Source organism: Berghia stephanieae, chromosome 5, assembly GCF_034508935.2.
Source record: "Berghia stephanieae isolate SIO BIC M18660-M18661 chromosome 5, UCSD_Bste_1.3, whole genome shotgun sequence".
Taxonomy (NCBI): Eukaryota; Metazoa; Mollusca; class Gastropoda; order Nudibranchia; family Aeolidiidae; genus Berghia; species Berghia stephanieae.
Genome location: NC_088364.1, coordinates 51,275,235 through 51,347,323, shown reverse-complemented (window position 1 = coordinate 51,347,323; position 72,089 = coordinate 51,275,235). Strand labels below are relative to the sequence as shown.

General features: G+C 34.9%; 2 protein-coding genes across 8 annotated transcripts in view; one reads left to right on the top strand and one right to left on the bottom strand.

The window, feature by feature from the left end:
- Positions 1 to 16,609, top strand: part of LOC144973137 (rap guanine nucleotide exchange factor 6-like) — a 91,265-nt gene extending 74,656 nt beyond the window's left edge. For 3 of the 4 annotated variants that reach the window (XM_078915231.1, XM_078915232.1, XM_078915230.1), the window contains 12 exons: positions 4 to 103; positions 767 to 894; positions 2,614 to 2,697; positions 2,997 to 3,143; positions 4,149 to 4,283; positions 5,252 to 5,351; positions 6,236 to 6,322; positions 9,364 to 9,600; positions 11,914 to 12,087; positions 13,248 to 13,331; positions 14,141 to 14,335; positions 16,072 to 16,246. In XM_078915231.1, coding sequence (XP_078771357.1) covers positions 4 to 103; positions 767 to 894; positions 2,614 to 2,697; positions 2,997 to 3,143; positions 4,149 to 4,283; positions 5,252 to 5,351; positions 6,236 to 6,322; positions 9,364 to 9,600; positions 11,914 to 12,087; positions 13,248 to 13,331; positions 14,141 to 14,335; positions 16,072 to 16,103 — 1,503 coding nt within the window. In that variant the 3' untranslated portion in view covers positions 16,104 to 16,246. Of the gene's footprint in view, positions 1 to 3; positions 104 to 766; positions 895 to 2,613; positions 2,698 to 2,996; positions 3,144 to 4,148; positions 4,284 to 5,251; positions 5,352 to 6,235; positions 6,323 to 9,363; positions 9,601 to 11,913; positions 12,088 to 13,247; positions 13,332 to 14,140; positions 14,336 to 16,071 lie in introns of all 4 variants that reach the window. The other variant, XM_078915233.1, reaches the window with a different exon arrangement.
- A 10,426-nt stretch (positions 16,610 to 27,035) lies between these two features.
- Positions 27,036 to 62,522, bottom strand: LOC144973147 (casein kinase I-like). Of its 4 annotated transcripts, none has more exons than XM_078915251.1 (9): positions 62,303 to 62,522; positions 62,111 to 62,190; positions 60,138 to 60,248; positions 54,729 to 54,877; positions 53,143 to 53,371; positions 52,111 to 52,281; positions 51,323 to 51,471; positions 49,834 to 49,975; positions 27,036 to 31,734 (listed from the first exon to the last, which is right to left on the bottom strand). In XM_078915251.1, exons 2-9 carry the CDS (start codon positions 62,184 to 62,186, stop codon positions 31,481 to 31,483), a joined length of 1,281 nt encoding a protein of 426 aa, XP_078771377.1. In that variant the 5' UTR covers positions 62,187 to 62,190; positions 62,303 to 62,522; the 3' UTR covers positions 27,036 to 31,480. The 4 variants fall into 4 exon arrangements, with proteins under 4 accessions (XP_078771377.1, XP_078771378.1, XP_078771379.1 ...); XM_078915252.1 differs by having other exon boundaries at positions 60,141 to 60,248; positions 62,303 to 62,499; XM_078915253.1 differs by lacking the exon at positions 27,036 to 31,734 and adding an exon at positions 33,235 to 39,230 and having other exon boundaries at positions 62,303 to 62,487.
- Between the last annotated feature and the right edge of the window lie 9,567 nt (positions 62,523 to 72,089).

Here is a 72,089-nt window from a genome sequence, read left to right as displayed (position 1 = left end):
CAGCTGGTAAACCATGAAATGTTTTGGGTGGTGACAGAAATCTCCAGTGAATGTAACCTAGTCAAAAGAACCAAGCTTTTAAAACATTTTGTAAAGATAGCAAGTAAGTTATTTTCCAACAACAGTAATATATATATGGTGCAAAATTATGTAATGGTCTGGGGGTTTACGAAAAACAAATTGAAATTCAATAGATAAATATTGCAGTTGATAATTTAAACATGAGGAATAGTGATTTAGTAACTTAGGCACTTCTCTAATACGTATCACAAGGAAGCGAGAACTTAATATTTAAGAATGATCTTCCCCCACAAAATTAATGAGACTGGAAGCATTCTTCTTTGTTCTGTGAATATTTCTAGCCCAAAGAACGATTCATGCTGAATTTTTTATATGTATGCCATTCATGACGAGGTTCAATCAAGATTTGGTCTGTTTTTTTTCTCCGAACTGGTCGTGATTGATTGTGTAACTGGGTCGATAAGATCTTGGGGGAAAGTTCTTTGTGATAGTGATAAACTATCATCCTATTTTTAGAGTAGCAAGTAATCGTTATTGTCCATTGACTGCTTCAGGAATAATGTTTGACTATGAGAAACTACTTTCTTTTGTCTTTTTAAAATTTTTTATTGACATTCTTAATTCACTAAGTGTGTTTGTCTGTTTATAAATAATTATGGGCTTTCATTGATATGAAATTGTACGGCTTCTTTATGTAATGGCATTTATATTTTGTCCCTCAATTCTTCCTTTCTCTTTACTGCAGAACACTGTAAAGATTCTAAAAACTTCAACTCTTTGTTTGCAATACTAAGTGGTCTGGGCCACGGCTCCATATCTCGTTTGAAACAGACATGGGACAGACTGCCAACAAAATACTCTAAACTTTTTGAGGTGAGTGTTTGACCTTAAGATTTCATAGAATTAAATTTCTCTCTCTCTCTGCCTCTCTCTGTCTCTTTCTATCTCTCTCTCTCTCTCTCTCTCTCTCTCTCTCTCTCTCTCTCTCTCTCTCTCTCTCTCTCTCTCTCTCTCTCCCTCTCTCTCTCTCTCTCTCTCTCTCTCTCTCTCTCTCTCTCTCTCTCTCTCTCTCTCTCTCTCTCTCTCTCTCTCTCTCTTTCTTTTCTTTTTTTTTTGATAAAGAATATTTATTTATATATGTATTTATCATTATATTTTTAGCCAAGGAATGAAGCTTTTTATTTACATATTTAAAGGAACTGGATTGAGTAGTAAAGACATTGCACTATTTTAGAAAACACAGGTTTGAGTAAGATTTTCTCAAATATTGTCTATTTGTCTCTCCAGCAAGAAACTTAAATTTTGTTATTGCTCAATTCACTGCATCCGAAGGCTTGGTATTTTCAGTCTTTCAAGACAAGGTTTTTCAAAGTTAAATTGTATGGTATTTTGATATTTTGACTATATTGAAGACTGGAATTCTTCTCAATGCTTTTGTAATTATCTATAGCTGTATAATCTTATCACTCTACCCCAAGGTTGAGCAAAACTTTATTATGTGTTATATTTTTAAAAATTTATTGGTACTATAGCTACAGACAGGCCTCTTTAATCTGGAGCACCATACCCGAACAGGTCGCCTGGGAACATATTTTTGTCTCTCACTTTTTTGTACACCATAATCCTGAAATTCTTGTTTTTAGGTCCAAACATTTATTATGGGAACAAGCCATTACAATTTAGAGCATTTAAGACTATAATCAGAACATCTCACCGACCGATACAGTCTGTCCCTCTACTCTAGTTTAATGCAAATAATTGAAGTGTAATCCGGTTTAAAACGCTTTGTCACATCCATTCAAGTAAGATAGGTAACTTATTTGTCTATCAAGTCTAGTCATTGACTGTCAGCTCCACCTCCTCAATCAATGCAGTAATACAGTAATGTGTGTGCAATAATCCACAGGCGTCACTTAATCAAAATTAGTCTTTGATGGACGTTTGATCTCGCTGTCATTTGATCCTCCTCTACTTTTCAAACGTCCATAAATTATTAATTACTCTACAACTTCAACACGTCAGCAAATAAAAGAATGAAAGAAATTGACTCAGTAATCAAGCACCGTGAAAAATTCATACAATGAAAAAAGAGATATCAAAATAAAAACGAAAACTAGGTACATACACCCCCTCCCATTGCAATTTTTTAGATATTGAAAATACATAAATGAAAACAATTCTAAGAAACCACACATTGGCCAATGATGAAAGTGGTATCTCAATATTGTTTGCTCCAATGATAGGCTTAGATTATCATTGTTTGATGTAAAATATACACATGCCACTTAAGGCAATGATTCCACAATCCAGACAAAATGCTGGGAAAGGAGGTGTTTGGATTATGGAGACGTGACTGTAAATGCCAAGGAGTTTAATCTTATTTAATTTTTCAAATTCTATTTCACAGCTTAAAATATTTTAATAGTGCAAACCCAACTCAATGCATGCAAGGTTTTTTGTATTCTGCTGGAAATCTCAAATATCAATTTTCTTGCTAGATATTCCTCAGATATGCTAATAGCATAGTGCTTTATTAATGATAAATGTATAGTGAACGCTCAAATCTAAAATGTTACTCTTGATATTCCACAGGATCTTCAATCTCTGATGGATCCTTCACGCAATATGGCTAAATATCGCAATCTCATTAACAGTGAACATGTACAGCCCCCTTATGTAAGTCCACAATTACTTTGTCAAGATTCATAAAATATGATAATTTAATGTAAATTTCTGGCATTCTTTTGTAGTCCATGTACATTTTTGTCCTGTTTTTGTGGGGAGTTTTTTTTTCTCCAGAATATGTAATGATCTGGAACTAAGTGTTGAAAATGAATATAAGATACAATTTTAAGTGTACCTCAAAATGAATATTTTTACATTGCCTTCAGATCAATGATATGATCAATTTATGCTGTTGTAGAAGTCTGAAAATTATGAATTTGTATATTCACACTTGAATCACTTCTCCACAGATCCCCTTCTACCCAGTATTCAAGAAAGATATGACCTTCATCCATTTGGGAAATGATTCTGTTGTAGATGGACTCATTAACTTTGAAAAACTAAGAATGATTGCCAACAAAATACGACAAATGTGCAACATTTGCTCCACCAAATATGTAAGTTACGTTGTATATTTCTTACAGTATTGTAATATGTTACAATGAATGACATAATCAGTCGGGTGGTGAAAAGGTTTAAACTGAGATATTGCCAAGTTTAGTTAGGTCAATTTTTCTTGTCATAAATGATTAAATCAACCCTTTTTGTACATCTTCGGGAAATATCAAAGCTTGATTTCACTTCTAGATATTTCTTTGCAGATAGTCAAGTTGAAAAAGTATGAAATTTGAGAAAAGTTGCTGGATACCTTTCCCATACATCTGACCATAACTTCATGAAAAATCACCCGATTTTTCAAATAAAGATTAAAATGCTCTGGTGAGCATAAATGCCAAAAAAAAAAATGTAAATCCCAAATTTTCACCTTTCGACTGATTATGTCATGCACTGACAAATAAAAAAAAAAAATAGTTATTGAAACAATATTGTGTGTACACTATTAACTATTCAAACAATATCATGTCCACTAATAATGCGTAATATATTCTTGTTTCCATAGTTCCTTTTCCTTTTCACCGACTAATGTCGGTCCTAATACTATTAAATATTCGACCATGCTGAGGGCAAATTGTTTATTTCTAAAGCTGTTTAAAATGACTTTTTCTCTTTCTTTTTTCCCCTTGGAAACTACAAATTTGTGAAATTTCAAGTAGGCAGCTCTGGTTTTGATTCGAAAATTTCTTTAACAAAAGTGTCAACCTGATCCCAAACATGAGCACAAACAGTCAACTCTTTTTTCATTTCCCTTTCTGCTTTCCCATTTTATAATTCTCATGCATATAGAATGTTATGGGCTTATTTTGTATTTAGCTTCGGTATTTTCTTCCCACTGAAAAAAGCTCTTGATTTCTTTTCATCTCCTGTTATTTCCCTTATCTATCTCGTATATTAATTTTAGGTTATTATTATGGTATTTAGGAACTGGTCTGAAAATGAAATAAAGAAATGCAACCTTATATTTATAATAAATGAGAACTAAAATATTTTATTTTCATCCTCAGGATTCAAGTAGCATGTTTTTGAATACCACCACCACGAGTTTTCAGAGTACTTTGGTCTCGGGTATGACCACATTAAAGAGGACCAAGAACAGGAGAGGCTCTGCCTTGCCAAATGCCAAGAAGATGTATGAGGAGGTATGTTGACTCAGGATTTAAATTGTGATTATAATCAAAGGGTTACTGGGTGGGGTTCCTGACCTCCCATAGTGGGCAGGGAGGTACTTACTGCGTCTTCTATCCCCCCCCCCCCCCCCCCTATATCTGTTTTCCAACTTGCTTTCTGTCTTTGTCTTGGAATGAGATGACTTGGTTTTGCCCTGGCCCTGGCCGTAGTGCTTGGCTGGGAGGGAAACAGTCAAATGCATAGTTATTGTTTTGGGAGATGATATTTTTTTCCTTGTAAATCATCTCTCTGTATTGTATTGTTGTTTTGATTGTATAATGTACGCATTTGAGTGTATTCCTCTTAGTGGTATCTAGTGCTGGTGTATGGGTGAAACGCTTAGGAGATCTCAAACTAAGTACATTGATGGTGTGCTCTTGGAATCTACATCTGTTTCCTATTTGAACCACTCCCCTTTGTCTTACTTTTTTCCTCAAGTCCTTTTTATTGTACATCTAGAATCTTTTCACTATCCAATTTTCTTCCTTTTTACTGGCGCTGATATGACTCAAATGTGTTGCAAGCACTGTAAAACCCTTAAAAATAAAAACATAAAACAATCAAAGGGTTACATTGAAACAATTTATTAATTTTAATATGCAGTGTCTAATGTATTATAGTATTGTCATTTAACATAGAAGCTATCAACATATTGGAGATTCGGATGTAGGTACAAGTAATTGAGACATAAGGTTTAACTTGAGTGTTATTTTGAATTAAGCATTTTGATTTTCATTCACTCTTCTGATGTGTGTGTGTGTGTGTGTGTGTGTGTGTGTGTGTGTGAGTGTTAGTATGAGACTTTTAAAAAATTGATCATACCTCTATAATTCAGTTAGTTTAGCTTCCTTCTAAACAAAATAGAATGGCAAAACAACTTTTGTAATAGTTATTTGTGTTGTGTATACAAAAGTATGATTATATACATTTTTTATTTCAGGCCCAAATGGTGCGTAAAGTACGGTCTTATTTAAGTAATATGCCATCAGTGACAGATGAGGAAAGATTGGCAGAATTGTCTCAACAGTGCGAACCTACAAGTGAGTCTATTATCATTACGTAATTCCTCTTAGCCATATGGCCCATGGAGCCAAAGTTCATCCCAGTTTCCATAGTGATGAACAGACAGTAGCAATTGGTTGCTACCCTCTGGAAAGGATGCTAGTCTATGGCAAAGCACTTTCAGCAGGAACAGATTCCATGATCCAATCACTCGTGGATGGACAAGGGGATCAGAAAATTTTGTTAATGTCCCTATGCCTGTGAGTCAAGCTCTCAATTAAGATGAGATGTGTTGCTGCTATTTTTCCAACAAACTTATTTTTGTAGATTTACATTTCAAAAATATAAAGGCTGTTTTGCTTTGCTTTGCTCTCATAGGTGGGTTACAAAAGGTCATTTTTGTGTGCGGTTATGTGGTCTAGTGAAATGACACTCGCTTTTGGATTTGAAGGTCCTGGGTTCGAGTCTCGCTCGGCACAACGTTGAGTCCTTGGAGAAGGCTCTTTACTCACATTCTCTCACCATCCTCAGGTGTAAAATGAGTACCTGGCCGTTAACAGCGTTGTCTGTCTGAAAAAAATTGTACTATCGGCTAAAAGGCATCATGTTCCGTCCTACATGTTAAATGTTGTTGTTGGCCAGGGACCCCTTGTAAAGCTCTTTGAGTATGTTTAGTGGATATTGCCTAATATGAAAGCTCAAGTTTTTAAAAAAATTTTTATCCTTAGGTGCATGAAAGACAGAATTATGAAGTTATTTTCAATTTTAGAGATTTAGGATTCCCTTTAAATTCATATTTCCCAGTTCTTGAATTTTTCGTGTAAGATCTTGAATGGAAACTATTAGATTTGAAATGAATCTTTACTCTAAAGACCATGTTATAATTGGCTTTATTTTTGTGTCCTTCCATTTACAATGTCAGTGAGAAAAAGAGATCCATCCCCCAGTGTCAATAACTCTCCAAACTTGGAGGACAAAAGAGTCATACCACCTGCAGGGCCCAGATTTGGTGAGTAAAATCATTCATTAAACTGTGTCATCATCACCACAATATTGTGCAATTGGCACTATGTCCAGTTCAACTAGTTTAATGAAAGCTACACGTATGAAATTATTTTGTCTCAGATGGGTTGTTTCATTTCAAGACTCTTTTGTGAACGAGATTTATTGCTGTGGATTCATTACATACATGTTCATGGTTCTGTCAAAGAAATTCTCTCATTGATTTAGAATCTTTTTCATCATCCAATCTCAAGTGTCATGTCGTACTGCATGTATGTATTTGTACTTTTTTTTTTCCTCCCCCAATTTGGGTCAGCTTCAAATAGTAGTATTCCACCCGCTCCTATTGGAAAACCCTATCATTTCTTAGTAAATACGTAATAGTTGAATAATGCGTTGAATAAAAATATTCAACGATTGATGATTATTTTCACACATTTTATTGGTGTGAAATAAGGTGTAAAAGACAACTGATTAGCAAGTATAAATAATCTTTTGGTACGCGTGAATACAAATTCAACTATTTTCTTTTTTGGGTCAAATTGTCATTCAAGCAGATGGAGAAAAATACAAATTATGACAAATCATCAAAGTACTACTACCATTAATTGGTAGCGAAATATCTAAGAATCTACTTGGAGGGGTGGAATAAATGTATTCTTTCATTTCTTTGTATTTATTAAACTCGTAATTATTTTATCATACAATAACGCATACTTGCAAGTTGGTGGTGTCATTTGGCACAATAAAAATAACTCATTTAATAAATACAAAGAAATGAAAGAATGGTATAGTATTCAATCATTGCAAGAAAGGAGGTTTTCATTTTCCTTCTTATCTTTTTTTTTTTTTTTTTTCGTATTCCTATTTTCCTGTGCTGTTTGACAAATATGGTGTTAAACTTCATGTTACATTATTTTATAAGGGTATGTATGTAGTAGGTTCATCATGAAGCGTTAAAATACTTGAGTCACACTAAAGCATTTATGAACTTGAAATATTTGGAAGCAGGTGTTGGTGTCAAATAAAACTGAAAACGTGTGTATAAAACAATTAAAGACTAAGCAGAAAGGAAAAGAAAAGAAAAGAAATGAAGGCAGGTGAATTTTTGAGGGGACAATTTTTTTTTCTTGTATTTTTCTTTCTGCTTTGTCTGGAACTGTTTCATACATACCATTTCAGATTTTTTTTTTTCAACTAGGATGGAAAGATCTAGTGAATCCTTTTTTCCTGTAAAATAGGAATATTCTTGAGCTGAAGATTTGACTTGGGTTTTCAGTTTTGTATGTGAGAATGCCTAAGACTATGATACACATAATGCTTAAAGGAAATGGCTGATAATGCAGTGAATGACTGGCCTACACTTGCTTCAACGCATGTAATTATTGAATATGAATAGATTTATTACTTATGATATTTAAATTTTTATACAATACCACCAAACTGTGAATGTAAATTAGAAACTGCTAAAGTACTTGATTTTATCTTTCTTTTGCCTGTTATGCAAGCTTTTCTGATTGCTTTTTAAAAAATAGATATAGGAAATGACGTAAGATTGATTGGTTAATTAGATGCATTCATTCATGTTTAAATGGAAAATTCTGATTTGTGAAATGGAGACAAACTTTTTCTAATAAAATAGAAAACCTTTAGTTAGATTTTTCAAGCTTAGGTTTGGAGTCTGTCCTTGCCGGACTATTACGAAATTTATGAATTTCATGAGCATCTCTTAGTCATTAAAACTTATTGAAAATGAAAGTCGATGCCAGACTACATAATTGTCAGGTTTTGAAATGTTATTTAATCTTTGTGAAGGGAACAAAGTTGATTTTTTAAAGTTAATTATAGCGACAACAAAATTTTGTATCCTAAAAATTACAAATTGTTAAAGTTTCAAGTAGGCAGGTCTGGTCCAACTACGGTATACATATTTTCCAAGTCAGGGTTTTGTCTAAAGATACGATTTTGCAAATAGAGTTAAATCGTTAAGAACAGCCCTTTATCAAGCTTGAAGAGGCCATTCCCTTTAAAATAGCTACTCCAAACTGATGCATTAAAAAGAATATGGTATGACCATAATCTGGTGTTTTCGTTTGCACTCTCTCTCTCTCTCTCTCTCTCTCTCTCTCTCTCTCTCTCTCTCTCTCTCTCTCTCTCTCTCTCTCTCTCTCTCTCTCTCTCTCTCTCTCTCTCTCTCTCTCTCTCTCTCTCGCTCTCATTATGAGTACCTGATCAATAATCATCGAATCGAACAAAGATTTTAAAAACCATCTGTTTTAGACGAGATAGGCAAAGTTTGATCCTAGTTGATTTTTTACGAAGAATTGTCATATTATTCCTCTGCTGACTGTAAGCAGAACCATAAATAACCAATGCATGTTTTTGTATTCGTTTCACTGTAATGGTGTTTGTGCCAAACAAACATATGTTGAAATTCCACATTTAGGCTGTAAAAATGACAGTAATGGACTTGAATACAATTTAAATAGAAGACGGCATCAATTGCAGCCATTTGATTATGGATTGATATTTATACTATAGTTCAAATTAGCAGGAACCTAACACTAAATTTAAAAGTTGCTCACTTTTGATTCAAGGCCTTTGAGAATACTTGTCTCATTATTTTATTTAGGCTAATTTGAAATTAGCATTGATATTGTTGCTTATGGCAAAACTGAAAAACTGAACTCAAAATCAATAAACGTACAACGCAAACTAAATCATTGTCTCTTATTGTCAGTACAAATTACAAATCAAATTTTCTTTTTACTATGTGGAAAGTCAGAAAAGTCGGTCTGGAGTAATATAACTCAAAATTTTATAAATAATGATTAGAAATATGAATTTAAGAAAACAAAAAAAAACCAAAAATATAAATCCTTTAAATTTTACAAGGGTCTTAATGATACTGTTGATTTAGGAGACATCATTTTAAGTTGTTTTTTTGTTTTTTTTCCACATTCATCTTTTCTTTGCCTGCTTGCATGTACATCATATCTACATCATACATGTTGTGCACCATGCCCACTTCCACCCACCTCTATCTAGGTGCTGAATCTCCTGGCGCTGTTCGCAAATTGATGTCCTTGTCGGATAAAGTAAAGCCTCACAACCCCAAGGTACCTGTAGGAAAGGGTGTTAGTCCTGTTACCAATCGGAAAGGCCCTGCACTAGGAGGTCCCACCTCACCAAGAACGGGGCCTTCTGCCAAACCTCTTCCTGTCAATCTCACACCCGAGAGCTCTTGTTTGGGAACTGGTCACAGGAAACAGCCGAACCGGACAGGTAAGGAATAAATAAATGAGCATAAATTCATCACACATTCATTTGCGCTCTCACATACAATCATATTTAGTTTCAATGCTGTCAGATCGACAGTTATATCTCTCTTCATTATGCTCAGTCTATTATTTATGATTCATCAGATACTAAATATTGATAAATCCTTGATCCAAGTTGAATCCTGATTTAATTCCATGAATGGCATCTACATACAGATTTAATGGAACTCTGATTAAACCAGCAGTGATTGGTTGTAGTCAACTTTGGTATCAAGGATGAATAGCTTATTCTTCTGTTCTTAATTTGATACCTTATTTAATTAATTTTGATTCCCGTATCAAGGCGAAATGGTTTGTTGATTGACATCAATGAAAATATGAGATTACAAAAAGAACGCACAAATTGATGAGAAAATGCGATCAGTATTGCCCATTTTAGTATGAGCAGCCATTTTGTGATTAGAGAGGCCCAACTGTGCGGCGATGTGGTCTTGTGATATGACACTTGCTTTTGGATCGGAAGGTCCCTGGGTTTGAGCCTTGCTCAGCGCATAGTTGAGTCCTTGGAAATGACTCTTTATTCACATTCTCTCACCATACTCGGGTGTAAAATGAGTACCTGGCCGTTAACAGCGTTGTCTGTTGTAAAAAAAATTGTAATGTCACCTAACAGGCATCCTATCTCGTTCTACATGTTAAGTGTTGCTGTTGGCGATGGACCCATTGTAAAGCACTTTGAGCACGTTAGTGGATATTGAGCCATATAAATGCTCAAGTTTGTTTTTTTACTTTATATTTACTTACTTATAACTTAGATCTTAAATCCTTCCTTCATTCATCACTCCTGTATTCCCTTATTAATGCTGGGTGTTTTGTTGTCAAATGAAAAAAAACTGGTCTGCCATCTCCTCAGGCAGCTGGGGAAGGGGTTGGGGTCACGTATTTTCACTCTCTTCTCTTTCAGCTGACGACTTGAAAATGAATATATTTTCATATATGTTAACTTCATTTACATAATTTGCATCACATGTGTTCATTTTCTTTTCACTTTCTGTATCGTTGCATGCTGCTGTGAATCATCTTTCTGATTTTGTTTCTGTTCTTATGACAAACAATGCCTGTAGTCTTTCACATTTTGACCTTTTTTGTCACATTGGATATGCTCATTTCACTCTTTTCACAAATGTCTGGATACTCAGGAATTAAGTCAGGTTTGCATGAATGCATTTTAAGTTTTATTAGGTTATGAGTCTAGATGCCTTATTGGATCTTACTTCAGTCCTAAAGATAACATCCATTCGACTAACAACAGTATGCTCTGCTTTCAAAGATGTTCATGTGTTGTACACTTTATCTACAGATGATATATTTGTTTGTTTGTTGTTGTTTTGTTTTTTTGTGGTTTTTCTTTTTCTTCGTTTTATTTGGTTTGTTTTTTGTTGTTTTCTTTTTGGTGGCAGAGAGGTGGTGGTGGTGGTGGTGGTGGGGGGGGGGGGGGTGGTATGTGTCCACAAGTTATAATTGCCATTGCTTTGTAAAAGAAGATTCCTATCATTTTGAATAAAGTTGATTGCGTGCTGTGTGTTTGGTTATTGCCCTAGCCTACAGACTCTGGACAATAAAACTGACTCCAAAGAGTGGAAGATAAAGATTCTGTGGTACACTTTTTCAGGGACTGTTTCTCTTATTTTAATTAAATATTTAATTTGTAGTAATAAACAAAGTTTTTGTTTTGCTTTTTGTGGAAGTTTTTTTTTTTATCATGCTGTAACCTAATCTAGATTTTAAAAATATTAACATATGCTTCTCAGAAACAAAAGGATAAAGCGATTTTGTGCTGCATGTATGAGTCTCTTCGCAAAAAAGTAGACAGACAGGCCCAAAATGTTGTTTTGCTATCGTTGAATCAAGGATATGTATCTTCTCAAAAGGAAAGACAATGTATTATGATAATGGGACTTCTTTGTATCCATTCTCTTACATAAAAGAAAGGAGCAACAATAATATCATTAAATTACATGAAATCCATATTCTCTCTCTCTCTCTCTCTCTCTCTTTCTCATCAACATTTAGCATCACAGAAACATATTCTGTTCATTGACATTTTTATAACATTCATTTTTTTTATTCGTTTATCTCATACTTATACGATATATTAATTTTCGGTTTGATGTGGAGTGAAAAGACAATGGATAAAATAACTTTATTATGTATTAACGATTAGGTTAATGTCTTCAACCAATTTCTAAAGGTTTTTTTTTCCCCCTTTATATTATTGAAGATTAAAATTCTCACTCACCACCTATTCCTTGCCTAGGTTCCATGGGATCTACCGACTCAGCCAGCCCTACCAGCTCTATGAGGAGCATCAAGCCCCAATATTCCTCTGAGAATGACTCTGGTCACAGCAGTATAGGTTCTAATGTGTCACCACCTATGATGAGACGCACCCATCCACCCCCTGTCGGAGCCCTCTACTGTCCAGGACCTGGTGGGTTTTATACTTTTTTTTCTCTCTCACTTTGCCAAGTCAGAAGAAAGACTGTCCGTTAAGCTGTTTAAAAATCTATATTCAATTGCACACTAACCTTTCATCAATACAGATTTAATCATTATATTTAGAGTTTTGTGGGCCTAATTTGACCATATAGAGATTTTTCTCTTTGATTCAGATTTTAAAAAAAACTAAAATGCTATTGAAAGGGTATTAAAAATACTGTGTTATGTTGCTCAGAAAATGAATATATGGTCAAAATGAACTCGTATTGAATTTTAAGATAAACATGTATGTTGTGGATTTTTTTTTTTTTCTCTTCATGAAATTTGGATTCATTTTTAAAAAAATGTATTTGTGTTTCATGCCTGCAGCTTTATGCAATTATTGTTCTTTTTTAAAACAAAATTGTTCAAAACCGGTTTATCAGTGAATGACAGTATATTTTCTTTTCAAGCCCCTATGTCAGACAGTCAATATTATAGAGGAGGAATAAGCATTGTTAAAGAATAGGAAAGAAAGAGTCTAACATGGCTTTGCTGGATATATTGGTGGATGCTTGCAAGCTGCCTTGAAGATAAGGATATCGAATAGGAAGTTAAACCCAAACATATTCTTTAATTCTCTCCTTACCGCCATTTTAAGGATTTTCTACAAAACTTTTTGCTCAACCAATGCAAAATGGTTTGTTTTTTGTTTGTGCAGTAAGTTCTTGCTATACATCATTTTTTTTTCTTTTATCTCTCAACACAGGATTAAAGTTTTATAATTATGACAAAAAAAATTTCTTTAAATTTTGTGTTGTACTGAAGAAATCTGAATGAGAAAAAACGTTTGCTGTATCGTAATGAATGTGACGATTTTCCTATTGTTGGTAAGGAGAGGGTTGAAATAAATCATGGCTTTGGAGTGAGATTTCTCAAGTAGACTACGAATTGGTCTTCCACAGATCACACTTATTTGATGGTGTCTCTACAAACATAAGCATTTGACTCTCCCTGATTAAAATGATAACTTTCTTCTGTTTTACACAATACATGACATAATTGTATTGTAATTAATCAGCTTTTTGTTTATTTTCTTCAAATGTATAATTGTATTATGATAATCCTTAGTTTTATTTACTTTTCACGTCTTTTTATCTTAATGCTCATTAGGTCAAGCCCCACAAGTTCGCCCCCCACTTCCCTCCTACAACACAGTCATGCATAATGCTTCGATAGCAGCAGCCCCCGTCTCCAGTAAGATTTTAAAATATTCTTGTTTGATTGTTCAGTCCACTCATATCATACTTTGCCCTTCCCATTAGATTGAAGAAAAATAACATTGATTGCTTTGAAATCAGCTCATACAGTTTTTTTTTTTTTTATTTGACTTTTTTTTTTTTAAATATAGGTTGGGAATTTTGAAGGTGGTACTGCTTTGTTTTTGTTTTTTTGAAATCATTGAATATACCCACTGAGCAAAAAAAAAAAATGACACCCAAACATCCATCCTGCTTTTTGTTATAAATTAAGATAATACAACATTTTACAAATAAATTGAGAAACCATCAGTTTCTCTCACTCATAAATAAATTACATTGATACAAGTAGTTATTGGATTAAAGTAACTGAGCTTTCAGACTCCTCTATTTCAACAACTTAAATCAATTTTTTTAAAAGATTTTGTTAGTAGACTACCAATTGGTCTTCCACCGACCACTCTTATTTGACAGCATTTGGCTGTCTCTACATACATGATGCATCTGTCTCTCCCTGTTTAATTTTACACAACACATGACATAAATAATTGTATTCTAATTAATCAACTTTTGGAAAAATGGGAAATTCACTTTAGATAAGATCTCATCTTGATTGTCTTATTTGTATTTGTTTCACCCCATTGGCATTATACATCATTAGTATCTTAATTTAACATGGGATAAGTGGAAGCTGCCTAGAATTGAGTCTAGCCAGTCAATCTTGGAACTCATTCAGTAAAAAAAAAAAAAAGATAGGCGGTAAGAAGGACTTTATTATATCACATATTTTCCTCCCCTCCCTTTCAGTGTCCCAGTACCCATCCTATCACCATCCAGGCCGTCGCCCACCTCTCCCTGACTACCATGCAGCCACAAGTATGGTAAGAAGACATCACCAGCTACGCTCATACTCTCAGGAACACCATATGTTCAACCACCCACAGGCCAATCCAGCCATACACAGTAACATGGATAGTGACTATGATACGCCACCTGCAGATGGTGAGAGATAGAAATTTATAAATACGAGGTATTGCATGGCCCAAAAGTTCTATGCTTCTGTTTTCTGGATGGGGTCTTTTGACCTCCTATGGTGGGCAGCAGGTCACTTGCTGTGACTTCTATCCCCCTATATGTTTTCGGAGTTGCTTTCTGACTTTGTCTTGGATAGGATTACTTGGGTTTTGTCCTGGCCCTTGTTGACACATCCCTGGCTGAGAGGGAAACAGTCAAAGTATATAGAGTTAGATTTGGGTGATTATAGTTTTTTATTGTAAATCATCTCTGTTATGTACTGATAGTTATATTTTTTGTTTTGAATATATCTTGTAAAGATTTGAGTGTATTCCTCTTATTGCGATCCTGTGCTGGTGTCTGGATGAGACTTTTTGGTGATCTCAACTAAGTACTTTGATGGTATGCTCTTGAAATCTACATCTGTTCCCTATTTGAACCAATTCCCCTTTATCTTACTTTTTCTGGGGTGCTTTGATTTTAATTGTAGAATCTTTTGACCATCAAATTTTCTCCCTATTTTAATGGTGCTGATATGACCTAAATATGTTGCAAGTGCCTTAAAACCCTTAAAAATACATCCTTCTGTTTTCATTTATTATCTATTGATAATATCATTATCATCATCCTGCAAGAGTGCGGAGTAGTTTTTTTCCTCTTAATTTATGACTTTTTGACAAGTGTTACATCTTAAACTGGAAACTGAAAAAAATTTTTATTCTCTATTGTCTTCTGGCACTTTTCTACTCACTTCATATCTTGTTGTTACCAACATAAGTGCCTGCTCCACTCACTTTTCTGAATTAAAAATTCACCCCATACACCGGAGCATACTCAATGTCTCAATCGTTTCTATGTTATATGTTTGTGATGAGAATATTGGCTATTAAGCTTAACTGCTGGTCAACATTACTTCGCGATGGTGGTGAACGAATCGGCGGTCTCAAGAAGTGGGTGAGAGAGGGATCTAGAAATGACTTTGAGTTTGAAACGAATATTTTTGTGTTCGTGGATAGCTCACACGGTAGAGCCACGCTCTCACCTGCCAGGCGGAGTTGTCGTACCAATAAGGTCGCAGGTTCAAACCCCACCACCGCCGCGAAAAAATTTTTTATTCTCTATTGTCTTCTGGCACTTTTCTACTCACTTCATATCTTGTTGTTACCAACATAAGTGCCTGCTCCACTCACTTTTCTGAATTAAAAATTCACCCCATACACCGGAGCATACTCAATGTCTCAATCGTTTCTATGTTATATGTTTGTGATGAGAATATTGGCTATTAAGCTTAACTGCTGGTCAACATTACTTCGCGATGGTGGTGAACGAATCGGCGGTCTCAAGAAGTGGGTGAGAGAGGGATCTAGAAATGACTTTGAGTTTGAAACGAATATTTTTGTGTTCGTGGATAGCTCACACGGTAGAGCCACGCTCTCACCTGCCAGGCGGAGTTGTCGTACCAATAAGGTCGCAGGTTCAAACCCCACCACCGTCGCGAAAAAATTTTTTATTCTCTATTGTCTTCTGGCACTTTTCTACTCACTTCATATCTTGTTGTAAACTGGAATATTGTATTGTATGACAGTGTTTAATCATATCAAACTTCAATAATATTAAGATAACCTTATATTGGTGACACACTTTATGTTTAATCTTGTACCTGATTTGTTTGCATAATACTATTGATTTATTAGAAATGTTGTCCACTGTATTCTCTCCACTAGATGTTGAAGAAGAGCAAGTCTCAGCCGTCTGAAAGACAGGATATTGCACCACAAGTTGGAACCAATGCAAATTCAAGATTGTGATGGGATCTATAGGCGATCTATTCACTCTTAATTCACGGTCCAAATGAGGCAGCCCTGGCTGTAATGTTGGTCAATCTCCCATAGAGGCCAACTATCACTAACACTTCCAAGCGTGCATTCCGTGATGCTGCATAGCGAGATGGACATATATATCCCGCCAGGTTGTTTTAGTCAAATTTTGATGGCATTTAATATAAAAAATTTTAGATCTGATGACGGCTTTTATACATGTACTTCAAGGATGAGGCATCCTTTCATTTCCATTTTGAATATTGCAAATTAATTCTTTCCTTGAAGAAAATAATATCTCAACAAAGTCTAGTCTTTCAATTGATTCTTTTGTTAATTATTATATTTCTCTTCCGGGATTTTAGAATAACTGTAGGGTAGTCTTTGTGAGGTCTTTCTCAGAAATGCAGTAAAAGTGCAATATGCTTGAGACAAAACAATAAAACTTCATCTTTTAAAATAAATGCTTCGCTAGTTAAGTAAATTTTATTCTTGTAAATCCTCTTCCCTTAATGTCGAGATCTGCTTTTAATTCAAAACGATATAAATCTTATATATATATAAATATATAAAAAGCTTTGTTGATTTAATCCTAAATCGTAGGATTACTTGTGCCATAGATGTCTGTTCTTTCCTTTGTCTCGATCATGCCTAATATTGTCTTGATGTTTGCAAATGATCCATAATCTATAGATTTATGTTTGCAGATGATCATAGCCAAACCATATTTTAATCCTGAATATCATGTCTTTTTTTCGTCATTTTCGTTGGGTTTCAAGACTTTCGGTAATTGGATCTGCTATGGATTTGCATATGAAACAATGAAATCAGTCCTTTTTTTTATTACTTTATTTTATTTTTATAACCATTACTGTCAAAGTAAAAGATTGCTTCCTGCTTATGTAATGTGTAGCTTTATTTGATTGAGGTCTAGGAAGTAAGAGTTGAAAAATGGACTCTAGTTTGTTTTTTGTTGTTTCTTTTTGTTTTTGTTTTTTTGTTGTTCCTTTTTTGGGGGGGGGGGGGGGGGGGGGCTAAATTACATTTCATAATCACTTGATTTGTTACACTTTTTCTCTCACTTTTTATTTTTTTAAATTCTTCTTGAAGTGCAAATGAATCAGAAAGCTCAGAATAGGCATGAACAGAGCCACTTTGTAACTACTTTATTGAATATATGAATGGATATGAAAAACTGACAACTACCTCTTCTTATACATACATTTCTCTACTTAAAAACTTAGATTGATGGCCTGTGCACCCGTCAAAGCTCAAATGCCCAGGCACATGTACTGGATGGTGTAAGGGGCTTGATTGTGTAGATACTTAAATAAATAAATAAAATGTCTTCTTTCTTTTTTCCTTCAGTCTTGTTTGGTTTGTGTTCAGTAAGATAACAGCCAATGTAATGAATAGTTAACTTTTCTACACCCATGTCAGCTTTATCTATTCTTCATAAAACAGACTCCGTATCAAAGGCTTTTCAAGATCTGCCTCATCTGAAAACTGCCTGCATAATTTTCCTGCCAGCAGTAGACAGATAGCTATATTTTATGGTTTTGAAATATTGAATATATTTTTGACAATACCGTTCGTGTGTGTGTGTGTGTGTGTGTGTGGGGGGGGGGGGGAGGAGGTGGGTGGTTTTTTGTTTTGTTTTTTTTTGGGGGGGGGGGGGGGGGATTTTTTTGGTTTTTTTTTTTTTTTTTTTTTTTTTGGGGGGGGGGGGGGGGGGGGTGTGTGTTTTGTTCAATATCTTAACTTTGGGTTGTTTTGTTTTTATTTTATACTTTTGTTTGTTTGTTATTTGTTGTTAGTTTGTTTTTTTTTTTTTTTTGGGGGGGGGGGGGGGGGGTGCTATGTGATTCGAGGGGGACAAAATTAAGGCATATAGATATTGTACAATATTGTCAGGCCTATTGCAGACTACTTTTGAAGTGGAGAAACTGCCGTCAAATAAAGGTTTTGAAGAATTTCTACAGAAGGAAAGAATTGTTTTATTCAAATGGCAGTTTGTAGATTTCATTTAATTGTCATTATGACACAGAATAACGATTGTTAGACGTAGAATATGGCTGCATTACATTTTTTTGCCCATTTAACAAATGGTGTGGTGAATCAGCACCAGTTCACCATTGAGAGAACTATGTTCAATGTCTTAACTTAGGTTATTGACTGCATGCAGTTTTGAGTGTATGTTGTGTTTTTTTTTTTTATAGTTCTTGAGGGAGCAGGGGAGGGGAGGGCAGGGCAGTGGGTAAAGGAACAGGAGAGTGAGTTCAGGGAGGGGGTCAGAGCTGAAGAGTGTTATATCTGATATGATCACTAAGTCCTTCATTAATCCAATGGTGCTATTAGATAATGTAGAAATGAATGAAGAATGGCAACACAAATTTTATGGATATTTTGAATTTTGGATGTTATGTAATGTATGTATTTTCACAATGCAGATTATGACATTTAAACGTACATTTGTCCTAAACCATGTGGTTTGAAACTGGGAATGTTGAGAAGAGGGGGAGGGAGTGAGGTGGAGAAGAGATTGAGAGAAAAAAGAGAGAGAGAGAGTTTCAATAGTGGTGTTGATATTTATCATTCCCATAAAGAAATGACAAATGAATTTCTATAAATATTAAAGGCTTTTTTTTTACAGTACTTTCTTTAAGCAGTTGATGGAGGAGATGGCGACTAAGCTGCATGAATCCATCTTCTTTACTCATTCATAAAAAGCCTGAGCTCATATAGGTTTTATTATTAATCCTGCATCCTGAGAGTAACATGGTTAATCTATCCACTACTTTGATCTGGGATGATGTTGCTTTTATTCTTGATGTGATTTTCAGATGTTCTACACCCTCCTATTTTAGAGGGAACAGCAATGGTATTTTCCCGTGGGACAAAAAAGAAAAGAAAAGAAATCAAAAATTAGATTAATTTTTACCTATACAATGCAGCATGTATTCCTCGTCCTTGGACAGAATATGTAAGACAAGGAATTCAGGAAAACGAGGAATACACGAAATTTGTCCTAAGAAAATATCGAATTGAGAAACTAGGGAGCTGGCACCGGTGTAAGATAAAGATTTGAACAAGTGTGTATGAAACAGCGCCAGACAAGCAAGAAAGAAAAATACAAGGGAAAAAAATCCAAAAAAAATCAGTCTACCTCAGCTGGGCATCGAACCTCAGACCTCCCTATTACTGTTTCATACACACTTTTTCAGATCTTTACTATAAATTTCAGATGTTAAGATTTGTACGAGGAATCAGTGAAACAAGGAATAATAGGAAAAGGAATGCATACTGTACTGTATTTATCAATTTCCAATGTATTGAATCTGCTCATGAGGACAGGAGAGCAAATAAACTTGATCTTAAAATACCTACATGTTTTTTTTAAAGGGATTAATAATGTGTTGCAGAATTCAAGTTTGTGAAATATGGTCTATTTTTTATTCCATTACACCTGTTCTGTCAGAATATTTTTTAGTCACTTGATCGCGATACACAGTGATTGATAAATTTGGTTGGAATTTAGAATTTGCTGATACCCTTGTTTGTTGTTATATTGAGTTGTTTAGCATCAAAAATGGATGCAAAATGGACCAAAGCCAAAATGAAACATAGTCACCGTTATGTAGATTGAGGTAATTGCTTTATACTTTATACTAGAAGTGGGAGAGAGATTGTGTGAATTGCTTTCATTGTAAGAATGAAAATACTAGGCTGTGAAAATGTTTGAAGCTTAAAATACAAATGAATCAAGGTAAATGTGATCTCATGTATTATATCTAATGTCTTGGTTTCTGTGTTTTTATCAGGTAATTATTGTAAATACGTAATGATAACATTGTTTAATTATTTTCATTTCATATATTTTCGGGAGGACAAGAAACAACAGCTGAACAATGTGAAGTAAAAGAATCATTTGGTGAATGTCAGATGTTGCTAAGACCCCCCCCCCCCCCCTCCCCAATCTAAATTCTTCTAAATGTTTGTACTTCTGCCTCTGATTAAGCAACAGGAAATGCAAACATTGCAATACTTCTACAGTCCAGTTGTATAGACATTGCCTGAATCATAGATACTCTTCATATTTGAGAAAATAGAGTACATGCAAAGTGAAATAACAATGTCGTTGGCAAATTGTTCAACTCTAGAAAAAGTATGTGGAGTGACATAAAAAGGTACAATGGAGGCTTTAAAAACTACAGATGATATAAATGTTCAATGGACATGAACAGTTTTGTCGAGTCTCAAAATTAAGCATTTTCCTGAGAAAGTTTTACCCAATATTTATTTTATAGACATGATGAGTCATTGTTTAAAGAGTGATTTCAATATCAGCCGAAAGATAGAAAACCACATATCCTTAGAGAGGAACAGTTTATGACAGAGATCATTGATATATGTTAAGTGAATGATATAATCAGTCTGATGGTGAAAAGGTTTGAACTGAGATATTTCCAAGTTTAGTTAGAAGGTCAATTGTTTATGCAAAATGAGTTCTTGTCATAAATGATTAAATCAACCCTTTTTGTACATCTTCGGGAAATATCAAAGCTTAATTTCACTTCTAAATATTTTTACAACTAGTCAAGTTGAAAAAGTATGAAATTTGAGAAAAGTTGCTGGATACCTTTCCCATACATCTGACCATAATTTCATGAAAAATCACCCGATTTACTTCAAATAAAGATAAAAATGCTCTGGGGAACATATTCTTTCTTGCAAGTCCAAAATTTTTAGCTTCCAATTAATTATGTCATGCACTGACACATATACACTCCAGCACGGTTTCCTTGAACTCCTCGGGACATGCAAAAAAGTTGGAGGAAATTGTACATTGCCATAGCGTTTGGTGAGGAATAGGGAAGTGGTGGGGCAGTGTGGCTCAGCTGTATGGTCTTTGCTTCATACCTAGTTTGAATATCCACCATGTTCTGTGGCCTTCAGCAAGCCACCTCTCCCTAGCTCAATTTGCGGCGCTGTGCTGCAGCTGACACCTGGGTTATTCCAGTGTTCCTTTTGAATAAACCCTAAGACAAATTGACATGGGGATGAATAAAGGGAACTTTATTATTTACTTTATTGGTGTGTACAAGGGTGTGTGTGTGTCGGAGGACTGGGGGGTGGGAGAGAGATGGCTGTATCACAATGTTTATTTACCGCCTTATCCAACCATTAGCACTTCATGGTACTAATGGCGAAGTGATAAGAATAAGTAGAGAGGTGTCTTTTATGCAAAACGGCGATGGAGTTTGTGAGTGGCTGCGTGTGTCTTTGTGTGTATTATACTGCATACACATATTCAGTCTGGATCGATACACACGATACACACATGAGTAACTGTCAATATCACAGTGTCGTCAGTGATCGAGATCACACAAAAAATACCCTTTAATCAATTGGGTTTTTTTTTTTTTACATTGGCTGGGTAAAATTAATTCTTGGAAACTGTGTTCGAGGTAAAAATTAGTTCGAAGAAGGAATGGAATGATTACAAAGAATAATAAGGAAAAAATTTGGGGCAATCGAATGTTCCAGGAAACCGTGCTGGAGTGTATTATAATATGTGGTTTTAGTTTACAGTAAAGAATTGTCAAAAGATGATATCATCTCTATTCCAGTTTTCTATTCTTATCCTTGAAAGAGAGATGGGTCTTGGCTGGAATTATTCAAAGAAAGGGCACGTGTCGGATATAGTTCCATAGTAGTAGTAGATGGTTTGTGTATGTCTATTTTGGTAGGGATCCTGTACTCTAGCATTGGTGACGTGTATGGTCAGTCCAAGGCAGATTGTTTCTGCATATTTGTATTCTTCTTTATCTTAACTTGTCCCCCTTGACTTCTTTATTCTCAAGTGCTCGTGCTTTCCCCTTTTCTATGTGCTAAAACGCTCTAACATGTTATTGTCGCTTGGGCCAGTAGAAACCATGTGAGATTTCAGAACAAATGTAATCATGTTTCCAAACATTCTCCTTGTAGTCTTATTTTTAGATGATAAATAAAAATGATTCATGTGTACTGTTCATTGTCAGACTTGGTGCAGGCTTTGTTGTGAGCGATGAAACCCGATGTTTTGTACAATTATCAGATTACTGACACTGACTGACATGAGTGTTGCAAACACCTCCACTTATATTATATTTGGTCAATAGGGGTAGCTTTGGGTCAATGAGGAAATTTTGCCACTTTGAATTGAAGATTTTTTGGAAATTATATTTCATTTTATAAGAAAAAAAATGCAGAGAATCACAGAGAGGGGCAAAATATCCCCTGGAGGCAAAGTTACCCCCTTTGATGTTACTCTAACAGAAGATAATCACATTCTACCCCTACCCCTAAAACTCCAATATGATTGGAGATAGAATAATGAATTGGTGATATTAATGTTACTTGGACATGGATCATATCAACAGCAGCTGTTCTTTATTATTATTATTATTATTATTATTATTATTATTATTATTATTATTATTATTATTATCATCATTATTTTTTTTTTTTTGTATTTCAAATAATTTGTTCATATAAACCAATATATAAACCTAATTCACGTCTTGATTTATTTATTTATTGGACACTATGTCTGTTAATCATCGCATTGTTATTTTTGAATATACCCATCATTGTACAATTATGTGTAAAATTAAAATGATTATTGCCAAGAGAACATGAATTGATGGCGCTTGTAAATATCATGAAACTCTTAAAAAACAACCTTCTTTCATTTCTTGTCAAATTCAACAAATTATCTGTGTCCTATTCCTCGTCACAATCTTCAATCATCATCACCATTGTCACCCTTTCTTTCCTACCCGCCCATATCATCCATAACACTACGTACCTACTACAAATGTAACTTATCTATTGCTTCTGTACAATAATACTACGATGATAATCCATCCACTCTACTCACTGTACGATATTATTACATGATGTATAGATAACACTAATAATATGAATTTGTATAGAGAAAATGATGACAAAAAGAATGTCCTTGTTGAAAGCTTTTATTCTGAATAAAATAAAAAATGAAAACATTTTTCACGTCCCTTTCTTTTTTATTTCTATTTTTTTTTTAATCGCCCAAGCATAAATCTCGAGTCCAATGCAATCCAATCCATACCGTTGCAGCTTCAACAGTGAAGATACACGCAACATTTGTGTGGTGTGGTGTGCGATGGTGTAGCTCTAAAGTTTTAAACTAAGAAACCAAGAACACTGGGTGGGGTTCCTGACCTCCAATATTGGGCAGGGGGGTACATACTGTGTCTTCTATCCCCTTATATCTGTTTTCCAACATGCTTTCTGTCTTTGTCTTGGAATGAGATTACTTGGTTTTGTCCTGGCCCTGACCGGAGTCCTAGCTGGGAGGGAAACAGTCAAATGCATAGTTATTGTTTTGGGAGATGATATTTTTTTTCCTTGTAAATCATCTCTCTGTTATGTATTATTATATTTGTTATTTTGAATTTATAATGTAAGCATTTGATTGTATTCCTCTTTGTTGGATTTTGTGCTTGTGTCCGGATGAGACTTATAGCTGTCATCTGCATTTTTTTGCCAAATTGGGACCTAAAATTTGCCAAAAAAACCCCCAAAATTTGCCAAGATATTTGCCAAAACGACCAAAATTTGCCAAAAAATTTGCCGCACTTTGGGTCCTTATTTGAAGATTTTTTGACGAAACGATCCATGACTGAAGTTGGAAGTGTAAGTGACTCGATTTATTTGACTTGAGAAATGAAATGACTGTGAATAGCGTAGTTACAAAGATTTTAAAGGATCATTATCCGTAGAGAGTAGCTTCCCTTGGTTTGGGACCAGGCAAAGCTGCAACATTTCTCAAGTTTCGCACTTTTTTTTTCGTTATTTTGTTTTCGCTTCTTATTTTTCCCAAAATTTGCCAATTTTCCCAAAATTTGCCACGATTTGCCAATTTTGGGAAATTTGCGTATCGCCCTGATATTTGCGGCCGCAAAAAATGCAGATGGCAGTTATAGGTGGTCTCAAACTAAGTACTTTGATAGTGTGCTCTTGGAATCTATATCTGATCCCTATTTGTTCCCAGTTCCCCTATGTCTAACTTTTACTTGGGTGCTTTATTTGTAATTCTAGAAATTTTTACTATCCCATTTTCTTCCTTTTTACTGGCGATGATATAACCTAAATGTGTTGCAAGCGCCGTAAAACCCTTAAAAACAAACAGAACAAACCAAGAACAGTCAAATTTGGATTGTTAATTGGGAATCGGGAACTACAAAACGCTTGGAGTGGTAGCTATATGATTAAGAAATATTGTTTGGTTTCCTCACATTTTGAATAACAGTATTAAATAATTAACAATTATGAAAAATATAGAAACGTCTTCAAAATGAGGACTCCTCCACTTCGGCCATTTAAAATCCTTTCAATCAGCTGCACCACCTGAGAACGCATAAATGCCTAAAGAAATCAGAAAGCGTAAAAGGCAAGAATAGAGGCCAAAGAAGTCAAGATTCCAAACTTCCAGGTCACTCTTCATGGGCGGGGTTCCCGACCTCCCATAGTGCGCAGGAAGGTACTTGCTGTTTTCTATCCCCTTGTATCTTTTCTAATTGCTTTTCGTCCTGTCCTTGGTTGGGAGGGAAACAGTCGAATGTATAGTTAGTTATAGTTTTGGGAGATGATATTTTTTTTCCTTGTAAATCCTTATGTATTATTTTTTTTTTTTTTTAATCATATTATGGTTTGTAAACATTTGAGTGGATTCCTCTTAGTGGGATCTTGTGCTTGTGTGCTCTTGAAATCTATATCTGTAACCTATTTGAACCATTTCCCTTTGTCTTACTTTTTCCTCGTCATTTAATTGTACATCTAGAATGTTTTTACTATCCAATTTTCTTCCTTTTTACTGGCGCTGATGTGAAGCAAGCGCAAGTCACTCTTCTAGATCAAGAATCAATCCTAGCATGAATGACCTAATGATTCAGGTAGAAGTAGACGCTAGAATTTCTAGATTTAGATGTAGATCTACATTATTTTACGAAATCCAAATTCCAAACTCCTCGATCTATTATGAGTTCAAAACGTTTCGGTCTCAGTTTACTTTCCTGTAGTCAATGCGTGTTACTTTGATGTCCCATCTATGAGTCTTTGCGATATTCTTGATTCATTTATTCTAATCAGAAGCCATTTTTTAGAAAATCTAAACAGAGAAACCATTCGTTGCAAAATATACGGGATCTATTTCAAGTTGTACCTCTGCCAGTTCTAATTCTAAGACACTGTTCACTTGAAGTGTTTAATATAGCATTGCGCTTGTATTGGACAATTTTGCATATATTTTAGCCCTTCTAGTCTCAGTTCGAAGAAATGTATACCTGCTAGTCACAATAATTATGTCCTCCTGTGGCAGAAATGTTTTCTGACACTGACAAGTAAAATTTCTCACAGCTGTCAGAATTTCTTAAGTTACTGGGGAGGGGATTCCATCTTGATCTTTGATTAGGATTGCGGTTTGTCCTAGCATTGTGTTTGAAAGATCTTCAGTTTTTGTTTGCCCCTTCTCTTTCAATTTTATCCAGTTGCTCTCAGCCTTCATGTTTGTTGCACTTTTTTCCATTTCATGATTGCTATGGACACATCTGCTCTTCTTTTTTCAAGCTGGTTTATGACCTTCCTCTTCTGGGGAGTCGCACACACGCGACTGTACTGTATTCCAAGCTGGGCTTTACCAGAGTGGTATAGTATAGCAATGGTCTTTTACTGCCTTGGGACACAATGAAATATTACGATAGGGACAGTTTAGCTTGTTAGCATTGTGGCAAATTTTGTCCTTACGATGGTTCTATGACATGTTGTGGTTGTCTTTTCATCATGTATGGATCCATATACGTTTAATGTTGTTACTTATTTGTAATTCCAGTCACGGAGTTTCTTACGGTCTTATAGGAAAATGTATATGCCATTTCGGGGTTTTATTTTTATTCTGTTGTACAGGAGGCTGTCTTCTGCAAAAAGACAATGTTGCACCTTCATAACTTTTAAGATATATATATATATATTATATATATTATATATATATATATATATATATATATATATATATATATATATATATATATATATTGAAATTTTTTTTTTTTTTTGGGGGGGGGGGGGGGAGTATTTATAAATATAAACCAAGAACAATGGTGGTCCTAACTATAACTGTTCCTTGTGGGACACCCGATAGAACAATTATTTCAGATGACATTTTTTAAAAAAGCATCTCTTTTTGAGTACAATCAGACATAAGGGAAGCTCGATCAGGAAATGATTGAAAGCCTCTTAAATCTAGAATTACAATTAAGGCACCCAAGAAAAGGGAAGACAAAGGGGAATTGGTTCAAAAAGGAAACGTAGATTCCTAGAGCACACTATCAAAGTACTTAGTTTGAGATCACTCATCCTGACACAAACACAGGTCCCCATCTATAATGTGTAAACAAAACATAATACAGTGCATAACAGAGAGGTGATTTTACAAGACAAAAAATACATCTCCCAAAACTATATTATATTTGACCCGTTTCCCTCCCAGCTAGGGTATCCGGCCAGGACAAAACCAAGTAATCTCATCCCAAGACAAAGACGGAAAGCATGTTGGAAAACAGATATAGGGGGGCAGAACACATTAAGTGCCCCCTGCCCACTATGGGAGGTCAGGAACCCCACCCAGAAAGCACGCAAGAAAAGTAAGACAGGGAAATTGTACAAATAGGAAACAGATGTCGATTCCAAGAGCATGCCATCATTGTGTTTAGTTTGAGCAGTCTCATCCAGACACAATCACCGAAGAGGAATGAACACAATTCAAAATGAAATAAAATAAACAAGCTGAATCATCAGTATAAGTAATATTTATTTATCTCCCAAAACTGTGACTAATGATTCATCGCTCAAAGGTAGAGTATATTCAGACATAATGACACTCGGATCTATCGTCTTCCATACATCACAGCATATATATATTTCATCAAGTTATACATTAAACATATAAACATCATTTTATGTACAATTACTACAAGCAAACAATTCATAACTTCATTGACTGGGAGACTTTTGGGATGGTGGGTTAGAAGATTCTGTACAATTTCTTACATTGATGTGACTTTGAAAGGAGTATATAATAATATCAAATCCAGTCTTCCATTCAAACATGTGTTGCATTTTGGGTTTTATCCTCGTTTAGTGTATAGATTAGTAGTCGGAAAGCATACCTACTAACGGAGAATTGCTTATATAAGCATATGTATAATAATTTTGAAAAACAAAAAGGAAAAATTTGCTTTAGTCTCAGTATTATTAGATGCCATATTTCTAATGAGGATTTATTGATAGTGAGAGAAAAAAAATCGATTAAAAAATAGCAAATAAGAAAGAAAAATATAAAATAAAAAGGAGAGGTAAAGATAGATTAGGAGAATAGTAAAAAATATCAAATATAAATCAATATTGGAATCATAAGATCCATCTCGACTTAGTTAAATCGAGAAATTTCTAATACTTTACTTTTTATACTCAGGCCTACCGTAAGATAATAAGAGTGATGTCAAAACGTATGTGAAAAAGATTTATCCCATCAAATAATATCAATAAAAAAGAAATATTTAAGAGACCAAAATGCTGGGTATTCAAATGTCAAGAAAAAAAAAATGCTGTTTGCAAGACTGAAACCAAAAAAAAAATAATAAAAAAAAAAAACAGGAACAAAATTTTTCAAATAGTATGAATGGACAGTCTGTACAGTCTCAATCTCATAATTACCCAATTGGGTTTATAATTGAACTCATCAACACATTGGTCCCTTGTTTGAGAAGCATTCTATACTATTTACAAAAATATAGAGAGGCATGATTATTGCCTCTTCCACACAAACACTTATTTTTGGCAACCTAACTTTCAAACATTAAACCACAGAAATCCTTAACTGACTAATAAAGATTTTTTAAAGAGAGCAACGCACATCACGTATTTAGAAATGGTATTCAGATTCCCTTGAAATAGAACTGAACTTAATGAAAATGTATTGGACATTTAAACAATCTCCCTGCGTCCCGACGGAAGGATACTCTTGCCCAGGGCATGGATTTATGCTCAAAAAAGAAATAAATATATTTATCAGATATAAAATCCCAGCTATAAACGAGGAATCCAGAAGACCTAAAAAAAAGTTGAGGGCAATCCCGCAGCGGATATAAAACTGGTGAGATATGCGATCCATAAGGGACATAAAGCTAATTGTAGCAATCAAACTTCTATTCTTCACTATTATTCTTATTCACTTCATAATATAATATTACTATACAAAGCCGGTCAATGTAAAACGTAGAATTCAATTTATTGAGGACCATGGACAATTGTGAAATGTTGACTGCTTTTCATTTGGCACTGTATATTTTCAATCTAAGCTCTAGGTGATTGTAATTGAAAAGAGTAAGTATGCTAACAATAAACAACGACAATGATAAAAACAAAAATACGCACTTCTCATGTAAATATCATTTTCTTACATAGTATTACTACTACTATTTAAAAAATTCCAACATAAAAACTAGAGCTCTTAACCAGAAGATATGTAAATAACTTTCTCAATAAAAAAATCTTTGAATCGTCACATTTTGTAAACAGCTGACCTGGTGAGAGTACAATAAAGATTTAACTTTATATACTCGAAATCCATCTATCTTTGACTTACAATTGCAAACAATATTTACTCTTTTCTTTCCACCATTTAAAGTTGCATTCATTAATTTTGAAACTACATATAAAACGACTTAAAATATATGAAACACTATTTTCTGGTGATGGATTGAATAAAAGTATGGTCAATTGACTAACATATTGCTAAGGTTGTTTTGACAAGTTATGTTGATTAAATTTAAATGATGTCCTTTCTTTCCTGTAATTATATGAATTCAATAAGTGATGTTCAACATCCTAATTTTCATGATGAACTGATTCTTACATTGAGCTTTATAGTTTCAAAGACCATCATTAATATTTGCTGGTTTTGAACTAAAAATATTAGCAATAAATAAATGAGAGAGAGAGAGAGAGAGAGAGAGAGAGAGAGAGAGAGAGAGAGAGAGAGAGAGAGAGAGAGAGAGAGAGAGAGAGAGAGAGAGAGAGAGAGAGAGAGAGAAATAATTTATAGAATGCCTCGAGTACATGCTACGTCTATAAATAGGTTGTTGAGCTACGCTATCACTATCATTACTTTTGAGCCTTTTGGTAATTTAAAAAAACACCCCAAAACACACACACACACATACAAAAATAAAACCCAAACAGGTAGGATCTCTGGCACAAAAGATCTTAATGTCATTTTGAATAATAAAGACTAATAAGCTCTCTCTGAAATTACAACAATGATGAGAATATAGGGTATTTTCTCATCATTATTGAAACAAGTGCTCATTCCACTTTTTGTCTAAAACTACAGCATTTTGTCGTACTTTGTAGGTGAGCATGGAAAGGAAACGAGGGAGGCCGCAGAATTCTTGGAAAGGAGAAAAGGAGAAGTGAAGAAGAATATCTATGGAGAGAGGAAAGACACGGAAAGGCATAACATGACAGACTCTCTCCGCCCCTGTATATAATACTCAGTAACATTCAGATTCAGGCTTTGACATTCATTATTTTGTCTCTTCAACTACATTACTGCTCCTCACTTTTAAAAGGATTCACTTTATTACCCGCAATGTCAGTCCACCTGCCATGCTATTTTTAACTATAATATGACTTGAGAGGTGAAAATTACTGATATCTGAATTATGTTTTTGTTTGTTTTTAAGAGTTTTACAGCGCTTGCAACACATTAAGGTCATATCAGCGCCAGTAAAAAGGAAAAAAATGGGATAGTCAAAAGTTCTAGAATTACAATTAAAGCACCCAAGAAAAGGTAAGACAAAGGGGAATTTGTTCAAATAGGAAAGAGATGTAGATTCCAAGAGCACACTATCAAAGTACTTAGTTTGAGATCACCTAAAAGTCTCATCCACACACAAGCCCAGGTCCCGACTAAGAGGGATACACTCAAATGTTTAAAAATCATATATAATATGTAAACAAAACAATACAGTACATAACAGGGATGATTTACAAGGAAAAAAAATATCCCCCAAAACTTTAACTATACATTTGACTGTTTTCCTCCCAGCTAGGGTATCCGGCCAGGACAAAACCAAGTAATCTCATTCCAAGACAAAGACAGAAAGCATGTTGGAAAACAGACATAGGGGGATAGAAAACACAGTATTTCAGTATGTACCTCCCTGGCCACTATGGGAGGTCAGGAACCCCACCCAGTATATCTGAATTATAAGTGATATGAAATGATTTTGACACAGGAGAATATACATGATATGATAAATCTATTTACAATCCAAACAATAAAATTGTTTAGTTAAGTCTTGAACTCCCATTAAAAATTGGACAGTATCAACGACAAGAGAGTCATCCCATATGCTCACTTTCTCTCACTTCTTTTTTTTTTTTTTTTTTTAATATCCTAGCCGAGTTTCCTTCATCACACTATGTCAGTTTTTATTTCAACCTTTTTGATCTTAAAAAATGACTAATCTTTAAACAAAAGGCCTAATTTAGTTTTTAAAATGAAAATGGCGTCTAAGTAACTTTTGGAAAACCTTTATATAATGCAAGATAGCTCACTTGTCCTTAACTCTCTTGAGTTCATCGTAATTGAAGATCCAAAAAGTTTGTTTGATTTTCCATTCACACGAAACTCGAGAGATAAAACTGACCAACTAACTCACTGACATACACATCACATCGCATTTCACTTTCAATTATTCATTAATTCATTCAATTATGACATTATATGTCTGCTTACTTTATTAAGTCACTGTAAAATTTGTATACTCATTTCTTGAGAATTTATTCTACATTAAACTTTAAAATCATTTGTATATCATTCCCATGATACAGTAGCAACTTATGTACCACCCTGTTTTAAATAAATGCCAGTCTCTCTTGCTAAGAACATTATGACGGCCTTATCACACATCCAGTTACCAAATCAATACTTACTGGACAGGGTGGTTTAAAGAAGAAAAATAGAAACACTAAACGCAGGGTTTATGATCATGGTTCTATCACTAGAGCTACATAGCTACAATTTATGTATGTCAAAAAAAAAAGAAGAAACGAATTTGCAGACATATTTGACTTGACATACATTCCAGTTCTCATTCAATCTCATTCATCCTATTTACAGCCGTATAATTCACAACACACCTAATCAAACCAAACCCTTTCAACCTTATCACTTGTTGCGGACATGTTTAGATGAGCCAGACCGCGGGATCTCATCCCTGGAAGCACTTCCACGTCGTGGGCCACCTACGACGCCCGGTACCATCCCACCTGGACCCATCATGCCACCCTGTGGGATTGGTGGACCTCCCATGGACATGTGGGTGGCTTCCCTCTGCATTTCAGAGCTGGTCGGAATTCCTCGATGCAAGCGGGTGCTTGTGCGACGTTCTCTTTCCCTGGAAATTGGTCGTGGGGAAGCATCTGACAAAAAGATTTTAAAAAGAGATAGGACAATTGTAAATGAATGTAACAGACAAATAGAAAACATTATAGACAAAAAATATAATAATAATAATAATAATAATAATAATAATAATAATAACAATAATCAACAATAAAATATTTGTGCTTGATTTGCGCTTGAAAAAAAAAAAAAGCCAAATGAAAGAATCAAATGAATTCAACCGGAATCACTCATTTTGTCCATGTGGGCAAATTGGGCTTAATAAACTTTCCTGAGAGAAAAAAAACAATCCAAACAGTAGGCTCTGACCCTTGTATCCCTAAGCCACAGCACAATGCCTCAAGTGTTCAGCAGCCACACCATCCCCTTCCCCATACTACAATTATTTTTTTTTAAATCATGTCCTTCCACCACTGCATCATTAGATCGCCTGGGCATTCAATGAAGGAAAATAGATAATCTATCAAACAAGAAGTCTGATGTCAACAGGAATCACCCATATTGTCTGAAGTGAGCAAATTGGGGGTTAATAATCTTGCCCAAGAAAAAAACCGAAAGTGCCTGATGCTGGGCTCGAACCAGGGACCTTCTGAATCACAGTGCAATGCCTTAACCATTCGGCCACTTCACCCCCCATACAACAAAGCTACCAGAAAAAAGACAAAAGGGACTATTTTTAATGGAATAGTGGATTTCACAAGCAATAAACAATTACTGATACAGGCTAAAATTAATTTCAAATGCAGTGCAGCATGAATATCTCGAGTAGCTCAGCAGTATTGTCTTTGCTTCGTACCCGAAAGATACCTAGTTCGAATCACCGTCTTATATGGTCAGCAGCAAGCCGTCTTTCCCTGGCTCAATTTGAGTTGCTGTGCTGCGGCTGACACTTGGTTTATTCATAAACCCCAAGACAAATATCTGCATGGGGATGAGTAAAGGAAACTTGATATGTTACAATGGTGTGAGTGTGCATGTGACCAGTATCACATTTATTTACCACCGTAACCAACCATTAGCACATCATGACGCGTGGCATGAAAATTGGACCTAATGGCAAAGTGATAAGAAATAAGCAGAGGGGCATCTACTTTTATGCGAAACCGCGATGGAGTGTGTGTATTAGACTGCATACATACACACACATGCAGTGTAAATAGATATACACACAAAGGTAATTGTCGATATCACTGTAATCAGTGGTCGAAATCATGGCCGTATTATAAATCATTTTACGTTGGCTGGGTGAAATTAGTTCAAGGAAACCAGGTTCGACGTAAAAATTTGTTGGAGGAAAGAATGGAATGATAACAAAGAATAATAAGGAAAAAACTTGGGACATTCAAACGAGTTCGAGAAAACAGTGCTGGAGTATATTTTTACCAGAATCTATGGTCATTTTCTCATAATATTGTTTCCAAAAAAATCATATTTTCAAAATGTTCAGCCATCCAAAACATTCACGTTTTATTGTTTTACAAACAATATAGCTATTGAACAAGTCAAATAACGGTACATATTATTATTAATGACCATTTATTGAACAACAGTTTGAATTAAATAAAACATAGTTGTGAACATTTATTTTCTCCTTTAAAATCAATACAATGTGGTAGAAGAAGAAAGTGAAAAAAAAAAAAAAAGCAACACATTGAGCTTTGAGTAGTTTAAAGCTACTTCATATATAAATGCCCCCCTGTGAGAATGTAACCAATGATCCTTAATATCTTCAAAACAAAGAACAAGAAGACAAAACAAACAAAAACAAAAAAGAAAAATAATAATTTCCCAAACTTTACAAAAGAAAATGGTTCCAATTTTCTAAAGATGAAAAATAATAAAATCACAGCCTGATTATGAAAAGTTGACAACAGATTCCAAATGAAGTTGACAGCATAATACTAAAATAAATAAATAAATAAATAAATCCAGAAACAAAACAACCATATATATTAGAATTTTTACATTATAGGAAACAGCTTACATACATGTCAAGAAGTGAAAATTTTTACTGGTAGGACAATTTTTCCAAAACACGTATGGCAAAGCATATAAACCTTTGACTGCAGGTAGTCATTATTATAGAGCCCAACAGAAATGTTTGCATTCTTATGAAATTTAAGAAAACTAATCATTCTAAATAGTGACCACAAGGAGGAGAGGTGCTTGTTGTGAGTTTGTACTTCAGAAGTTAAACAGCACTCGCATTACTCCTGGACAGGAAAAGTAGGATGAAAGGTTAGGGAAAGGAGACTACAGAAGTAGATGATGATGAAATGTGCTTCTACTCAACCCAGATCTTTGCCACAAAAAAAAAAAAATCTCAGTCAAAAAAATAAATTACACATGAACCAAGCAAGTGAGAGCAATAGCGAGAGATAGAGTTTTAGTTTAATGGTGTTTGCAACACCTTTATGGTCAATTCAAAGCCTAAGAGAAGGAAGATGGTAAATATGACAAAAGAATAGACAGATATAGATGTACTAGCAACGCAGGTGCCTAAGAAAAAGGAAGAGAAACAGGAATGGTTACAACAAGTAGATTCTATTAGCAAGTTTTTACTCATGTGCCCAGCCAAAGGCCACAAGAAATCTTACACAGTTGACATCCAAAATCTCTAACTGTTATCGTATTCATTCACAAAACCATTTCCCTCAAAATCAGGTCATCTCACAATTTATCAGTAGATTTTTGACCAATCAAAACATGTAATTTGTGACACACCTTCTAACGTACGGACAAACATAATTGTTCATTTATAAACAATAGCGATGAATGAAATCAACCTCTCTCTGATAATTGTTATTATTATTATAACGCCAATGGCTGACTAGTTATCAAACTTAAGTTTACACAGAGTCTTCTGTGTTGGTTCTATTGATCAAGTAGTAGAATTGTGAGTATTTTACTTAAGACACATACCATCGATAGTAAAGCCTGTGTAGTTTGTTATGTTTACCAATCACTGCAATTGTTTACATTATTTACAATTGTTTGATTTACGATAACTGTCAGAGAGTCATGGTTAACTAAGTGACTAATGCTCCTTCCTTTTGCCATATGGATAGAGCGAAGATGATGTCAATTAGATTGTTTTTTGCCATCCATTTTAAGAAAAAAAAAGAGAGAGAGAGAGAGAGAGAGAGAGAGAGAGAGAGAGAGAGAGAGAGAGAGAGAGAGAGAGAGAGAGAGAGAGAGAGAGAGAGAGAGAGAGAGAGAGAGAGAGAGAGAGAGAGAGAGAGAGAGAGAGAGACATAACGACTTAAAAATCGAAAGGGAAAAAAATGTAAAAATTAAAACAAAAATTTTTTTAATGAAAGAAAGTAAGGAGCTGGTATGCCAAGACCTGCCACAAGCAATAAATTCTGTTTATATTCTTGGTGGGAAAAAATCCCAATTTCAAGAAAAAAATCTCTATGAACACAAAATGTGCCATTTCTACCCTTAAGTCCGTATCTTTCATGGCATTGAGTTTGATAATATCCATTTCTTCTAAAAATAACAGTTCCAGACATTTCCCTCTAAATGTTAGGGGAAAATTCTGAATTTGGAGGGGGGTAAAATCTGAATTTAGCCCATGGGGTTTTAAAAGGAAAACGAAAATATACCAATCAACCTGTATGTGGCAGGTCTATTTTCCTGACCTAAAGCAGGGTTGCCGATTCATAGGGCCAAAATTTACAGACCTATCACGCAAACACATTGACAGATCCCTAGCTGCAGAAAAAAAAAGAAGAAAAATGTTGTTTTAAAAGACAGAAATAAACCGAGTGTGACCTTTCTTTAACACTTATCATTGTGCCATCTGGATAAAGGTTCCATATCAAATTAGCCCTCATTCCGTATGGTTGAGCTTTTGGCTTCTGTTCGACCAATGAATGGAAAATATACAGAGGTTTAGTAACTTATTGAATTCCGTAAATATACAGAAAATACGTAACCCTACTAAAAATAAACTATATGAAACCACAATGAAATTACAATAAAACATGGCATAGCAAATAACTTACGAAAAATGGTACAGATCAATTTGTTTTTAAAATATCAACTGCATCAATAAGACTGACATGGCGTATATACAAATATAATGCTAAATACAATCAAAATTAAGTTATATAGAGCTTATCATCATCAAACTATATATCTCTTATTCAAGACTCATGATACATTAAAAAGAATAAGAATTGGAAATATAATACCCCTCCAGCACGATGATGACTTGAAAAAAAAGTGGATCCTGGCAGCAATCAAAAGCTACCCAAAGTCTCGCCAATAAAACACCATATGATCTTCACTCAATTGGGTTTATAATTCATAATCACTCAGATTGCAGTAAACATAAAATACATGTCATTCAAAAATGTATCTGTAAACGATTCACAGATGCCTAATAAGTAGAGTTGTCTGACAAATTTTAGGAGTATTCACAGTCGTAGATTTCTTTCTGAGTCAAGTATCGCTACTAATAATTATATCGAGAAGAAAAATTAGAAATAATATTACTTTCAATATAACCCCAACACATTTTTAAAAAATGTTTCAACATTGCTCACAAGGTCAAGACAGTTTTGACAATTTGGGGTTGATCTTTTCGATTTCAGAAGTTTTCTGGCCAAAAGATGTTTCCTTTTTTTAAAGGTTTTACGGCTCACAACACAATAAAGGTCATATCAGCGCCAGTAAAAAGGAAGAAAATGGGATAGTAAACAGTTCTAGAATTACAATTAAGGCACCCAAGAAAAGGTAAGACAAAGGGGAATTGGTTCAAATAGGAAACAGATGTAGATTCCAAGAGCACACTATCAAAGAAAGTCCCATCCAGACACAAGCACAGACCCCTTCCAAGAGGAATACACTCAAATGTTTCAAAATAAATATAATATGTAAACAGTGTATAATAGAGAGATGATTTACAAGGAAAAAAATATCTACCAAAACTATCTATACATATGATTGTTTCCCTCTCATCAAGGCATCCGGCCAGTGCCAGGACAAAACCAAGTAATCTCATTCCAAGACAAAGACAGAAAGCAAGTTGGAAAACAGATATAGAGACAGTAAGTACCTCCCTGCCCACTATGGGAGGTCAGGAACCCCATCCAGGATGTTTTCTATGAGTATGATTGGAAATATTCAAGAACAAAATAATAGTCCCATTCTAAAACAGGCAGGGGATCATGAACTAAAGTACAAATTAGTAGGAGGAATCAATGCCTCTCTTATGATGTCTATGAGAACTGACAGATTATTATTGAATTTGAATTTGTTAGATTCCGGCCTCTCAAGTCCCTCCATTTACTTCTCAGAAACAAATTTAAGTTAACCCCAATAAGAAAAAAATAATTTGTAAAAAATCAAATTGATCTAGTTCCAGTACCCCTCCTTAAAGACAATGAATTCTACATGAAATATCTCTTGCATATTACCTGGAGGTGAAAGCAAGGGGAGATTTTGGTGGACGGGGAAGAGATTCATTAAACGAAGATGAAGCTTAATACCATTTGTGAATTACCCCCCCCCCCCCCCCCCAAAAATAATAGAAAAACACTTCCAAATTTCATTCATACAAACAAATTAAGAAACATCAGACACACGTATTAACTATAACTCTGCTCTATGTAAACTGAGGATAGCATTCAAGTCATTCAATCTCGTGGGCAATCGTAGAAAAACTACCACTGCTCTATCAATACTCTCACCTACATAACTGATCAATATTGAATTATTAGACAAAACTGTATGGGTAATGTTGACTCATTCTATATATTCTCCACCAGAGGCCACAATCTACCCACAATTACGCTCCAGCATATTGTATCAACTCAGTAACCCAAACCCCATTGTTCTGCTGAAGATTGCTGTCCAGAGTATTAATTATGGTAATTGTATGCTTCACAATACCATAATACATCCTGAGAGTGAGAAAAAATATCATTCTTTGAATATTGGTGATTAATAATGACACACCCATGACTTCTGACATAGTTCGTCCTCTCATTCTCATGTACATACTTCCAGAAAATAATATCACTTATTAAATTATTGGTGAATCGAAAATCATAAACTTCAAAACATAATAATTATGGGGTGAGAGATTTGCTAATTTTAGGCGAGCAAAATTGGCCGTTGATGAATGCTTTTATTATTTAAAAGAGATCGACAAAACTACACCACATAAACTAACAAATTGAAAAAAAAGCTAACATTTCAAATATTAAAATGTTTTTTAAAAGTATGCGCCTACAAAAAATAAAAATAAAAACAAAGCCCGACAAAGTGTGATGGAAATTAAGCAAAGCAATGATATGAACTCCAAAGTAGGTTCAAATTACCTTTTAAAAAAACTTTTGCTAAATGACAGATGTGACCAACAATGCAAAGAAAAACAGCATTTAATAAATAACACATGTTTTAGATTGAAACAAACCAAACAAAAATTATAAATAAATAAATTTTATTTCTAACCTAAACATGTGCTACTTATTTTTATTGATACACTGCGACAAAGAATCAACATTTTAACAATCAACAAATCATATATATATTATCTGAAGAACTATGGAAATGATCTTGTTCGTTTCAATGTCTGTGATAAGTAGTAACGACTCAAAAAATGAGTACCAAAAACAAAAACAAAAAAACTGACTAAACCTTTGAAATAACTAGCAGTGTTATGTCCACCTACCACAGCCTCAGATGTCAAAGTGCATTTTGCATGCTCTAAAGTAATAAAAATGACAACATCGGGAACAGTAAAACCTTACACAGATTGTGACCTTAACTGACCCAAACAAAACAATTGAAATCATCCACATTCAAACCAATCATGGAAGAACACCAAATCAACAGTCCGTAATAACTCATCATTAATGAAATGAGATTCTACACACTTGACTTTTGACAATTAATAAAATATTCTCACCACAGCAAAACACACACACACACACACACACACACACACACACACACATTATAATGTAAATAAATCATCTTTACAATATGAATTTCAGCTAATGCTTGGACATATCTATCACAATTATCAAATGTGTCATTTCCTACATGACAAATTCCCATGATAAACATAGGAAGGATTAATTCTGACTGGCAGTGAGGCTGCAGATCTTCCAAAGTAGCCCATAATTTTTTTTCAAATCACATTTTGCCTCTTTCCCCAAGGGCAAAAAACCATTTATGAGTCGGAAGAGGAAAACAAAATTTAGAAATGGGCAAAGGACCAAGACTGTACAATATTTGACAAGATGTATATACTATCAGCGTTTCCCTTTGGATTGTCCATCTGCTGCCATTCTCCTGAATTTGGACCCATCTGATGCACCAACAGGAACAGGCAGGCTTGAGCCTTTGAAACTTATCCGTCCTCCAGAAGAGGGGGTGGCCAAGCGATCGCTTACTCGACTGTCAGCCATGTTGCCTGCCTCATCCTTGGCCAGTGATAGACGAACAGGCAATCGGTCTTTGCCAGCACGGCCTGAGTGACCTTTGACATTCACATCTGAATGGACAAGTGAGAGAGAGGGAGAAGAGGGAAAGAAAAACACCATCATTGTTTGTCCCTGTGGTCACTTTTTGTCCTACAGAATTTAAAATTAAAAGACAAGAAAAGGGCTTACTCCAAAATAATTTTTTTTTTTTAATTTTCTTGGTTGAGGAAAACATTCAGGAAGTGAGAGCCTTATCTTATTCTTATTTTATCTACATCATTGGTCACATCTCGAAAATATACACAGACATACCATTGGCAGCTAAAAAAAAAAGAAATATTCTGGAGGAAAATCTGATTATACGAATAAAAACAGATTAAAAAATTGCCACTTGAAAAACCAAGCATATCTCATCTAATTTTTATCTAAAATTAAAACTTCAAAAATCCAAATCTGAAACGATAACACGAATCGTGGTCAAATCCCCCCCCCCTCCCTCCCCTAAATCGATATAAGTGGCAGGTCTGTGTACTGTATACAATAGAAATATAATTTTCGACGTGATAAAACAATATCAAGAAAACTTACTGTTTCACACAATGATGGTGGTAAAAATCTTAATATTTCATGACATTATGTGATCAACGATACAGAAGAAGAGAAATAGAATAAGACAATCCCATGTAACTAAAGCAGCACATAAACTTTTAATCATTCCATAATACCATCCAGATTTTAGAGATGTATTTGAAAGACAGTACCAATTACCTAAAGAGTACAAAAAAAAAAAAAAATCTATTCACAAACATTATGCGTGTTTATACAGGGTATCCCAAAAGCTGTTTACCAATAACAATTAATATTTCAAAGCGGCTCCTAAAGATATGATGTAATTGTGCCATATGCCATTAAGAGAGCATGAAGAAAATGTGTCCTTTACCCAAATATAAAAAGCATAAAGCTAATGTAACCAGATCGCAGGTACTGGGTGAAAGCTGTACAAATGAGGAAATGTTTCACTCAAGAGTCTCAAAGTATAGTTAAATATTCTTGATTACATCAATGTCAAATTCAGCCTATGTCATTAAGATTTGTAAAACTGTACACATTGGTCACATACCGTATGTCAGAAGAAGAACAAAAAATCTGAAAATCATTTATAATTTTTTTTTCTTTTTTTGTTTAATACAAATTGTATGAATACTCCTTTGTTTTGGCGAGATATAACGGTCATTTTTCACTAGTAAAAATAAGACTTTAAACATGACATATCTGCATTCACAAGCATCCAAGAGAAAGGAAGGCAGATTGGAATAGGTCAAATGGAGAACAGAAGTTGATCCAAGAGCAATCCACTCATGCGCCTGATTGAGACCACCTGAAAGTCCCATCTAGATACTAGAGATGCCTCCTTAAAATTTGGCTCACAGGAATTTCAGACACCACTTGGAGGAATTTCAATGCTGAAGGAGGAATTTTCCGCATACAAGAAAAGGATTGGAAAAGGTAATTGGGATGGTATTTGGCATAGTGTTTACATATCAATATAGTTCTAAAGATACAGTTTTTTGTTTTTTGTTTTTAAGGGTTTTACGGCGCTTGCAACACATTTAGGTTATATCAACGCCAGTAAAAAGGAAGAAAATGGGATGGTAAAAAGTTATAGAATTACAATTAAAGCACCCAAGAAAAAGTAAGACAAAGGGGAACTGAGAACAAATAGGGATCAGATGTAGATTCCAAGAGCACACCACCAATGTACTTAGTTTGAAATCACCTACAAGTCTCATCCAGACACAAGCACAAAATCCAACAAAGAGGAATACACTCAAATGCTTACATTATACATTCAAATACAAATAATAATACATAACAGAGAGATGATTTACAAGGAAAAAAATATCATCTCCCAAAACAATAACTATGCATTTGACTGTTTCCCTCCCAGCTAGGACTCCGGCCAGAGCCAGGACAAAACCAAGTAATCTCATTCCAAGACAAAGACAGAAAGCATGTTGGAAAACAGATATAAGGGGATAGAAGACACAGTATGTACCTCCCTGCCCGCTATGGGAGGTCAGGATCCCCTCCCAGTTCTAAAGATACAATAAGGTGGCTGCAGTAGTAGTGGTAATGATGATGATGTGGTGGGAGTGGCTGTAGTAGTCTTGTTAGTGATGATGTGGTAGTAGTTGTAGTAAGTAGTGGTGATAGAGGTTGTAGTAGTAGTGGTAGTGAAGATGTGGTGGTGCTGCTGCTGGTGTTTGCAGTAGTTGTGTTAGTGATGATTTGGTGATGGTGGTGCAGTAGTTGTGGTAGTGATGATGTGGTGATAGTGGTTGTAGTAGTAGTGTGATAGTGGTTGCAGTAGTTGTGGTAGTGATGATGATGTGGTGGTGGTGGTTGTAGCAGTGATGATGAAGTGGTGCTGGTGGTTGTAGTGCTAGTGATGATGATGTGGTGATGGTGGTTGTAATGGTAGTGGTAGTGATGATGATGTGGTGGTTGTAATAGTTGTGGTGGTGGTGATGATGATGTGGCGGTGGTTGTTAGTGGTAGTGATCTGATGTTGGTGGTTGAAGTGCACTCCAGCACAGTTTCCTCAAACTCCTCAGGACATGCAAAAAAGTTCGAGGAAATCATGCCTTGCCAAAACAACTTGATATGAGAGGGTGTGTGTGTGGAGGCAATGAGGCTCAACGGTATGGTCTAGCTTTGAACCCGAAAGACACCTAGTTCGAATATTCACAGCGTTGTATCGCCTTCAGCAAGCCACCTCTCCACAGCTCAATTTGTGGTGCTGAGCTGTGGTTGACACCTGGGGTATTCCCTTGTAATAGATAAGGCAAATCTCCGTTTGAGAATGAATAAAGGGAACTTTATTATTTATTTACTGTATTGCACATGTTGAGGGAGTAACTTTATACATAACATGATACGAGAAGTTGGTGGGTGTGTGTGTGTGTGTGGGTGGTATCACAACATTCATTTACTGTCACAGCCAAGCATAAGGAAATCAAGATGTGTGGTATTGAATTTAGAACGAATGGTGTCGATTATGCGAAAAGTCGATGGAATGGGTATATGTGTATCATATTATATGCACACATGCCGTGTCGATAGCTACACATATATGTAACCGTCAATGTCACAGTAAATCATAAGTGGTCGAAATCACAGGTCGCATTTTCTTTTAATCCTTCAATTAATCTAATTTTTTTAAAGCTGGCTGGGCATCCGATTGAGTTTGTGGAAACTATGTGTTCGAGGAAACCGTGCTGGAGTTTCGTAGTGGAAGTGATGATCTTGAGGTGATTGTAGTCGTAGTGATCATGATGTGGTTGAGGCTGTTGTAGCAGTAGTGGTGATGATGTGGTGTTGGGGTTGTGGTAGTATTTGTAGTGATGATGATGTGGTTGTGGTAGTAGTAGTAGTAGTAGCAGTAGTAGTAGTAGTAGTAGTAGTAGTAGTAATGATGATGTGGTGGTGGTGGAGTAGTGTAATGATGATGCGGTGGTGGTGGTTGTAATCATAGTGGTAGTGTTAATAACTTGGTGGTGGTGGATGTGGTGTAGTAGTAGTAGTAGTAGTAGTAGTAGTAGTAGTAGTACTAGTAGCAATGATGATGATGATTAGTTGGTGGTGGTTGTAGTAATAGTAACAGTGATAATGATGTGGGGGTAGAAATGGTTGGGGGTGTATGCCTGGAAAAATATGACCTCATCGGAATTGGAATTTGACAGAAGTTTCCTGTAACCCGGATTTTTTTTTTCTCTAGACCAGATTACCAGATTTTTTTTCCGGTGAAACCAGAGTTTTGTAGATACTAACACAGGAACCCATCAAGAGGAATTAATCAAGTGTATATCAATGAGCAATATATTAATTGGAAAAAAAATGTCAGAATCAATCATAACCTGGGCAAACATGCTTCCCCACTTCCGAAACATACTTTTCATACTAACACAGTTCTGTTCAATGCCCAGTATATGAGATGACAGAGGGCTATAAAGAAATGATTCTTTTTTTTTTTTTAACTTTAAATTTAACTATATTTATTAAGCCCTTCCACCATGGCATCATAAGATACAGTTGCCTAGGCATTCCATGAAGGAATATAGATAATCCATCAACAATATGTCTGATGTAAACAGGAATCACCCATGTTGTCCAAATGAAGTGATAGAGATATTTTTACATCTCAGTCTACCAAGACACTTCAGATACGTCTATAAAACAAATCCTATTTTAAAGGGAGGTGGGGGGGAATCTGTTTCAATCAAGGTTACACTTAATTCTGAGCATTTTTACCTTTATCAGAACTTCAAAACTTCCATAATGAATGAAGTGTGGTTAAATTTTAAGAATGAAGTGTAGTTCAGTTTTTAAAACAAAATGATCCACAGGTGCATGAACTTGGAATTGTTTTATTAACTAGGGTATGATATATTCACCAAAAATACGCTTTTGCTGTAGAATTCATTTTCAATCTGCTGAATATTTAATACGAAAAAAAAAAAAAATTTTAATAAAAAATTAATGTAAAACCATTCAATCGGTTTTTACAAAATTAAAATTGACAATTGGCTGCTAAAAAACAATTGTAATTTAATGGATAAGAGAATTAGGAACTGAATAATGTTGTAAAATACACAGCACATTTCCAACTGCCAGATTTTTAAAAATCCACATGCTTTTATAACAAGTGACACTACAACGCTACCTCATTAACTAAACCCATGCAATCTATTTGGCTTAAAATCCAGACCACACTTCCACATTCAGTTATGAAACAATAATCTTTTTTTTAAAAATAACATACCAGCGACTGAAGAAAACATAAAAGACTACGTGGTAGTCATGCAAAGTCAATTGGGGTATATTCATTGAAAAAGGAATACTTTGTGGGATTATAACAGCAATGACTAAAGAACCTAAACCAAAAACAAGTTTGCATTTCTTTATTTTTAAAAATCCCTTCATCATCAAAATTTATTTGAATGAAATGAACAAGCCAATATTAGTACATGTGAAATATAAAACAATGACTGTTTTAAATAGATACCGCACTTTGTAAAAACAAACAGAACTCAAGAAGCTTTTTAAAACTACTTTTCTTATATTTTAGTCCATACAAGAGAGGAATACTAGCCATCGACATAAAATGCTTGTTTTTTATCTTTGACAAATAGAATCTCTAAAACTAAGGCATGGCAAATATAGCCATGACAATATCAACTGTTTGACCAAACAAAATAGAGCAACTTGTAACCACCTAACCCCTCATTAGCTGTGTGGGATTTTAGTCTACCCTGTTTCATTTTCACCAAGAGCAGCTGGTCACATTAGTGTTCTCTAGATGAGAACGGTGGGTTTGTAGTCATTATGGTTTGACCTTAATTTAGTCTATCCACTTAATCCATCCATCACAAATGCATAAATTGACATTAAAAATACCTAGGAAATGAGAACACTCATTGACGTTAGTAACCAAAAGAAAAAAATCTGGTTTATTAATATCAATAATATTATTGACCGGTCCTCATAATCATAAGCAACATCAAACCCCTCATCTGAATCATTTGAGCACATTGCTTGGTCAAAAACCTATCTCTTGACTACTTCTGACCCCCAAACAAGGTGACAAACATATAATTAATTGATTTTCTTAGCAAAAACATCTGAATTGAAATTGAAATCACGGAAAATCTGCATCAACTTGAAAGCAAAAGAACAGCTTATTTATAACAGAAGATAGTATACATAAGATTTCCACCCTACCTTATATTTTGATGTTTGAGAACAGATGTGGTCTTCTAACTACTGGCAAACAAAAATATTTCCATCTTTCTTCAAAATTTCTAATTTAAAAAATTGAAGTCGACTACCAGCTTTTTACCAGTCACTGATAAAAATTGTGGCCTATAGTGTCCTATGGGATGATTGTTATCAAAAACAACAGTTTATCTTCATAAAAGAAGTGCACCTCTCATAAAATTGATTCCCCCTTCCCCCTTTCTTACATACACACACACACACAAAAAAAAAAAAAAAAAAGGATGAGCAATTTCAAAATTTGAAGAAGAGAAAACAACAAACATACAATTGCAACTACAATCCTTGTCAATTAAAAGTATATGCAGCATTGAATTAAAGATATAAGGGGTTGAGTATGGCAGCATAATATCACCTCAAAAATATCACAGGTTGCAAGTTAAAGCAAATATATTATATCTACATAAAGTTTCCATATTCAGAATGCTAAAATATGCATCATAATTAACAGAACCAACTTAACAGTCTACTAAACACATGTGAACCACCTTTCGCACAAGGTATACAAGTTGTCCACTCGGTTAATACTATTTTGGGCAAATGTCTCACAAAAATAATCTAATAAATACCATAAAACAATTAATTTTGAATCATGCTGATATTGAAATAAATCCATTCTGATATGAAATTTTGAAAAGAAGGTAATTTACTACCATGCTACAAAATAACCAATCATGTGAATGATAATAATCACCCAAGTCAAATAATTTATCTTTTAATTCAAGCACAACTCTCTATAACATCCATGAATGCCAAATTCACACATCAATGCCAAACTCAGACACAATATGAAAAACATATCTCTGATGGTGTACAAAAAAAAAAGTCTGTGATAAAATAACCCATAAAGTAAAACATAAACATGTCTCAAATTTCAATGGCAAAACATATTTTCTATCTTGTCAGGAAAATAAAAACCATGTGGCTATTGAAAAGCATAATAGTTATAGAGAGAAAAAAATATAAAGAGATATAATGTGAAGTCACAATAGAGAACAAACTAGGTCAAACTCCTAAAAATACAGCTAACAGCTAAAAATTGATGTAGAGCAATGAAATTCGGTTACTGAACTCTCTATTGACAATGAATGCAAACATCCCTAGAGAATTGAAAATATCCGCTATCTTTCTTGACCAAAAGAATTCAAATTTTACAGAGCGAGAAAAAAAAAAAAAGATGCTAGATTTTAAATTTTACAACACCCCCCCCCCCCCAACCCTATCTCTCAAATTTTCATTTCAAGTGATTAAATATTCAAACAGTCAAACTTATGGCGGACATTTTCATGTTTTCATTGACTGCAAACTGATCACCAAACTTCATTTGTACCCAGACTAACTCCTAGTGGTGATTCTGAGAAGGCGAATGTCCCAACAGGGCAAAACTAAATTGCGTAAGTGTAAGTGGATGTCTTGTATTTTCTCAATATAAGAATTTAAGCATGTATAAATCATTATTCAGTGATGATAATGGCAGTGTCAATATGGAGGAATGTGAATCAGTCCATCTGTCAAAGTCAAACTAAATCAAAGAATATCATAGTTACGTAATATGATGAATTATTATTAAAATATATTGCAACTGCAAGTGCACATCCACTCTCACCTTAAGAGATATTATTAAATTTTATGTAAATACTGAATATTGTCCTATTCTTAACATGATTTTAAAGGCCTAAGACTTATATCACCTACATCAAAAGATTATGATTTACTTTTGACCAAAAGGTGATCATTTGGTAATGCCATTTACAAAATGAATCTTTATTAAATCATAAAACAAAGGAAAAAAGAATTTACTAAGCTGATCACCTTTACCAATCATAATATAATATTACCTCTCTATGCCAGAGGCATCTAATAACAAAACATGAAGATAGAAGTCTTGCTTTTTATCTTCACTCGACGCTAGTCTTGATATCAAGATCATAACATAAGATACCATAAAGACTCATTTTAGGGTTTAAAAAAAGCAACAGTCGCGAATATTGATCTTTTATTGTATTTGAGAGAAAGAATGGGATAGCGAGGAAGGGAGGTAGGAAGAGAGAGAGAGAGAGAGAGAGAGAGAGAGAGAGAGAGAGAGAGAGAGAGAGAGAGAGAGAGAGAGAGAGAGAGAGAGAGAGAGAGAGAGAGAGAGAGACTACTCTGCTAGAATAGTTGATGAAATTAATAAGGAAGTAGTAATTATTTCTTTTCAATGCACCTCTTGTTCGACAACTGTACTATCACGCTACAGCTACATAGAAAAGAAAAAAGAAAACATTAGCTCCATCCCTTTCCATTACGACCATTAAATCATCAAAGACCACCACTGGTCTTGTGTTACTTTTGACATCCGGTGGCAGTATGTCTCGCCTGACGTCATAAAAATGGGAGTGTCACCAAAATTCATGCAACTGAGCACAGGTGTCAAAATATGACACAAGACATAATGACGATTTTCCCACAAATCTTTCACTTAATGACCTGAGCGCTTATAACAGGAAAATGTTCGACACGACAAAAACAGCGGAAAATTTATGAGAAAATACCCAAATCCCGGAATTCCGCAAAAAATTATCATCACTGATAGTTGAAACATAATACAAATAACTTTCTCAAAACCCAAGTTTAGGAATTCTTCAAGGAACTATAAAATGTTAACCCTGACTATACAGACAACACTAAAATTATATGACAGACAGACAAGACACACACACACACCAACTCACTCACAAACACACCTCAAAAATAGTAAGGTTACGTGACCAATGGCCTTAACAAAATTAACACAAATAATGGAAGTACTGACAAACTGAATAAAAAAATTTTGAACAACAACAAAAACAAATTCCAATCAAATGAAGTGATCGCCCCCACTTAAAAATCGAAAGACAACATTAATCAAAGACAAGATGCACAAAAAATATGATGGATCAATATAAATCAAAATGTTAAAAGAAAGAAAAGAATATAAATGCGCGAGGCAAAATTTGAGGGAGTTTAATAACGATAAAAGAGTATGCCATAGACAAGCCTTTACATTATTTATATTTTTAAACAGGGACTTGCACAGGTAGGAAGTACAGCACAGGCATAAAGGGATACATATGAAGTGAAACGTGGTATGGTGATTTTCAGTCGCTTATTCGCAAGTTTATTTAAGGACCTCATCACAAATTATTACAATGACCGCAGAGCTGCCAAGCTGACAAAGTCTAAACGAGGAACATTTTAAGATTTGCTGAAGGACACTTAGGGGATGCAAGTCGAGTCATTCTTGACTTATGATAAACATAGCAAACTAATCAGTAAAACTTTACATGCTTTGTGGTACTGGCCAAATTGAAAGGGGGAATATTTCCATGAAGATTATCAACTGAGTTGATGATACACGCCACCCTTCTTAATATGGAGAGTAAATCTGTATTTATTCACACAATAAAACAAAAATCCACACATATGTTTTTTAACTGATTTTTGTTTTTAAAGGTTTTACAGCACTTGCATCACACTTGAATCAATTGGTAACAGAGAAAAAAAATGAGAGAGAGAGAGAGAGAGAGAGAGAGAGAGAGAGAGAGAGAGAGAGAGAGAGAGAGAGAGAGAGAGAGAGAGAGAGAGAGAGAGATATCTTACAAAATCATATAGAACTAACCTGTCCAATCTCCCACACAAATTATCTTCCTCATTTTTCTGACTTTAATCATTTATAAAATTCTCAAAATTGTTGGTGAAAAAAAATGAAGTGATAAACCACTGATTTAACACATTCATCATCTAGAACATAAAGTTAAAGTGTGGGACACAAGGGGATTGCACAGATGTGCAGGACAAAGGTTTGAAATGCAAGACTGTCCCAAATAATGCAGGACACTTGGCAGCCCTGTAGTTGCATAAATAGATATATACTGGTGAGATAATCTCAAAAATATAACTTTGAATAAAGAAAGCTATCAGGAAATGAAAATGCACGAGTAACAAAGGGATGCCTGAAAGAAAATTATGACTCGCTAAATTTATTGGTTTTAAGTCAATATTTGAAAAATCTATTGTTATCTATGACTGTCTGTTGCCAAGGTATGAGCATTTGTTATAAGACAAATAAATAACCTAGTTCTGAAAAGAAAAAATTACTTTAATTGTTGCAGAATATTTATTGCATCCCCCATATGCAGTCTAATTAGTGACAAAGGTAACTTCAGATATCCGCATTAAAAATGCTTATTGTCCTGAGAACACAAAACATTTGCATACAAATTTTCTAGCCTAGGGTAATACAATTATTATTCTAGTGGTTATTGGTCACTGAATCACACACTTTCATGGGACTCACTAAATTAAAAAAATAAAGTTAAGTACAGACTTCAGATGCAATCATTTACTACTTAAATGTGTGCATGTTAAAGCAAAAGAAGAAGCAAAGTTAATGAAATTGATTAGATACGAGTATGTATACTTTTCCATTTACATGTGGAAATTATAATAAAGGATAACAGCGTGAAAGTTGTTTATAGTGGGTATCTAACGGAGACACAGAGTTTTGAACTTTTTGCATGGGCTGGGGAGAGATACAAGATAGAGAGAGAGAGGAGAGAGGAGAGAGAAGAGAGAGAGAGAAATAGAGAGAGAGAGATAAACTGAATACCGAAAAATAGATAAATAAACAAACAAAAAAAACAAACACAAAGAGAAAAAAAACCTATTTAAATGTATCAAAACATTCAACTAAATTCCCCTATTTATCCATCTCCAACTGCCAAAAAAAGACTTAAGAGAGATAACCGAAAAACAAGTAACAAGTACAGAATACAGAAAATTATCTTTTTTTCAAAGCTCATTAAATAGGGTACTTACTGTTAAAATCCCCTGAAGTGGGCCCCTGTTGAACAACACCCATGTGATCTGCTCGCCTTGGAAGCGCTGTACCAGGCAATGCCCTTGCTGTTGAACTGTGCATCTTTCGCTCTCTTTCCAACTCTTCAGTACCTCTGCCACCCTATCAAAAACATGATTAAAACAGAACTGTATATGTAAAAAAAAGTATCACTGCAGTCACAATGTACTTCAGATATTATCAATCTATGTCAGTGTCCTCCGTACACATCTGCAAATATTCATCCAACTCTTAAAGGGTGTAGAAACTTCCTCTAATGTCAATATTTAAGTCTCGCAAAGAAGAAAAGTGGCAGGATGATAAATTAAATCAGGGGGTTGTGGAGGACAATTTCTTTGTGTTTACATAAACAACTTTTAAAATGCAATGCTTAATTTGGACATGCACTGCCCAGTCATTTTCTTTGCATTCCACGACTACTTCAAAACTTCAACATAAAAGTAGAATTTCTGACCCAGAGGAACTCTAACCCTATAAATCAAAGCAACCTATCAGTAAGTGTAGGAATGCGGCAATCAGCTGAGTAATAAATCTCTTCGCAAAGACTGTGTGTCAGTCACTTGCCTGCATCAGTTCTTAGCCCTCCTACTTGTCTTTCCATTTAAGTTATGTCCCCACAATTCACCATATCCCAAGGCAGATTTTCAAAATGATAGTTCCACAGGATATTCTAAATTTGTTATAAATTTTATCAATGATTTGGCAACAATATTTATATATTCTGTATGGTTATGTCCACGACAATAGATTTGGGGCAATCCGTGAATGGCTTAACTTTGTAAGCTCTGTGACCAGTCTTCAATTTAGTTACAACTCAAAAACCAGTAGTTCTTTACACTTTATATGATTCAAGGGTATGAATTTGATAAAAAACGAAAATTATGTGATAAAAAAAAACACAGACAAAAGGCAGGGTGTTTGAAGAACTATTTTTCAACATGACCAAAAAATATTCTAAACTTTTTGAAAAGTACATATTCATTACCAGTTCATCATTAGTGCAGATGCAGTGGACTAAGTCCTGAATCTGACTATGACACAACATTTATCATCACTAACCTGACATCAAAAGAAATATAAGTAAGGCGTAAAATTCAGATATATATTATAAACACCACACCATTAAGGTTTTATTTTAGGAGGCAAATATACAGTTTGAAGAAACATATACATTATATAAAAAAGAAGGGCCTTTTACAATATCGGCCCAGAGTCAATGTCACGAAAAATGAGTTGTAAATTACTTTTTTTTTAAATCTATCTCGAACAGTATGTGTAAGACAACTTCTTCAGAACGCTTTCATAATCAGATCCTAACTTTAAAATGATCACTTTGGTATTAAAAATCCCACACCTTCTCAATTCTCTTGCATGTTAACAAATGCTAACTGTAAATGTCAGGAAATGTTTACTAAAACCATGTATTGGGAAATAAAATCTCAGACTTACAAACTTGAGCATGTTCCAGTCAAATACATAATCATAAGTGAAGCCTTGCCGATGGAACAAATTTCGAAACAATTGTCGAAGATAGGAATAGTCTGGTTTGTCATCAAATCTCAGAGAACGACAGAAGTTCAAGTATGTAGCAAATTCAGCTGAAATGAAAAGTGGAAAATAATTGTCAGCACACTAAAACAAATTTTTACTCCTATCAAGCGCCAAAGTTACTGTCAAAATCTTTTGTTTTATTGTTTTTAAGGGTTTTACGGCGCTTCCAATACATTTAGGTTATATCAGCGCCAGCAAAAAGGAAGAAAATGGGATAGTAAAAAGTTATAGAATTACAATTAAAGCACCCAAGAAAAAGTAAGACAAAAGGGAACTGGGAACAAATAGGGATTAGATGTAGATTCCAAGAGCATACCATCAATGTACTTAAGTTGAGACCACCAATAAGTCTGGACACAAGCACGGCCCCCACTGAGAGGAATACACTCAAATGCTTACATTATAAATTCAAAATAACAAATACAATAATACATAACAGAGAGATGATTTACAATGAAAAAAATATCATCTCCCAAAACAATAACTATGCATTTGACTGTTTCCCTCCCAGCCAGGAAAAAGACAAAACCAAGCAATCTCATTCCAAGACAAAGACAGAATGAAAGTTTGAAAACAGATATAAGGGGATAGCAGACAAAGTGAACCTCCCTGCCCACTATGGGAGTCAGGAACCCCACCCAGTCAAAATCTTTTCATAGCAGCTATAGTTAGTTTGGTATACTTACTTGAAAAGGAATTGCAAAGCTCTTCAATAGGTGTGGACATTTTCTTCTCGCTGATACGCTCATATTTTTGTCTTTTGGTTGCTGCCTTTAGGCCTTGCCAGGGTAAACTACCCCTTAAAAAGTACATGAACACATAACCCAGTGATTCCATGTCATCTCTCCTACTTTGTTCTGCACAGAGTAAGAAAAGAAAAAAAGAAAGAAAACACGATTCATATGAATTATGGAATAATTGACGGGACACAACTTATTCCAGGGATACAATTAGGAGAAAATTTAATAGGTTGCTGTAAAGATGCTCTTAAAATAAGTAAATTCTATGGCATCACTTTAAATTCTGATGTCATATAATGAGGAACAAATTTATTATAACAAAAACTCAATGAGACATCCTTGTCAAATAAAAAGTGAAACATAGCCATGCTTCATCTTCACATTCTGGCATGATGTTAATACATTGGGTAATTATCATATATTAACTAATTTTAAGAGATATTTCCGAAGTCAAAAAAGAAAATTTTGCCATTAAAATTATATACACTATACACCAACCAAAGGGACAAACACACTCAAAATACAACATTTCGCTTTATTATATTGTATTAAATTATTTTTTTTCTCTCAATAAGCAATTAAACAGATCAATTCATATAAATATTTGTTAAAAAAAGAGACGTGTTTTTAGGTACTTTTCGAATGTCATCACTTTAGTAAATACCTTCTGATTTGGAATGAATTTCAGACATTTGGAACAACATAAGAAAATGCCCCATCAGCATATGTTTTTGAGCTTTTTTTTTTTTAAAGGTATATGAAGAAGGATAACTGGCTCTTAGCAATTGAGGAGGATTGAAAAGATAATATATACTCTTAATTTATTAAATTAAAGAAAGAAAAAAATAGAAAGAAAAAATAATATCTGCCTTCAAAACAAAAAAATAATGGATCACACAATTACTGCAAAAAAAAAATGTTTAAAATAAATATTTCAATTTTTTAAAAACTTTAACATTCTACAAATCAATGTCTTACCTATTCCTAAATGAGTGTTGATACTAGCATATCTGGCAGTGCCAGTAAGATTCTTGTTCTCTCGGTATGGTATATGTTGATGAGTGCGTGCATCTCTGTATTTCTTGGCTAAGCCAAAGTCAATGATGTACACCAGATTTCCTTTCTTGCCCAGACCCATGAGAAAGTTGTCGGGCTTCACATCTCGATGGATGAAGTTTTTAGAGTGGATGTATTCTATTCTGCTTATCTGTAAAGACAAGAGTACAAAACTGATTCAGACTGCACATGTTAGCATGCAATATAAAAAATCTATACAAGACTTAATAATGATATTTCTGCTCTGTTAAGGTAGACGCACAATTTTTTTATCTCTTTAATTTGAACAAAATGATGGAGACAAGAACATAATAAACAAATTTGCCACAGTATGAGGATTGAGAGTATTACATCATAATAAAAATTTTCTTTCTTGCAGATAGTGACAAATGGAATCCTAACTTCCTTTTTTTTTCATAAACGAAATCAGTGAGATTAAATAAAACTTCAAAAGAGAAGAAGAATGAAATAAGAAAAATAGTTACTTTGAAATCAATAATTGAGTCCTAATGAGTAGATGCAGAAGTCCTGTATTTAACTTATGTGGTTCCAGAATTTAGTTAGCTCCGAAAATTAAAATGTTAGCAACAAATCATTCATTAAATTCTTTAAATTATTTTTTTAAAAAAGGTTTTACAACGAAACCACTTTTAAAAAAAATAAAAAAATGAACTGACTCTAAATCAAATCATTTTTATGCATGTATCCCAAAAAAGCAATCAAAATAAAACCTAGAATATGGTAGTAAAAATTAGAGATCACATTGATTATCACCAATAAAAATAAATAAATAAATAAATTTATAAAGTTGTTTAAAATGATTTCTATTATTCCATGGTGTCAGTTACCAAATAGGAAAAAAAAAAACACCTTTATATCCTTATAGATAGACCCAGGATCCCTGGAAACCTTTACTACATACTTCATCCTACAAACAAAATATATGATTTTTGCAATTTGTGGGCAAAAAGCTTTCTTTTAGGTTACCTTAATTCCAATGAATAACAACAACAAAAAAAAGAAAGAAAAAAAAAAAGAAGAGAAAAGAAAAGAGTTAATGAAATTAACCTGATTTTTTTTTTTAGTTGATTCGTTTAACTTCAACCGGCAAAATCACTATTCTCTATTCATAATGAATGAAAATTAAATCAAATTTATATTGTTAAATATCTTTTTAAATTAAAAAAAAACAACAACAAAAAAAGATTTTTAAAAATGATAATAATATTTATATTTTTAAAGTCCTGCCTTAAAATTCAAGAACAGACAAAAACTTCTAAACTAATAAAGAATACCCCTAAACATTTTTTCAATGCTTAAATGAAGTTTTGTAAAATATATGTGAATCGTCCCATGACACTTACTTTGTATTAAAGAGTGGTAGATAGCGGTGTATGTAATCTAATGAGATGAAATAGTTTGAAAACATAAAACGGCTGAATACTACTAAAACAATTCCATTGCGTCCAATGAACCCTAAATATAAAATATATAAAATAGATGCTTACCAACTGGTCTGCCAGAAGTAAGACTGTTTTAAGGCTAAATTTGCGTGAACAGAAGTTGAAGAGATCCTCAAGACTAGGACCAAGGAGTTCCATCACCATTACATTGTAGTCACCTTCTGCACCGCACCACTTGATGGTTGGAATGCCCACTAGAAGGAAAAATTAAACAGAAATAAACTATCACTAAGCAATAAAATTCCTTTACAGTCCATTATGAAATGTGAAAGATTCTTTTTTAAGAAGGAAAGAAAGAAAGAAAAAAATTCTTTCAATTTTCAAAGTAATAATAACATAACAATTGGTATCAGATTCTAAATAACTGAGTTCAATCCAAATGTTTCTTTTCTCTCTCTTTCTCTTTTTTTTTATTTATAAATAGCAAATAGTAGTCTCCACAAAGGTTTTTTTGTAAAAATTTCAACAGTTGAGTGTTGTGCTTAATTGGACAAACTAGAACTAAAAAAAAAAAAAAAAAAAAAAAACTACAAGTGAATAGAAGTTGATAAAAGGATTTGTGGTAATGACAGCTGTTTTCAGATTGGTAGATCCCTGGTTTGAGCCTTACTGTGGGAGATACAAAGCTAAGTCCTTGAATCAAACTCCCATAAATAAAAATGAAAATCTAATTGCCTCCCACACCCCTTGTCCCGATAGCTCAGTTGGTAGAGCACTCACTTCACATGCAAAGGGACCATGATCAATCCCGGGTGCAGTTGAGATTTTTTTCTAACCCCCCCCCCTGTCCATCCAGCAGTGAATGGGTAGCTGAGTCTTGTTAGACTTGGCGGAAATACTTTATGATAGACCAGCGTCCTATCCAGAGGATAGCAAGCAATTGCTAGTGACCGTCTCACGCTATAGAAACCGGGATAAACTCCCGTCTCCATGGGCCTAATGGCTCTGAAGGACTTCTCCCACACCCCTTGTATGTAAACTATTAATAATCGTATAATAATATTCACTTCATAGTGAGATGCACCGGGAAATTTTTATAAAAATTATGACTAACTATGCCCACATATACAACTTCAAATTTCAAAAATGAAAGAAAAATTGGCCCCTAAGACACAAAAAGAAAATAAAAAATCTTGATTAAGATTCTAATAACATAAATGGTGGGCATTATGACTTTGGTGATTGTGTATACACATTATATCTGACATGAACTACTCTTCATGACATAATGGATCTCAATAAGCATTGCAGTTGTCGTTTCTGCCAAATACCTATTGTGTCACAGCAACTTAAAGCAGTGCAGGCAACGTTTCAAATAGATTAGATCTTTATAAACTATATCGTTACATGCTTTTACCACCTATTTACCCTCACTATTTCCAAAAGTTTAAAACAATAGCTATTTTTTAAAACTAGGTTAAATTAAGAACTAAATATGCTAATAAAAAAAAATATATAAAAGACAGAGAGAGAGAGAGAGAGAGAGAGAGAGAGAGAGAGAGAGAGAGAGAGAGAGAGAGAGAGAGAGAGAGAGAGAGAGAGAGAGAGAGAGAGAGAGAGAGAGAGAGTCTGGTCTATATGACAATGATTTGTAGTGAAACATACGACTACTTTATTTTTATTTATTATTCTCAAAGAACAATGCAACCCTCCTTACGATTCTCAATTAAAACAAGGATTTCTCATAACTATTACTCCAAACACCATTCTTGCTAAAATGGGTTATTGATAATCATTGGAATGTAAAATTTTAACCAAATTTAAGCCAGAATTTCTTCACTTCTGTTATTTAAGAAACTTTTAAACATTAGATGTCAATGGAAAATCCCTAATGACTGCCCTGTTTGTAACTCTTTTTTAAAGATCTAAATCAGGGAAGACAACAGGAGAGCCTTCTTGGTCAGCTGATATAATACACAAAATGTGGGAGTGAAATGCCAAAACATTTAAAGCATCATCAGCATATTCAAAAGTTGTCTTTAAAATGTATGGCAAATAATAATAGTAGTAGTAGATAAATTAGAGTAAACAGCAACTGAAACATAAAGGGCTCATACACCACATAAAGAAATGGAAAAACAAATATCGTCACACATTCTCCAATCTCTTTTAGGCCCTTTATTACAGTTAATGACCAGAACACACATTCAAATCGCGAATCTTTCTCACGAAATTCAGACTTCATTAATGTTGAGCATGTCAGAGTTCAAAAACAAACACAATATTAATGTTTCTCTGAACTGAAAATGAACTACTTCTTGGCAGCATTCAATTGTATATTATAATTTTGCATATTAGTAGTAGTAAGACCAGTAAAATAAAAAAAATAATACTAATAACTATCAAAAGAGACATGCATCTATAGATATTTTTTTTTTTGGAGCTAACACCTGAGTGCACTTGACAGACATTTCTCACAACTAATACATAATTAGTATGTAAATTTAAAAAATTTTAAGGAGATTATGGCCCTTTGAAATTAAATAAATACCAAGTTGAGTGCTACCAAAAAATGTTACGGAGAAACAAATGAACGTAAATTTAAAAGATTTGAATCTTGAAAGAGACAATCTTGTGAAAAATGTTCAAAAGCTATAGAAAAGAAACAGCAATTTTCATAATAAACTGGCTATTAAAGGTAGAGGTGTTGAGCTGAAATGGGTGAGGGGGGAAGGGGAGGAGGAAGATAATATGGTGGAAAGAAGCATACTTCCAATAATTGGTTAACTCAAGTCCTAATCAAATTCCTCAAATTCATGCGACATGAACTACAGCAGGGATATTCAATGTGTGTATTTCCCCCACCCTCTGAACTTTTGATCTATCAACAAACAATAAATACAAAGAAATCAGATACAATAATAGTAGTATACAAATCATGAGAGAAACCTTTAACCGAAACATCAATGTCATGAGAAAATGACCAATTACAGAAGTATAAAATATTCTAAAATGACGACATCAGGTCTCCAAAATTAGTCACACAGCTCTTTTTCCAAAATACAAATTACATTTGCATTTCCAACATTCAGGCTTCACAGTCAATATAAAAAGAGGCTAAATTGTACAAAAACTCAGGGATAAAGGTAAAAATAAATGAGAAAATGCCCCTAACACAGCAAAACCAGACGCTTCCAAAATAGTGAATCATTCTTGAACTGCTCTCGGTTTCACTTAAAACGCAAAACAATAACAATATACCAATGTGAAATACGATGCAAATATTCAAGCTAAATGGAAACACACATAACATGCTGTAACCATTAAACATAACATGTTTCAAAAAGTTAATGGTGTCTAAATAAATACTAATCATACTTCTAATAGGAATATAATTATGATTATTATTTAATATGCTGACATGGCTAGGTAAGGAATTGACATGCAGTTCAAATACACAGTAAGCAAAATTGATTTAAATAAAAATAATAACAATAATAGTTTCTTTAAAATCTCAAATCAAAAACTTATGACTCTCTTAGCATTTGTGTTCCTTTACGCTGACTCTGCAAATAAGAAGGGGGGAAAAAAGAGAAGAAAAAAATCTGTGTACTGATAGTACAAAATTTAATCCTAGACAAAAACAAAAAAGAAAAAAAATGCAAATTCAAATGCAATGATAACCCAACTACTCTCATGTAATGGCGTTTCTTTTTAACCCCCTCTAATACCCCACACCTCATATATCACTATATATCCCCCCAGTACATAACAGAACAATATTTATTACACAATTTTTCATGAAATGATCTTGCAGTAGAGACCATCAGATTCAAAATTTGGTTTAGTCGTAGACAGGCATCTAAATATATAAATACAATTAATAAGTGTTTATGGACTGCTTCACACTTTGGACAATTTTGTTCACCTGGATGGGATGTCTGTCAGGTTAATTGTCACTCAGTAACACAAGTAGTTTTTGATCTGTGGCTTTCAATCCAAACAAGATACAAAGTCAACCGGTTCCCAATTGTCAATAAATTATTTTTCTTTTAGTTTAAAAAAAAAAAAACAAAATGCAAAAAACCATAACAGAAAAGGACTGTTTCTTCTGCAGTTAGAAAAGGTAGGTACCTGAAAAATCTTTAAAATTAATGCGCCAAAATTGTTCATCCACCTTTTCCCGGTGCCTTATATCAATTTTAATGGCACCCAACTCAGACAATGTTGTCAAATAAACAGATTATTTGTCTGTGACCACAGCAGTTAAATACTATACTGAATTTAAATAAATGAAATGCATCTCCCATATTATCTTCATATAAAAGTCGAAGTGCACCTCTGGCAATATGAATAAAATATAAATATTATTTTTAAATACACGAATACCCCACCCCCCAAATAAAACCCAGTAAATAATGTTTTAAATTTTAAGACCAAACAAAAACAAAAACAAAAAAAACAAAACAAAAAAAAAGAAGGAAAAACGATAAGATGGTAATGCTTTTTTCACATGTCTGACACAATACTACAAAGGGGCTGCCTTGTTGATCTAATTTCTAAATACAAATGATATATGAAGGATGCTTCCATTACACAGTGAGTGTTATATAGGTGCATATGTTATCCACCATGCCCTACACTTGTACCAATATCAACGACATCAACACAGTGTCAGGAACAAACTAATACTCAATAAATTCAACTGACATTTGATGGATCAAAGCCACCTTGAACCACCAACTAACACAGACTTAACATGAGAAAAAAATTAACCACAGTCAATGCTAAACTCGTCAATAAAAACGTAATCCAAAGAAAAGAAATATGTATATAGCAATAATCAAATAAAAGCTAGCACAACCTATCAGAACATATATAAAGAGAGAAAAAATAAATGTTTTTATTAATTGAAGGTAGAAATAATGAGTGAAAAGAAAGTATATTTGTAAAATCATTGAAATGAAATCTGTAAATAGAAATTTTTTAAAAGTACAATCATCTCATTTGGTTTGTAAAAAGAGCCGTTTATCAAACAGAACACCAAAAAGTCATCCAACCATATCCATAAAAGGCTTTCGAAATTACAACATGACAAAACTGCTTCAATTAACAATGTCCTTGACGTAGGCTTCTTTGTACAATTATCTAAAAGAATCAAAACAATATCAGATTTTACAATAAAAACATATTAACATGTAATCCAGATGTTTATAATTCACTGACAACAAGGCAAATAACAAATCTGAGTTGACTAAACCAAACTACAAGCACCTCAATTTTTCAATTCCTATCAGAGTATAATTTTTTTTTAAACAAACAAAATATAATAATAAAAAACAATAAGTAGGACCAAAACAAATCACAAAGCACGACAAAAATACTACTGGTAATGAAAAATATTTTTATTGGAAAAGAAAAAAAAAAAAAACAACCCTCCCGTTTATTTACAAGAACAAAATTACCACATTGATATCACAGAAAAATTACGAAAAAGTACTATAAACAACTTACCACCTCCTTGCATCATTCGATAGATTCGACTCTCTATGTGCAGCTGTGGATGTTTTGTTTTGACACATTCTAACTTGATTGCTACTTCTTCTCCGTTTGAAATGTCCGTACCTGGTATAAGAATTCATTGAAGTTATACATAAAAATTTTGACTGTGTTAATCAATGGTTATACAGGCCTGTAAATGGTTGGTGGAATTGTCAACTTTTTGAACACGCGAAAATAGACACAACAGGACAAAAATATGGACACACCTCTGTGTGTGCGTTATTTACTGACTAGGTGTGTGTGTTTGTGAAGACGACTCGCGCGAACTTCACAACCTCTCTCTCGCTGGCTGTGGCACAGTAGCCAGGCAGTGAATACATACACGTCTAGCGGAGTGTGTAGGTGGCATGATAATATTATAGTTAACTGATAGACGGCATGTTTTGTCTTTGATGCGACAAATAAAAAGTATTTTTGTTTTGTTTTTTTTTAAGTCGGCATTTGAATTTGAAACGGAATAAAATCTAATTTTTTCGAGGAACAAAATAAAAGTCTTTTATTTCCTTTTTTATTAGTTCTGTTCTTTGGCGTTACGAATTTTATTTTTACTATTATCTTTTTTTTTTTTTTTAGCACTTATAGAGCAAAATCGTACTGTCGGAAATCCGACAATAGACGGAAGATTTACAGGCCTGGTTATAATATAAGTATAACCCACAGTATTTCATCACAAAGGCTTTGCAGGACATGTCAAATTAAGAAAAGCATATGTCTACACTTTAGAATTGTTGATAATGCTAGGTCTACTGGAATTTCAACAACATTAATTACAAATTGTGTCATTCCCCTATCCCTCCCTTATTTTAATAATTGCTGATTTCAAAAGAAATTGTTATCCCATTGGCAACCATCAAATTCAATTATTATTCAATATTATACCGACATATTCTCATACATATTTTGATTTTGAAGTGTTAGTAGAGTTAGAAATTTGTTCTGTTGAGTTGAAGTTAAACTTAAACCACTTAAAATCGAAAACCACTATAAAACTAATCATACCTAAGTCAAATAATTACAATTTCCTTTAAATGAAATACAAAATTCTTTTGATTCTTAAGTCTTAAGCCATATGATAATATTCGGATTCATAGTATTATTAATATCATAAATGTTACATGCCACTAAAAAATGGCTGAGGCTGAGCTAAGTTATTGTATTTGATTGCGAATATAGATATCCATGAGTTTATTATCACTTTATCAATCCAAAGCATTAAATAGATGATGATGATAATAATAATAATAATAATAATAATAATAGGCCTAATAATAATAATAATAATAATAATAATGGCCAGAGCAGCAGGACCACACAATAAGTTGAATAAGTAAGAATTTCTTTCTTTCATTTCATGGTCAACATGAGTATGAGTCTATGAGTTGGAGTTGGTGGTCCACGGTCCACATTCAAGTAATTCAAGATTCAGCACAGTTTGTATTGTAGTTGTGTTGTAGGGCAGTCCACTCCTCAGCTCAGCAAGGTAAGAGTAGGTAGGCTAAGTATCAATGTCATCAGGAGGTGATTGAATCAGGTGGAGTTGGAGGAGTGAGTCACTTTCTTACTTACTGTGACTAACAATGACAACATTCAATTTTCATTCATATACTCAGACTCATCATCATACACACGACTTACTCAACAAATATTCACAAGTACATTATTATTGACTATTCCATGTTTATCTAAACATTGAATGCCAATCCAAACAACAACAAAACAATGTTATTTAATGTTAATTGCCTCAATCAAGCCTCCAAAGTCTCGACTAACAAAACTGTTCAAGTTGAACTACGACGATGGTAGGTAGGAGTCGGAGTAGGAGTAAGAAGAGTAAGGCGACTACTGCCTTGACCTCAATTTTTTATTTTTAGTTCGACGATGAGTTACGACATATTTTCAACGAAAAACGTTTTATACTGGCTTACCTAAATAAATATCACCAAAAGAACCACTCCCAATCTTCCTCCCCAGTCTGTATTTGTTACCAACTCGTAGCTCCATTATCCTGAAATGAAAGAAATGAGAGTGTTATTATCGCTGTCAAGGATGAGACGGAACATAAACAAACAGGAAAACAATCTCTGAGTTGGGCTATTTCATAGGGAGATTCTACGCACCTCGTCAAATGATATCCTCCAAGCACCCGCTGTTTGGGCTGGAAGATTAATTTAAAATCTTAAAATTTCATCAGGCTTGTAAATAATCCAAAATTCAAGACGGATGTCACAGATATTTTTTAGGAATATACGTCACTCAGAGTCGCCATTATTTACTATGGTTGCTCAAGGCGAACTACGCAGGCGCTCCTTGCTCTGTTGGAAAAGCTTCCGGTAACACGGAATTTCCAATGACTTGAAATTAGGGAATGCTGTCATCCCTTTGTTTTGAACTCGCCCTTTCCATTTGTATAACGATGACATAATTTTTTGACTATATTGTAATGAACTACATACCTCCCCTCTGTCTTGGTAAACTTTATTGTTGCTTAAATGAGACATAAATGATTGGACATGGACAAATGAACATTACAACCCCTTTCGACGATTCAGTAGGCCACGAACCAACAAAGTTCAAAGATGAAAGAAACAGATTTCTGCATTTCGGTCGTAAAACAAGGATGCCTCGGCAGATCATTCCTTTGCAAAAACACTGATTTTAATAGCGGAGAGTGGATACGTCCCATCGCATGAAAGAAAAAAACTCAAACAGCTTACTCTACAATATCACTACTACATGATCATGGGATAGGCCTTGTGACTCCTAGTGATATACATAATGTACTAATTCAAAAAGCTTAGAGTAACACGTGTTTATTAGATGCCCCGTGTGTGTGAAACATTTCAGTAAATGACGAAAAGAAAAAAAATGTGGGGTTGGGGGGTCCCACTTTAATCTTTTCCATTTGAGCAATATTAACTACTATATTTGCTCATTTGATCATAATAGATAGGCGTGTCGTAAGAAGGGGGTGTTTCGTTTTGTTTTGTTTTTTTGTTGTTTTTTTTTTTGTTTGCTTTGTTTTTTTTTGCCGGGGGGGGGGGGGGGCACAGATTACACAGCTCCTAGTCTGTGGTGGGGGGGGGGGGGGGGGGGGGGGTTAAAATTCAATTTTTGGGTTTTTAATTTTCTTTGTTTGCTAGTTTGGTTGGGATTGTATCTGTTTTTTTTTTACTTGTTTAATATGTTTGTTTTTTATTGATTTTTTTTTGGGGGGGGGTTGTTTTTGTTGTTTTTTATTTTTCTAGAATTTGATTTTATTTATCTATTGTTTATTTATTTATTTTGGAGAGGGGCCGGGGGGGGGGGGTACACATTTAGTTTCGACGGAGTATTGAATTAGTCTCAATTAATGTATGATTCTCATTATTTTTTTTAATGTGCATGTCTCACTGTTATAGGCCCGTGGTGATTGACAAGAGGTACGGGTGCTGCCATAGATGACACAGGAGTCTGTGGTAGTCTGTGGGTGCTACCGACGTGTAGGCCTAAATATTTGCAGGCCTGATAACCCAAATCGTTATGGGCTCACTGTAGTAATGGAAATAATTCCCAATCTTGCGCAAAATATTGTTCAATCAGGCCCATAATTGGGTTCGGTTAGCAGATTTCTAAATGTGTCAATATAGGTGGCCGCCTGTTTCTCAATTCCGATTATGCCCTTGAACTAAAGTTGTTTTCGATTAATTGTCAAAAACTGTTATGTTGTTAGCACAATTAGAAATTGCATTTAGACAAAATCAAATCAAATAATCAATTTGTTTACTTATCCATTCGTTTTCTTTTTAAAAGATAATTTAAAATAATGATAATGATAATAATAATAATAATAATAATAATAATAATAATAATAATAATAATAATAATAATAATAATAATAATAATAATAATAATAATAATGATTATTTATTATTAGTAGTATAATAATAATAATAATAATAATAATAATAATAATAATAATAATAATAATAATTATTATTATTATTATTATTATTATTATTATTATTATTATTATCATTATTTGATTTTGTCTAAATGCAACTTCTAATTGTACTAACAACATAGCAACAAGAGCAGCAACAGCAGCAGCAGCAGCAGCAGCAACAGTAGTAGTAGTAATAGTAGTAGTAGTAGTAGTAGTAGTAGTAGTAGTAGTGTGATGTTGTTATTAATATTATTATTATTGTTATTATTATTGTTTTTTTTTATTATTATTAATATTATTATTATTATTATTATTATTATTATTATTATTATTATTATTATTATTATTACTATTATTATTATTATTATCATCACCATTATTATTATCATCACCATTATTATTATTATTATTATTATTATTATTATTATTATTATTATTATTATTATTATTATTATTATCATTATTTGATTTTGTCTAAATGCAACTTCTAATTGTACTAACAACATAGCAATAACAGCAGCAGCAGCAGCAGCAGTAGTAGTAGTAGTAGTAGTAGTAGTAGTAGTAGTAGTAGTAGTAGTAGTAGTAGTATTGTGATGTTATTATTAATATTATTATTATTGTTATTATTATTGTTTTTTTATTATTAATATTATTATTATTATTATTATTATTATTATTATTATTATTATTATTATTTATTATTATTATTATTAGTATAATAATAATAATAATAATTATTATTATTATTATTATTATTATTATTATTATTATTATTATTATTATTATTATTATTATTATTATTATTATTATCATTATTTGATTTTGTCTAAATGCAACTTCTAATTGTACTAAAAACATAGCAAGAGCAGCACCAACAGCAGCAGCAGCAGCAGCAGTAGTAGTAGTAGTAGTAGCAGAGAGCGTAGAATAACGAGAGACTTTACGAGGTCGCGCAAGGCGTATCGAGCCTCGTGTGTAGCAACCAAAAGAAGTCAGGTAAACATTTTATCATCATGGCGGCGAATATGAAAGAAGCAAAGAATACGCATTGTCGTTGGTGTTCTGCCCCAAACTGTAGCAACTCCAAGAATAAAAGGCCTGATTTGTCATTCTTGCGCTTTCCATCGGACCCTAAAATGTGAGTAAATCACTATCTTATAAGCTCTTTGTTTGGTTTTTAAAAGGCTATACTATGAATGTGTTAAGGTAATAGATACTAATGTGTGTAGTATGTGTGAGCGTATATAATATGCCACAATGTTGTTGTTTCGATCCCACGTATTTATGAGTTACTTAAAACTCTTACTAGTGCCAGACGTATGAATCTGCTTGTTTGATTTATCTGGTGAGGTGCCCGTAAAGAGTATTGTGTTTATGGCAGCTTTGGTAACTACGTTACATATATATACAGTCCTCTTTGGCTACACACAACCGCTACAATTGCCCCACCAGTTATAACAATAAGCCGGTGGGTCTTGTGTGTGTGTGTTTTTTTTTTTTTTTTTGTTTTTTGTTTTTTTTTTTTTTTGTGTGTGTGTGTGTGTGTGTGGTGTATGTATGCATGTGTGTGTGTGTTTGTTTGGGTTGATTTTCTATTTCTTCTACTGCACCTTAATCTACCATCCTAAACTCCATCAAATACCCTTACTGCTGTAAAAATTAACGATGCAAAACGACCATTCAACGCCACAGCGGGTATCCTGAGATGGCGTTATAAGTGGATCAGTATCATTCAATTTTAGTGAATAAATGCGCCTCCTTTTGTTATAGAGGGTTGTGATTTTAGATGAAGCTCATTAACTTAGGCATGATCTACATTGTAACTGTACACAGCCGTGTGAAATAGGCATGTTTGCTTTTTTAAATTCTTTCTACAGTAGCAGGCAGTGGCTCAACAATTGCCGTAGGAAAGATCTGGAGAATAAAACACCAGAATACCTTCACATCAACTGCTTCATTTGCTCTGAGCACTTTGAACCTTGCTGTTTCAGCAAAACTGCAGTGAAACGTACGGTCATTCTCAGGACTGCTGTGCCAACCATCTTCAACATTCCAAATCCTCCTCCTAAGCTTACTCCATCACGACCACCCCCTAAAAAGCGTAAAATTGATGATTCTGCAGAATTACCACCAGAGAAACCATTTACCTCACCTACAACCTCTCAATGTCATCCAGTGACGGATGTATCCGAGACGAAAGAGGAACGTCAAAGAAAAGACAGACTGAAGAAGAAGCTCTGTGCTCAAAGGTCAAAGAACTGGAGACTACAGAGGAAACTCTCCAAAATGGCAGAGAGTTCCCTTCATCAGCCAAACTCCTGTGCGGCAACTAGCTCTAGCGCAGAACCAAGTTCCGAGCAACAACATGGAACTGAATCGAGCAGCCTACAGGCTTCACTTGAAAGTGTTGAACAAACCCTTCGTCTTTATTTACCTCCCCAAGCCGTTTCCTTCATCGTGTCCCAGGTTAGAGTTGGACAACTTCCAAAGAAATCCAGACGATGGAGTTTCCAGGATAAATCATTTGCACTCTCCCTTTTTCACGCTAGTAAAAAGGCTTACAGTCTCTTTCAACGGCTTTTTCAGTTACCATCTCCGTCTACACTTGCCTTGGCCATGAAGAATGTACAGATTGAACCTGGACTCTGCCCGAACATGCTCAATCTGTTCCAAATAAAAGTGGAAGCAATGTCACCAGTGGAACGATCTTGTGCCATTGTTTATGATGAAATGGCCATTGAGTCCGATCTGTCGTATGATCCTTCTAGAGATCTTGTGGAGGGATTTGAGGACTATGGATTGTTGCTAGGAAGATCAAGAAAACCAGCCACCCATGCTCTTGTCTTCATGGTGAAAGGACTTAGCACGAAATGGAAGCAACCATTTTCCTATGTGTTATCTAATGGACCAGTGAAGGCTGACATGCTTCTTCTTGTTCTTGTAGAAGTGGTGAAAAAGTGATAAATCTAGGTCTCCATCCTAAAGCAATGATATGCGACCAAGGATCAAACAACCGGTCAGCATTACAACAGCTAGGAGTCTCTCAAAGCCGACCCTTTGTCATTATTGAACATCACAAGGTCTGCGTTCTTTATGACCCACCACATCTGCTGAAAAGCATTAGAAATAACCTGCGGAACTCAGGATTTAGGGTGGCTGGAGACACCATTTCATGGGATTACATCCGGCAATTCTATGAAATGGATTCTTCAAAGCCCATCAGATTAGCGCCTAAACTGACAAGCCGTCACATCAACATGCCAGTTTTTGCTAACCTTAGGGTGAGTCTAGCAGCACAAGTCCTGAGTCATACAGTCGCTGCTGGTATAGCCACTGTGGTCTTTCATTCTTCTCTTCCACAAGAGGCATTGCCAACTGCTCATTTCATTGAGAACTTTGATCAGTTGTTCAACGCTTTCAACAGCAGATCACTGAGAAGCAAAGGGACAATGAACAATGCGATGTCGGCACATTCCAAGCACGTGACTTTCTTGGAGCAGACAAAAATCTGGTTGGAAGGCGTCAAACCCCTGAACAAGACAGGTAGTTTGCCATGCCTGGAAGGATGGAAGCTGTCAATCGAAGCCTTGCTCCAACTCTGGCAACACCTGCGAGATGACTGTGGGTTCAAGTTTCTTCTGACAAGTCGCCTGAACCAAGACTGTTTGGAAAACCTTTTCTCCATCATCAGGGCAAAGGGTGGACACCGAGTAAATCCAACTTCTAGGGAATTCCGCCTAGCTCTGCGCCAGACAATGGTTGATGCTGTTCTCGTCCCGGGGAGCAACAAAAACTGCAAGGATGACATCGATACCTTCTTGTTCAGTTTTGAAAATATGGCATCAATGGGAGCCCAAAGCACCGTCAGAACACGACTACAGCAAGATGTTCCTCTTCCACTTCAGCAAGTAATGAGAGCCGCTCCTCCCATGCTCACGACAACCGAGACCAACGTTCTGAATTACATTGGAGGTTACGTTGGGATGAAGTTGAGAGCCAAAAAAAAATCTTCTGTGTGAAAATTGTAAAGAGGATTTAATACAAGCACGGAGCACTCAAGACCCATCTGCAAGAAAAATTTTACCACGGAAAACGAGGGATTGTGTGTGCCATCGCATAAATTAATGTATTCTGACGGCTGCAGAACATGCATTTCGATGCTACATTGACCCCTACTTGTACAAGAGAGGATTAAGAATGTACCTGATTAGGAAAGTGATGGAGGCAACATTAGAAACAGGATTGGAATGCAAAAAGGCCGTGAAGCAGTGTGATATTCACTTCCTCGTCATCAACCTTTTCGTCAATGTGCGCCTTCATCACCATGTGAGATGCAAGGCAAGTCAAGAACAGACCTCCACATCCAATAAGTCTATTGAAAGGAAAGCGGCCACCTTTCAGAATAAGTAGGAAGGGCAAGCATGCATTGGGTAAGCTTCATACTCACTTCCATAGACTTTGTTATCAACCACCCCCACATCACCAATCATCCTCCTCCCTCCCCCTCTCTCTCTCCTCCTCTCTCTCTCTCTCTCTCTCTCTCCTCTCTCTCCTCTCTCTCTCTCTCTCTCTCTCTCTCACAAACATACAAACACACTCCACCTCTTTAATGTTATATGAATTATATTCGCTCAGAGAAGATGCGAGATTCCTCATAGCCATGCATGATAGAAAACTAAAGCAAATCCATCGATGGTTTCCAGAAAGTAATTTGTTTTGCTCACAGCATCATGGGAACAGTTCACTTGAAGTTTCTACATGAGAGAGAGAGAGAGAGAGAGAGAGAGAGAGAGAGAGGAGGAGAGAGAGAGAGAGAGAGAGAGAAAGAGAGAGAGAGAGAGAGAGAGAGAGAGAGAGAGAGAGAGAGAGAGAGGTGGGGGGGGGGGGTCAGTAGGGTTGGGGGCGTGTGATTCGCTTGTTGTGTCTTTGTCAATTTGATGTACGAGTCCTCTCTTGTTGTGCCCATGTCAAATTTCCTTTTCGGGATAAATTTTTAAGTTAATTTTCTTTTATCTCATCTTATCTGATAATGTTTGTATTCGATATTGATACCTGGACCTCGATCCAACGGCTTAATAAACTGTTTGATGTTGTGCGAATTATATATCCACTACATTCCATTACTTCTCTCGCCACCATGTGCCGGTGTTTACCTGTCTTGGTTATTTATAGCTCGCTCCTCGCCGCATACGCAGTCACCATCCCTCGCTAACATTGTTGTCACCGACGAAGTCGCGTGACTTCCCGTCCGTAAAGCCTCTCTATTAGTGCGGGGCGGTCCTTGGCAAGCTTAAGGACCACGGTCCTACGGTCCTTGGGAAATGAAGACCGCAAGGACCGGTCTCTAGACCGGTCCGTTCATTCTTGAACCGTTAAAGACCGCTACACGATGAAAACCGTGGCCTACAGGAGTAAAACACACGGAGTAGTCACACTCATTTCAAATTGTAACCTAATTAGAGAAGAGGGGTGATGCCTTCTTTATTTGCTCATCGTACTTCATTGTTACTTCGATAATTTAATAAAATTTGAAATTTATCCCCATTAACGGAGATAATGGCATCTCCCAAGGCGTTGATCGAGTTGTTCGTGGCGTTGATACACACACGCAACTCCTACCCCCCCCCCCCCCACACACACCACACATTAGAGGGCAGCGAGCATTGAAGAGTAAGAGAGAGACGTGAAGTTATAATAAGAGGGGGTGGATGAGGTGATAAGAGGGGTCGATGGTGACTTTTCGCCAGATCTAACAAACTCAGCTACCCATTCATTGCTGAGTAGACAGGGATTCAGAAAAAAATCGACTGCACCCGGGATCGATCTCTGGCCCTTTGCGTATAAAGAGAGTGCTCTATCAACTGAGCTATCGGGGTCCCCAAATATTCTATTGGACTTTTTTAAAATTCAGACGTTATAACTGGGTTTTTTGGAAGGAAGAAACTAGTGCGGGGCGGTCCTTGGCAAGCTTAAGGACCACGGTCTTACGGTCCTTGGGAAATGAAGACCGCAAGGACCGGTCTCTAGACCGGTCCGTTCATTCTTGAACCGTTAAAGACCGCTACACGATGAAAACCGTGGCCTACAGGAGTAAAACACACGGAGTAGTCACACTCATTTCAAATTGTAACCTAATTAGAGAAGAGGGGTGATGCCTTCTTTATTTGCTCACCGTACTTCATTGTTACTTCGATAATTTAATAAAATTTGAAATTTATCCCCATTAACGGATATAATGGCATCTCCCAAGGCGTTGATCGAGTTGTTCGTGGCGTTGATACACACACGCAACTCCTACCCCCCCCCCACACACACACACATTAGAGGGCAGCGAGCATTGAAGAGTAAGAGAGAGACGTGAAGTTATAATAAGAGGGGGTGGATGAGGTGATAAGAGGGTCGATGGTGACTTTTCGCCAGATCTAACAAACTCAGCTACCCATTCATTGCTGAGTAGACAGGGATTCAGAAAAAACTCGACTGCACCCGGGATCGATCTCTGGCCCTTTGCGTATAAAGAGAGTGCTCTATCAACTGAGCTATCGGGGTCCCCAAATATTCTATTGGACCTTTTAAAAATACAGACGTTATAACTGGTTTTTTTGGACGGAAGAAACTAATGAAACTCATATTACTTGATTAGTTAAAACACCAAACGAAATTTTAATATTATTGTATTATTTTTAATGACAACAATGCGATAGAAAGGAGTTGCGACAAGAGATGGACAAAAGAAAACAAAAAATCAGACTTGCAACTTGCTAGGTTCGACACACACACACACACACTCACACACACACACACACACACACACATCTTTAGTAGTCACATACATTTCAAACAATAACCCATTAGAGAAGAGGGGTCATGCCTTCATCATAGATCATTGTCATTGCGATCATTATGGTGTAGTAAATTTTGAAATTTACCCCGTATAATGGAATCGTCCAAGGCGTGCGCCTCCTGTTCCCCCCATCTCACACACGAAAGGGCGGTTTGCGGAGTGGAGGGAGGTGGTCGTCTGCCTCTATGGTCGTCTGTGTCGTTTAGTGTATGGCAAAGGGGGTGGGTGCGATTAATTAAGTGGGATGGGTGGTGATTGGTGGAAGATAGGCAAAGGACCGAGGCAACGAATCGCTGGGGAAGTAGTATGGCGCGAGACCGTTGAAAGGTGATAAGAAGTGAGGACCGCCGGCGGTCTTCCTCTTTGGGACTGGACCACGGTTCACAGCTAAAAGACCGTGGGACCGGTCCTCGGTCCGGTCCTCAGCGCGGCACTAGCTCAAACCCAATAGCAGTAAGTTTTTTGCGATACATAATTTCTTTAGCAAAAACATGCTCTACAACACATTGTTCATTTTCTTAAAATTTTATGATGTACAAAGGAAATTTTTAAATAAGAAAAATGTTGGTTGTATCGTAACGAATGTAACGATTTTCCTCTAGTTGGTAAAGAGAGGGTTAATATCTGGGCTTGCATTCAGTCAAAATTCATGAATGCCCATAAAATTTACGAGTTTCCTACGAGTGTCACATATCTAGATAGTCCTGGACAACGCTCACTGTCGCTGTATATTATTTAAGTTTAAATAAAAAATAAAATAGAGGAAGCATACGTACCACCTTGGCCTTCGACGCCTCGGACACTTTCAATAGGTAACAGTCAACGAGACTATTTCTACACCATCATTTTCAAATAGTGAATATCTATATATCTTTCATGTATTTTTTGTTTGTTTTTGTGTGGCTGTGTGGACTCGTGGTATGGCACTCGCCTTCAGATAAGAGAGAGGGAATGGTGATACCCCTCTCAAGCGCATAATGGACGGTGCCCCCCCCCCCCCCCTTCCTCCCGTTTTGAGCCGAAATAAGTGTCCCGGCAACTCTTTTTCGCAGATTCCCTGACTACGAACAGAGATGCAAATGCGAGATGGAAGTCGGTTTGGACGAATTCAATGTCTCGAGGGAACGGGGACACA

Excerpts from the sequence above, each read along its gene's own strand:
- LOC144973147 (XM_078915251.1), bottom strand. The coding sequence starts at position 62,186 with ATGGAGCTACGAGTTGGTAACAAATACAGACTGGGGAGGAAGATTGGG. Across the intron at positions 54,878-60,137 it reads TCGAATGATGCAAGGAGGTG|TGGGCATTCCAACCATCAAG; the intron begins GTAAGTTGTTTA and ends TTTTCCTTCTAG. Across the intron at positions 53,372-54,728 it reads TACTTCTGGCAGACCAGTTG|ATAAGCAGAATAGAATACAT; the intron begins GTAAGCATCTAT and ends TTGTCTTTACAG.